This window comes from Nicotiana tomentosiformis, chromosome 10, assembly GCF_000390325.3.
Source record: "Nicotiana tomentosiformis chromosome 10, ASM39032v3, whole genome shotgun sequence".
NCBI lineage: Eukaryota > Viridiplantae > Streptophyta > Magnoliopsida > Solanales > Solanaceae > Nicotiana > Nicotiana tomentosiformis.
In genome coordinates, this window is record NC_090821.1 from 50,791,629 (window position 1) to 50,863,717 (window position 72,089).

Here is a 72,089-nt window from a genome sequence, read left to right on the forward strand (position 1 = left end):
TAGGGTGAGCTAACTCCAAAAAACCCGTTCACAGTTACGGGGCACAGGAAATGCACCAGATGCTGAGAGGGAGTTTATCCGAGACTTGAGACTTTTAACATCACTAGTGACAAGTCTTAATGTATTGTCCTTTTGCCAAAAGAAGAAAAGCATGTCGGTGGACCTTATAATCAATTTTTGATTTAGGATCACGCATACATGAATTTAGTAAAGATTTTTAATTAGTACACTTGGATAATGTTGCAAACTTCTTCTATTCCACGATCAGAATTCAGGAAGCTTTGAATTGAAAAAGTTGACCAAGTTTGACTTTTGTGTATTCGATCTCGGATCAGAGTTTTGATAGTTCTGTTAGGTCCGGATGGTGATTTGGGCTTGGGCGTATGCTCGAATTTGTATATGGAGTTCTGGAAGGTTTTGGCCATAATTGGAGAAAGTTGGCAATTTGAAGGTTTGGAAGATTCATGAGTTAGATCGGGAGTTGACTTTGATGATATCAGATTTGAATTTTTATTTCGGAAGTTGAAATAGGTTTGTTATGTCATTTTGAACTTGTGTGCAAAATTTGAGGTCATTCTGAGTCGATTTGATATGGTTCGCCAGAAGTTCTGGAAGTTGAAAGTTCAAAAGTTCATTAAGTTTGATTAGAGGTGCGATTCGTGGTATTGACATTGTTATGTGTGATTTGAGGCCTCGAGTAGGTCCATATTATTTTGGGACTTGTTGGTATGTTCGAACAGTGTCCCGAGGGGCTTGGGTGAGTTTCAGACGAGTTTCAGACCATTTTGGGACATGTGTGGTACTGTTGGCCGTTTCTGGTGTTTCAGTTGTTCTTTACGATCGTGAAGATGTAGCCGTGATCACGTAGTCTAAATCTGGAGCGGGGTATTTTTTTTCTTCGTCTTCGCGACTGCACGATCGTGTTCGTGTAGGTTGTGGGAGCTTGAGCATCACGTTCGCATAGTGTATAGCTAGGCTGAGCAGGTCTTCATGGTTTCTTCTTCGCGTTCGCGCTGGAGCTTCCGCATTCGCGTTGGTCTATGCAAGATGTGGTTCGCGATCGCGAGTTTGGGGCCGCGTCCGCATAGGGATTCTTCGAGGCTAAGCAGTTTTGTGCTTCGCGATCTCGAAGCTGGTCCCGTGATCGCCAAAGGGTATTCCTGGAGTAGATCTATAAGTACTCTATTTCAGACCTTTGAGTTATTTTATCACATTTTTAGTTGGGGAGCTCGGATTTGGGCGATTTTGGAGAGAATTTTCATCACATAAATTGGGGGTAAGTATTTTCTACTCGGATTTGATTATATTACATGATTCCATCTTCGATTTTGGCATTTGATTGGTGAATTTAAAAGAGGACTTTGGGGTTTTTGTCTAAAGTTTTCTAAAGTGAATATTTGAGATTTGAACATCGATTCAGAGTCGGATTTGAGTGAAATTAGTTTGACTGGACTCGTAATTGAATGTGTATCAAAATTTGTGAGTTTTGTCGAGTTCCATGGTGCGGGCCCGGGTTGACGTTTTGGTTGACTTTGAGTATTTGATTAAAAGTCCGAACTTTATCGCTTGGGTTTTTTTTTAAAGGAATTATTTGATGTTTTTGAGTTGCTTTTGGCTAGTTTCGGGTTGTTCGGAGGTTAATTCGCGCGTGATGGCATTTTTAGAGTATTGTTTGGTTTGATCGGTATTTGATTTGGCTTGTTTAAGGTAAGTGTCTTGCCTAGATTTGTTGGGGGAATGTTTCCTAATAAAATGATATTGTTTTCCATATGCGGGGGTGATGCATATATGAGATGACGAGCGTATATGCATGTGCCAGGGTTAATCATGCTGGGGGTAGAATGTACGATTCTTTGTGCCTTGTTGGAATATGTGATTTTCTTGCTTCATGTTTTACTTGACTTCTATATTAATAATGATATGGATTTCAATGCTAGAAACCACGATTTAGCTTGTTATAACTTTATTAAAGTTAATAGACTTTTTGTGTAACTGTTAATGTGCTAAATTCGGTCATCACTATACCTAATTCTGAGATATTTGGGTAGTTTTATACTTATGAAGCAAAGCATGTCTGAGCTTCTGACAAAATACTTGAACAGTAGGCTTCTTGAGGTTTATTAGATTATTTATTGGTTCGAGAGCTGTGATTGATGTTCACGTGGTGGATTTGCTTACCCACTCTTCTTGATGTTATTCATGCTTCCTACCTTGTTTGTCATTGATATATACATGTTCTTGGTGAGGAAGAGTGTAAAGCACGAAGGGTGATGCCGTGCAATTTCATTTACATTATCATGTGAGGAAGAGTGTAAAGCACGAAGGGTGATGCTATGCCATTTTATGTACATTATTATGCACGAAGAATAATGTCGTGTCATTTCATTTATATATTCATGTGAGGACGAGAGTAAAAGCACGAATGGTGATGTCGTGCCATCATTTTTATATTATCATGTGTTCATGGCATGCAGGGTATTTCCATGCAGGCGAGGACGAGAGACATGCATTATATTGTGATATCTTTTTCTTGTGTATACGTTTATGCCTTCATCTTGAGTTGTTACTGTTGCACCTATGTTCTCTATGATACCTGTGGTTGTCACATCTTTGCCTTTTTTTTTTTCTTATTTGCTATTGTTCTATCCATGCCTTCTATTTGTTACTTTTCGTTACATTCATGTCTGCCTGTCTACCTTCTTGTTTGTTATATGTACATTTATGATTTTTTCTCATTTGTTGTGATTTCACCTAAACCTTCTACCTCATTAGTTGTTGAAATCTATATTCTTCTACCTTACTTGTTGTCACTACTTTTGTGTCTCCTATCTCGTCTATTACTGTTTTTCATATTTATTGCTACTATATGTGTACTCTTCCCTTCATAGTTACTATTGTTGGTGTTTTTTTAGCCTGGTTGGTACCGTTATAAACATGCTTAGTAAGGATGAGATAAATGCACGAAGTGTGTTGCCGTGCCATTTGATTCGACATACATTCATATATCTGGTGAGGATCAGATAAATGCACGAATGGTATTGCCGTGGCATTTGATTTGATATCTTGAGTAAATTCCCCATACTATGGAAGTTCGTGAATTTACTATTTTTGATTGATAGTTATCGGTTTAAGAAAAGTATTGGTTGTGATATTGAGAAAACTGATCGTGATTTCTCCTAGTAATCATTTACTGCTTTGCATATTTGTTCTTGTACTCTTCTCTGTTATTTTCTAGTATTATCTTTATTGAAAATCTGCTGCACAGATTATACCAGTAAGTATTTTTTAACTAAAAAGGCTCGTCACTACTTCACCGAGGTTATTAAAGATACTTACTAGGTACATAGGGTCGGTTATACTCATTCTATACTTCTGCACTCTGCGTGCAGATCTTGGGCTGAGATGCGGTGGATGACGGGAGCTGGCACTGAAGATGTATTTGCCTTCCGGATTTAGCTATCACTTGTTCCCGAGTAGTCTTAGATTTGAATTCTGTTTATGTACATTTCAAATAGACGTTGTATTTATTTTAAACCAGTTTTTGTAAGAATTCAGTCTAAGTGGCTCATGACTTGTACTACTAGTCCTTGGGATATTGTATGGAATTCAGTTATATCACCTTTATTTTATTAGAACTGTGTTGACTGTTATTGGGCATTCCTAGCGGGTCAGGTTAGGTGCCATCACGACTAGCTAAATTTTGGGTTGTGACAAGATTTTTTTCAGAAATTCCCAAACCTTCCAGTGTAACAAGTAATCCAACTTACGGGAAGAGGGGGGATCGTTCGATCAGGGGTGGATTTAGGGGGGCGGAAGGGGGTTCACCCGAATCTCATTCACCGAAAAATTTACAATATATATATATATATATATATATATATATATATATATATATATATATATATATATATATATATATATATATATATATAAGGCAAAATTCGGTTTGTATATTAATATTTTATATTTTGAATCCCCTTGATACTGGCCGAAAGCATAGCTCAATGCTTAAGGGGATTGAAAACCTCTATAAGGTCACTGGTTCAATTCTCACTGGCTAGTATCTCTTATAATTTTTTTTAACTTTTTCTTTTTTTGAACCCTTTTAGTAAAAATCATGCCTCCGCCGCTGCATTCATTATTGTTATTCTGTGTTATAATTGTTCTTTTCTTCTCCTTTTTTTTTTCTTAATTCCTTTTTGGTGATATAGAAGATTTTGTGGGAATCCTAACAAAAGGACAAACTAGTACTAGCAGACACCAAGTTTCAACAAAAAGTGCACAATAATGCATCATAGCGAAGTAAAGTTGTATGTTAAAGCTCAAGTTCAACCGCCATAGATTGGCCAAAACTAATTTGGAAGACTGTCTTTTCCAATTTTCAGCACGAGGGCTTGCTTCTCGAATTCCCTAGCTCTCAAGTCATGTTAAATTTGGAAATTTCATTTCAAATAATTTGGGCCGCTTTGAGCTTTGTGTACTTCAAGTAAAATATCAAGATAAGCTGCTTACCCTTTACTTACACCAATACCAACTTCTATAAAGACTACCTTTTGACCACAAATCTCCTCCTCAGGCTGGTTTGACCAATCGGTACAAGACAAGAGACACGGAGCTGTCAATATATGGGAAGTTAGAATTTTAGAACGAAAACTTCTTCTCTTAATAATTAAATTTTAAATTTAATATTTATAAATATTTAATAAATTTATTAATATAAAAATAATATTTGAGCAACACCAAATAGGACTCAACTTCGAGGATTCATTATAAAATGGATAAATATCCTCTTAACCCCTAAAGTTATTCGATCGCCAAAATAAGATGCGTTTAATTTTGACTGGAGCACCCAATTGTATATTTGTTTTAATCACAATGGTGCATCCATGGAGTTTGTAAACCCAATTAAGTTAGAAATAAAATACGTATAATCGGGACGGAGCTAGAGTGTCGGGAGCGGGTTCGGTCGAACCCAATAGATTTGGTTCGAACTCTGTATTTGTCTGAAAAATTCCATTAAATATGCACAATTTATTAATTTAGAACCTAGTAACTTCAAACGATTAGAATCTCAAACCCATAAATTTAAAATCCTTGCTCCGCATATGCAAAAAACAAAAAGAAGAAAGACTTGAGGCATGGAAATCACTTTTTTAAACAGACATTATTTCGTGAATAACTATTTAAAGCTGTGTAGTGTTGAGAAATACATCCAAAGTCCCTTCAAAATACAACGAATTAGAACTTATTTTTTTGAAGACATATTATTTCATGAAGAAATATTGTTTCGAAAAAAAAAATTAGTTCGTCTATGTTACATATACAAACTACTTATCAATAAGTTATTTGTAAAAAAAAAAAATATGGACCATCTTCAATATATAAAGCCTTCAAGTCGCTAATGTCGGGTTTCCCCACTTAAATTACAAACTACTCAACACCCAAATCACCACAAAAATTCCTTGAAGTATTTGACGCATGGAAATAATGCTCACGAAAATAGGAGATAGGGAAGACATGGGAAAGGGAGCATGGTATTTATAGGTGTATAAAATATTTATACAACTTCGTAAAGTCTAAACGTTGACATATACATATACTTGTTCTTACTTTTCAATTACGGCTGCTACATGGTCCACATATATGCCTCAAATCACTTGAACCACTCTTAGTTGTTGGCAGTTAATTCAATCTTTAAATGGATCATATATGCTCCCTTTCACAATAGAATATTTATATACACACAATCATATCATATATAAATTAAGGTGAGAGCAAAAGAGGGTTGTTCATGAACTAGGGTTGAACTAGCTAGTGTATAGGAAGTTTTGATCGTTGGAATGAAAGGTGTATTCATAATTTGAAGTTTATAAGTTCCTACGGTAGCTTCAAAATTAATAGTAAAATAATTATTAGGCTAATTACACTCAAATATATATAAATATTTAGTGAATTGTTTAATATATATAATCTGAGAAAAAATTATTAGGTTCACGTGAACTTGTATCTGACCTTCTAAATCTGTCCCTGATTAGAATATGTTGATGGATTGCATGCCGCATGCCTTTAGAATAGAGCATAACGCAAACACATATTTTTATTTTGTCACATGTGTACAGTGGCGAAGTCAGAAATTTCCTCAAGGGTGTTCAAACTTGAAATAAGTATAAAAATATTCCGACAAAGGGTGTTCAATATGAGTTATGTACCTCTAAAACCTCTAATATTTTAGCTATATACGCAATGTAATTTTCGTACAAAGGGTGGTCAATTGACCACCTTAGGCAAAGTGTGGCTTCGTCCATGCATGTGTAGTGTATCTAATACCAACTACAAACATATATAAAAAGAAGGTTGTGTAGGAGAATCGAATTATATCTGCAGTGGCTTCTGTCTCAAGTTTAAAAGGCAGAATAGCAACTTAAAACTTCAAATTACATAGTTTAAACACACTTCTCGCTCTGTCAAATGTCAATCATTGACCGCTAAATCCAAGTTTTCAATATTTTCGTAGATCATATTAATTATTTTTATCTCTATAGTCCGTCTATGTCACACTCCTAATTTTGGTACCGGGATTGTAACAAGTTACACTTGTTTCAGGACAATTCAGTATTTGTAATAACATTTGAAGTTGAACGTTGATTATTTTTAAATTATGTTAGATAAATTAAACTGTCAAATCAACTGTGGTTGTAAACCAAACACTTTAATTTTTAATTATAAACTACATATTCAGCTTTACTAGTAATAATTCTACACAATATTATAATTCTTGTACAACTTACTTGTGAAGTAAACTATCACATGGCTATAAGATAGACAAATTAAGAAGGTTCCCAGGCTTGATTGCAAGATTTTTATTTATAGCTGGACAGCAGAATGCATGGTTCTTTGTTTTCAGAAGATTTTCTTTTACTGTTGTGTTGATTAATGATATATTAATTGAAAGATACTATGCAGATGTTTCAGTATCATTCCCTACTAGAAGCAAAGACCATATTTCGAGTTAGAAACAATGTGTGTGTCTCATTGAAGTGTCAATTGAATTTGAATCTGTGCTTTGGAATCATATTTTTTGGATGTCTTCATTATTGCTTTACCTCTCATTATAAGAAGAATGAAAGGGTCACTAATATTCCCTAATCCTTAACTAGATTATCTAGAGCAAAATATTTTAAAAATTCCATACTTAGATTTCCTTGAAGTTCTTCGACGATTTGCATCAACAACTATATATACCAAATAAAATTTTACTAGCTAGGTTGTATAAATATATGCTGGTATACAAAAAACAAAAAAAGATCTTATCCTCTTTTCTTGATTCGTACACGACAACTTTATGAGCAAGAACAAATGAACATATCACAAAAAGGTGGTCTTAGAATAAAGAGTCTATACCAATCTAAACCAATTATTTATTAGTGAGGAATATATAAATAGATAGGCACTTTGGTGTCTAATCACTCATTAGTAGAAACTTATACTTTATTTTTTTATATTAATTATTTTTCAAAGTTTTGTTAATATTTAGGCGAAATATATAAATGACCTTCTCTAAATTGTCCTTTTAACACTTCAAATGACTACGAATGTATTACCCGGTCTAGTCAGCTCACTTCGCGTGTGACACGGTACAAAACGCATGTTACCCATCAAGTAAATTAGGCTTTTACTTTTTTAGAATTAATTTGAAGTGGGCCCAAAATTTCAATATCTTCTTCAAACCATTAATGCCAGAACCAGTTATGGTGCCATCAACGCCATTATCGCCGCCTCCGCCTCCGCCACCGCCACCACCGTGGCTGTCAAACCTTTGTAAAATGCACGGTAGAAAAAGAAAAGTTTTCAGCAGATTAAAGCCAATCATCGACCAAAAAATTGTAAACTCATAACTCATGAAATCTCAACAGAATTAATTATTTCATCCATCTACTTTAGAAACAATTGAAACCAGTTGCTTGAACCAAGCAATCAACTGGACACCAATTTAAGACTAAATTACCCAAAAATTAAGAATACTACAGAAAGAATAATACTTTAAAACCCGAGTTCTGAATCAATATAATAAGAGAGAGAAGGCTGAAGACGAAAAGATAGAGAGATAGAGGTTGCCGGAGCTGGGGAGCGATTAATAATGCTATAGCTAATACTTTACAGTTAATTTGTTTGGGACAAGGGGTGAGAAGAGGTCCTGTCTTAGGAAGAAGGGATGGGGAAAAGAGAATCGGGTTTTTTTATTTGGTTATTTGTAGAAGAAGGAAAATGAAAGAAAGGGGTAAGTCAGAAAGAGAATGAACAAGAATATGGAGGAAGAAGATGAATAGGGAGGCGGTGGTCTCATGTTTGGTTAATAGTAAAAAGTTTTTTCTTTCTTTTTTGCTTTAAATGTGTTTTTCTTTTGTTAATTATATTTGTCAAATTTGTATTATAATTTATAGGTGTCATTTTTTAATTGGTTAATTTCTCAAGTCATTGGCGAGTGTAGCTTACGCATATGGTCTGCTGGACCTGGACGTTCACGAGGCTTAATTTTTATGGATTATAAGTGTTAAAATGGTAAAATGGTCAGTTAAAATATTTGTCTGATCGTTGAGTACAACTTAAAAGAACCGTTTATATATTTTACCTAATATTTATATTATTTTACAAACACAAATATTACATGACTCGATATACACGTACCGTTTATATATTTTACCTAATATTTATATTATTTTACAAACACAAATATTACATGACTCGATATACACGTGTAATATCGAAAAACCAGTTACTCGTATTAAAAAAAGGAGGATCAAAATTGCTACAAAGGTTCGCAATTCCTCTGAGTTTGCCGTTACTGAATCATTGACTGTAGGGTGCGTATCCATTATTGTATATATGTTTGAAAATACTATATGTGCGAAAAAACAAAAAAGAATCTTATCCTCTTTTCTTGATTCGTACACTACAACTTTAAACATTGCCCCCCTTCCAAAATTCGACTAGATTTAAGGGCTTAAAAAGCAAGAGCAAATGAACTTCTCATTAAAAGGTGATCTTAGAACGAAGATTCTATGCCAATCTAAACCAATTATTTATTAGTGAGGAATATATAAATAGGCACTTTGATGTCTAATCACCCTCTCTATTCTGGTTCTTGCCAAAAAAGCATACTCTCAAGTGCCCAACGGATGGGCCCCTTTCCATTATTTGTGGTACAAGCTTCTTTATTTGTACTCTTTTATATCAACAGTAATAACATGATAAAACTTTATTACATATAGAACATCAAAACAGGAAGGAAAAAAAAGAAGGAATAAGCTACATTCGGCATTGACCAACAACTACCACTTCTAAACGTCCACCTCCAACCTTCACGGCATAATCACCGCTACTAGACGCAACCACCACCAACCACCTCTATCACCAACCACCTACACCATCAGCTGCAACAATCATCTATCCTCCACCTTCAACTGCCACAATCAACCGAAATTTGAATTGTTTTAATTTTTTGTTTGGATTTTCGGATTATAAATTGGATTTCGGATTTAATTTATAATTTTTTTTGCAGTTCGGATTGGGTATTGCATTTGGTACTTCAGATTTTTGGATATCCGAAAATCTAATTTTTTTTATATTTTATATTTAGTCCATTATTCATATGCCAATAGTAACAAGTCCATTATCCTAACCATTTGACATAATCTCATATATTCAATATTAATTACTAAGTTACTATTGTATACGGGTGAAACCGGGGTTAATGCACACCCCGATTTTCCGGTGGATCAAATGAGGTAAGAGTATGAATATATGAGATTGAAATCGAAGCTGGGAGCTCTTTGTATCGAGGCCCGAACGGAGTGCTCACTATGGAACCTGATGAGACAACACCCCCCGAACCCAGAACGAACTCCAAGACCTCGGAAAACATGACAAACGACTACATATGACCAACAGAGGACCATGATATCCGCACCCAACATGATATCACGGCGCAGATCTTACCCAATGTCGGTAACAGATCAGTAATTAACGAGAAAGGAGGATTTTTACCCTTTTTAGAATTGTACTAGAGATGAAACTCTCCTACTATATAAAGAGAAAGATTTTTATTTAATAGGACACATTGTAACACGCATACCAAGACAATATAAATTTATTTCTTACTTTCTAGCTATTGAAAAGTTCTTATATTATTGTTGTTCTTCATATACGTTTGGCTTCGAACCAAGGGTCAGATCGAGGGCAAAATTACTGTTCAGCACAAATCCGAGCCCGGTCGTAACATTACAATTGGTTTGGTTATTCATTCTATATTTAACTTGTTTATCTAACATTCTTGATTATTTGTGTTGAACTAATTCGCATATCCTTAAAATCGCATATAAATTTAATTGTTATCCATTTTAAGGGTAAACCGTTTGGCGCCAAAATAGTGGTGGTTTGATACAAATCTCCATAACAAGCTTTATTTTACGCTTGTTCTTTAAAATCTCAATTTCAGGTCAACTTAAAGATGTCAAATTCTCAGTCTGCCCACTTGAACGTTGAGGCTGAGTCTGGCCATCATGGCGAAAACAACAATCTAGTGCCTAGCAATGAGGTGCCCCCTGCTGATCCCAACGAAGTCCCAGTTTCCGATCCAATCGACGCCAATTCACAGGTTTCTATCGATGTCAACCTGCCGATTACCCTGAAAACAACGTTCGTAGAGGTCCCCGACCAATAGCTCGAGAAACGCCCGAAGGCGAAGGTGATGGGGGTAAGCCTGCGACTAATCTTCGAAATGTTGCAGGCTTAACATGCGGCGATAGTGCAACTACAGAATCAAGCCCACACCCCTGGCAGGGTCGAGCCCGAACGGTCCCGAAAGAACATCTGAAGAAACGAACAAACCACCGAAAAGTCGGGTGAAGCTGATCCCGGGGTCAACCCCGGGATAATGAAAATGCTTGAAGCATTGACGAAGCAGGTAGAATCAGGTGAGAAGAAAATTGAGGCTAATGACAAAAAGGTGGAGACATATAATTCCAGGGTCGATCAAATTCCGGGAGCACCCTTGATATTGATATGACCGAATTTCAAGAATTTTAACCAAAATCCTTTCCCTCCGAGCGCAACACCAAAGCCGATCCCGAAGAGGTTTCGTATGCCCGATATTCCAAAGTACAACGAAACCATAGACCCAAACGAGCACGTAACCTCTTATATATGCGCTATCAAAGGGAACGACTTGGAAGATGACGAAATCGAGTTGGTGTTGCTGAAGAAGTTCGGGAAACTCTTTCAAAAGGAGCAATGATATGGTATTACAACTTATCCCCAAATTCTATTTATTCGTTAGCATTGCTTGCAGATGCTTTTGTGAAGGCGCATGTCGGTGCAATCAAGGTCGAAACTAGAAAATAGGACCTTTTCAAGGTTAAACAAAGAGATAACGAGATGCTTACAGAGTTCGTGTCGAGGTTCCAGATGGAATGGATGGACCTGTCTCCGGTTGCCGATGATTGGGCCATTCAGGCATTCACTCAAGGACTTAACCCTCAAAGCTCCTTGGCTTCGCAGCTTCTAAAACAAAACTTGGTAGAGTATCCGGCAGTAACTTGGGCCGACGTCCACAACAAGTACTAGTAAAATATTAGAGTCGAGGATGACCAACTCGAAGCCCCTTCTGGGTCCGTTTATCCCATGAGAGACGACGACAGGTCTTAGAGAGTCGTCAATCATGAGCCAAGACCGGTTTAGAATCGATACCATCCATATTGCGCGGATCGAAGGGGAAACGTGGTGGGGCGTCAACCCACAAGGAATGAAAAAAGAGGCGATCGAGGTCCTAGTAGCCGAGGTATGATAAGAAAAAATGGTTTGGACAGGCCGCTCGGGGGTAGGGAAGTACCGATATTGTCAGAATACAACTTCAACGTTGATGCAACCAACATCATATCAGCCATCGAGCACATCAAGAGAACCAAATGGCCCTAACAGTAAGAAAAATTTCCTCAACAAAGTTAGGAAAAACACTTACCTCAAACAAGCCAATTCCAATGCCGAGCAAGATAAACAATACTCTGGATATTCCATTCCGCACGTATCAACGTCGAATCGATCCGTATCTATTCAAACAACGTGCAATTAATCACAATGTACTCTAATGATTACAATTTAACAATTTATAAAAATTTTCAACTCCACTCGAAAAGTCGACAATGGGGCCCACATATCGAAATCTGACAAAACTCACAAAATTTGATAACCCATTCAATTACCAGTCCAACCATACTAATTTTACTCAACTCCGACTCCGAATCGATGTTCAAAACTCAAAAATATATTTTATAGAATTGTAGATAATTCCTCCGATTTCTATTGAAAAATCAATAATCTAACATCGAAAACAAAGATTAATTCATGAAATATAATCAAAAGGGAGTCAAGAACACTTACCCCAAGTTGTGTGATGAAATTTGCCTCTGAAAATTGCCTAAACCGAGCTCCCCAACTCTATTTTGTCAAAAATGGCAAAATTCCCCGTTTATAGGGATTTAATGCTTGGAGTGCCATAAGTGGCGTGTGGCCCTGCCTGTGGTGGTATTTCCAGAATCTCAAAAAACTCCCAGCGCCAGGGCTAGCGCCATACGCTACCCTGGGCGCTGGCAACAAGAAATCTTCCCCGACACGAAAATGGGCATAACTTTCTCATACGATATTTTAATTCGATGATTATTTTTGCTATAGCTCCGAAAATTCAATACGGATCTAATGTTTCAATAAAAACTGAATTTGGAACTCATTTTCTTAATGTGATACCACTTATGCTTGATGAAACAACGTTAAAACATTTTAGAAATATCCAAATTAAATTCCGGGTATACGCCCGAGTCCAAAATCACCATCAGGACCTAACGGAATTATCAAACCTTCGAGCCGAGGTCGAATACAAAAATTCAAACTTGGTCAACCTCGGCCGTTCATTTTACGAATTGCAGCCCCGTTCCCACTTACTACTCATTTGGTACTTTATAGCTGTTATTGTGATATGCCGGGGTAGTTAGTTCGAGTTGAGAGAGATTTCAGAATGAATTGAGATACTTAATCTCATGGTTAAAAACTTAAGTTTAAAAGGTTGACCGTACATTGACTTATGTGTAAACGACTCCAGAATAGAATTTTTATGATTCCAATAGTTCCGTACGGTGATTTTGTACTTAGGAGCGTGTCCGAAAAATTATTTAAAAGTCCGTAGCTAAATTAGGCTTGAAATGGCTAAAATAAAAATTTAAGTTTAGAAATTTGACCGGGGAGTTGACTTTTTGATATCGGAGTCGGAATTCAGTTATGAAACATAGCTCCGTTATGTCATTTATGACTTGTGTGCAAAATTTGAGGTCATTCGAAATTGAATTGATAGGTTTCGACATCGAATGTAGAAGTTGGAATTCATTAGTTTTGTTAAGCTTGAATTGGGGTGTGATTTGTGATTTTCGCATTGTTTGATGTGATTTGAGGTTTTGACTAAGTTTGTATGATATTTTAGAACTTGTTGGTGTATTTGGTTGAAGTCTTCGGGGCCTCGGGTGAGTTTCGGATGGTTAACAGATTGAAATTTGGACTTAAACAACTGCTGGAACTTTCTGATTCTTGTATCTAGTTTCCTTCATCGTGTTCGCGAGGGGAGTCTCGCGTTTGCAAAGAGGAAATTCGGACTGGCCATTTTGCGTTTCGCATTCGCGACCGGGGGCACACGTTCGGGAAGGGTGGAGGCGAAAAGTTACGCGTCCGCGACCGAGGCACGCGTTAGCAGAAAGGAGGAGATCCGGGCAGCATAATTTTGTGCTTCGCGAACGCGAAGCAGAAACTTCTGGACAAAAACTTTAAGTTTTAAAAATGGGACTTTGTCCCATTTTCCATTTTTGACAAATTGGAGCTCGGGGAGAGGCAATTTTCGGGAGATGTTCAAGAAAAACATCGGGATAAGTATTCTTAACTCAATTTTGGTTAAAGTACCCGAATCTATGGTAGTTTATAACATTTAATTGGTGGATTAAGTTGGAAAAATTGTGAAAATCCCTAAGTTTAGATTGAAGATTTGAGGGTCGAGTTGATGTTGGAATTTAATAATTTTTGGTATGGTTGGACTCATGGTTGAATGGACGTTCATATTTTGTAACTTTTGTCGGGTTCCGAGACATGGGCCCCACGGGCAATTTTTGAGTTAAATTTTAGATTTTTGTTGGAAAATTAGTATTTTCATATGAAATAAATTCCAATAATTTGTATTGATTGAAGCGAATTAATTGTGAATAGATACGAGGCTTTCGGAGGCTAATTCGCGAGGCAAAGGCATAGCGGAGCAAAGAACTACCCGATTTGAGGTAAGCGACTTGTCTAACCTTGTGTGGAAAAAATTTCCCTTAGGATTGATATTGATATGATAATTGTGATATGTGAAAAGTTGTGTACGCGAGGTGACGAGTGTGTACACGGGCTAAATATGAAAACTCTCATTTTAAAGTGTGTAGATCTCCATTACACATTAATTAAATTATTTTTATTCTGATATATTCATCATCATGGATCTATTTTTATATTTTAAATTTTCATGACATTTTTCTTACTAATTGCTTTACTTGTTTAGTTGAAACTTTGTTTTTTTTTATTCTGTGCTCATTATTTGAAAGTTGAATTTCTTAATTGAATTATTATTAATATGAATCATTTGACACTAAATTTTTGGTACTGAGGCAAGGTGTGTGAGATATTATATTTTTTTGAGTAATTCACTTCCGAATATTTTGTGAGATTTTGTATTCATTGTGATTGAACCGTGAGCTCCTTATTGTGGAAATAATATTGTTGCTGATTTATTTTGGCAAGTTAAAATATTTGGACACTTGAGGTGCAAATTGTGATATTGATACGCATGCGGTGATATAAGGTCTGGGTGTTGAAACGTATGCGGTGAGATAAGGGTGGCTTGATACGCGTGGCTAGTAGGGAAATTATTAGAAGTCATGCGGTGTGATAAGGGTGGCTAAAACGCGGGATGCTATTTTGGGAAAAATAATTTCTTTAAAATTAAATATGAAGGCTCCCGCGGTGATATAAGAAAAATAAGATATTGTAAATTTATTTATGATATGGGACTACGAGGCGGTACCTCGGGAGTTCCCTTGTTGATATTGCTTTGTGGTTGCATTGCCTTTGGTTATTTTGGTGTTTTCCTTAAAGTTGAAAATATTTCTTTTCCTTCTGCGAGGTGTTATTTGCCCATATTCTGTGTAGATAAATTGTAACATACTACTTACTTGATTTATCCCCATTGTCATTATCATTATTATATTGTTAAACTTTTCACCCTATCTTTTATTATTCCAGTAGGGCTTGACCTGACCTCGTCACTACTTTACCGAGGTTAGGCTTGGCACTTATTGGGTACCGCTGTGGTGTACTCATACTACATTTCTGCACATCATTTTGTATAGATCCAGGTACTTTCTATCAGACCAGACATCAGTGAAATAGCCGTACGCGGAGACTTCACAATATATCTTCTAGCATCCGTAGACCTCGAAATCCCCTTCTATCCTTACTACGTTATTTTCCTTATTCTCTTTAGACTATGATGTATAGAGACACTTAGAATAAATGCTTAGAAGCTGTGACTTATTTCTATCGGGTTTTGGGAGTTGTAACTATTTGAATCACAGTTTGATTTATTTATATGTTGAGATTTGAGTTTCAGTTTTGTATTTAGCATAATTGATAGGCTTACCTAGTCTTTGAGACTAGGTGCCATCACGACATCCTATGAAGGGAAATTGGGGTCGTGACAAGTTGGTATCAGAGTTCTAGGTTCATAGGTGTTATGAGTCACAAGCAGGTTTAGTAGAGTTTTGCGGATCGGTACTGAGATATCTGTACTTATCTTCGGGAGGCTATGGAATTATTAGGAAAATATTCACTTCTTTGATTCCTTATCGTGCACATTTGTTGACTTTGAAATTCTAAACTCTTGTCTTTCTACTCTCTCACAGATGGTGAGGACACGCACAATTGGATCCGATGATCATACACCCACGCCCCTTGTTGGAGCCATAAGAGGCCGAGGAAGACCACGTGGTGTAGCCAGAGCACCTGCACGAGCTACTGCAGAGGAGAAACCGGTAGCTCCGGTTGGAGAGTAGTCACTTGAGACGCCTGCTACTACCCCTGCACTTCAACAGACTCTTCCTCAGTTTTTGAGCATGTTTGGCACTCTAGCTCAGGTAAGGTTTATTTTACTTGCTCCTGCCACATCTCAGGCTGGGGAAAGTGCACATACTCCCGTCACCCGTACCCCAGAGCCACAGGCCCAGGTTAACCATGCCCCAAAGGTTATACAGTGCAGCCAGTTGTCCCAGTTCGGCCCGAGTTTAGGGCAACTGTTTCAGAGGGAGAGCAATTCAGGCTCGAAAGGTACAAGAAGTACCACCCTCCTACTTTTAGCGGTTTGGCTTTAGAGGATGCTCGGGGTTTTCTTGAAGAATGTCACTATATACTCCGTACTATGGGTATTGTGGACTCTAGCAGGTTTTCTTTCATGGAATTCCAGCTTAGAGGAGCGGCCTACCAGTGGTGGCGAGCATACGAGTTGGATAGTCCGGCTGAAGCAGCTTCACTCACTTGGACTCAGTTTTCAGATATTTTCTTGAGGGAGTATGTTCCTTAGAGTCTCAAAGATGCATAGCGCGTGGAGTTTGAGTAGTTACGCCAGGGTTCAATGTCTATGTCAGAGTATGCGGTGCGATTCAATGATTTTGCTAGGCATGCACCAACCGTTGCTACTGTTCGAGAGCGGGTTCATTGATTTATTGAAGGGCTCTACCCTAGTATCAGATTCAGTATGGCCCAAGAGCTGGATATGGACATCGCATACCAATAGACGAGGTCAATTTCTAGGATATTGGAGGGTATGTAGATCCGGGAGAGAGAAGAGAGGGATGCTAAGAGACGTCGAGATTCTGGCACATATAACAATTCGCATGCCCCAGTTGCAGCCCTTCATGGTAGAGGTAATGTGAGTCGTCCTATACATTCAGCACTTCCAGCTTCCAGGAGTATTCCGGCTACTCCCGGACCTCAGGTTCCATATTATGCCCCGCCAGTGTCTACTGTACCTCCTACACGGGGTGCTTTCAGCGGTCAGTCCTGCCGATCAGGCCCGAGCCAGTCCCAGCAGCCACATCCTCCGAGGGCTTGTTTTGAGTGTGGTGACACTCATCATATCATGATGGATTGCCCCAGACTTAGGATGGGTGCACCTCCACATATTTCTCAGGCCCCACCCATTCCACAAGGCCCTCAGGCTTCTCAAGCCATGATTACTACACTAATTTCCACTCCACCTGCACAGTCAGCTAGAGGTGGAGGTCCGGCAGGTAGAGGTCGCCCTAGAGGAGGAGGTTAGGCCAGATATTATGCCCTTCCTGCTAGGACGGAGGCCGTTGCATCTGACTCTGTTATCACAGGTATTATTCTCGTATGTCATAGGGATGCATCAGTCTTATATGATTCGGGATCCACTTATTCTTATGTGTCATCTTATTTTGCCCCATATTTGGGCATATCCCATGATTTTTTGAGTTCTTCTATTTATGTATCTACACTCGTGGGTGATTCTATTTTTGTTGACCGTGTGTATCTATCATGTTTGATTGTTATTAGTGGTTTTGAGACCAGAGCTGATTTTTTTTAGTATGGTGGATTTCGATATTATTTTGGTCATGGACTGGTTGTCACCCTATCATGCTATCCTTGTTGTTACACTAAGATGGTGACGTTGGCTATACCAGGTCAACTGCGGCTATAGTGGAGAGGTACCTTAGATCATGTTCCTAGCAGGGTTGTTTCATATCTTAAGGATCAACGAATGGTTGAGAAGGGGTGTGATGCGTATCTGGCCTATGTGAGAGATATTAGTGTTGATACTCCTACCATTGAGTCAGTTCCAGTAGTAAGGGATTTTCCAGATGTATTCCCAACGGATCTTCTAGGTATGCCACCCGACAAGGATATTGATTTTGGCATTGATTTATTACCGGGCACTCAACCCATTTCTATTCCACCATATCGTATGGCCCCAACAGAATTGAAGGAATTAAATGAGCAGTTATAGGAGCTTCTTGATAAGGGGTTTGTTCGGCCCAGTGTATCGCCTTGGGGTGCTCCTGTCTTATTTGTAAAGAAGAAGGATAGTTCTATGCAGATGTGTATTGATTACCGCCAGTTGAACACGGTTACAGTGAAAAACATTTATACATTGCCTCATATTGATGATCTATTTGATCAGCTTTAGGCTGCCAGAGTGTTCTCTAAGATCGACTTGCGTTTAGGCTATCATCAGTTGAAGATTCGGGAGCCAGATATCTCGAAGAATGCTTTCAGGAGTCGGTATGTTCCTTATGAGTTCCTTGTAATGTCATTTGGATTGACCAACGCACCAGCAATATTTATGAACTTAATGAACATTGTATTTCAGCCCTATTTTGATTATTTCATCATTATGTTTATTGACTACATTATGGTATATTCCCGAAGTCGGGAAGATCATGAGCAGCAACTGAGGACTATGCTTCAGACTTTTAGAGAAATGAAGTTGTATGCAAAATTTTCAAAGTTTGAATTCTGGCTTGATTCAGTGGGATTCTTGGGTCATATAGTTTCGTGCGAAGGGATTAAGGTAGATCCGAAGAAGATTGAGGCAGTACAGAGTTGGTTCAGATCGTCCTCAACTACGGAGATCTGGAGTTTCCTTGGTTTGGCAGGGTATTATCGCCGATTTGTAGAGGGTGTCTCTTCTATTGCTGCATGTATGACCAAATTGACCCAGAAGGGTGCTCCATTTAGGTGGACAGAGGAATGTGAGGAGAGCTTTCAAAAGTTCAAGACTGCTTTGACTACAACCCAGTATTGGTGTTGCCCACAGGTTCAGGATCTTATATTATGTATTGTGATGCATCGCGCATTGGTCTCGGCGTAGTGCTGATGCAAGGCGATAGGGTGATTGCATATGCGTCCAGATAGTTAAAGGTACATGAGAAGAATTATTTTGTCCATGACCTTGAGTTAGCAGCTATTGTTCAAGCCTTGAAGATTTGGCGGCATTATTTGTACGGTGTCCATTGTGAGGTTTATACCGATCACCGGAGTCTACAACATCTATTTAAACAGAAGGATCTTAACTTGCGGCAACGGAGGTGGTTGTAGTTGCTTAAGGATTATGATATCACCATTCTCTATCACCCCGGGAAGGCCAATGTAGTGGCTGATGCCTTGAGTCGTAAGGCGGAGAGTTTGGGCGGCTTAACATCTTTACCGGTAGCAGAGAGGCCTTTAGCATTGCATGTTCAGGCCTTGGCCAACCAGTTTGTTAAATTGGATGTTTCTGAGCCGAGCCGAGTTTTGGCTTGTGTGGTTTCTCAGTCTTCTCTTTATGATCGTATCAGGGAGCATTGGTATTTTAACCCCCATCTGCTTGTCCTTAAGGACACAATTCAGCACGGTGATGCCAAGGAAGTCACTATTGGAGATGACAGTGTATTTCGGATGCATGACAGGCTATGTGTACCCAATGTAGATGGCTTGTGTGAGTTGATTCTCTAGGAGGCTCACAGTTCGCGGTACTCCATCCATTCAGGTGCTGCAAAGATGTATCAGGAATTGAGACATCACTATTGGTGGAAGCAGATGAAGAAAGACACGGTGGAGTATGTAGCTCGGTGCTTAAATTGTCAGCAGGTGAAGTATGAGCATCATCGACCGGGTGGATTGCTTTAGAAGTTAGAGATTCCATAATGAAAATGGGAGCGGATCACTTTGGATTTCGTTGTCGGGCTCCCATGGACTCAGAGGAAGTTCGATATAGTTTGGGTGATTGTGGATAGATTGATCAAGTCAGCTCATTTCATTCCTCTGGTACTACTTACTCTTCGGAGCAGTTGGCTCAGGTTTACATTCACGAGATTGGCTTGCTTCATGGCGTACCGGTATCTATCATCTCTGACTAGGGTACGCAGTTTATATCATGGTTCTGGAGAGCAGTACATCGTGAGTTGGGTACTCGTGTGGAGTTGAGTACAACATTTCACCCTCAGATGTACGGACAGTCCGAGCGCACTATTCAGATATTGGAGGATATGCTTCGTGCGTGTGTGATGGATTTTGGGGGTGCTTGGGATCAGTTCTTGTCATTTGCGGAGTTTGCCTACAACAACAGTTATCAGTAAGGTCCGTGATGTTGCATTCATACAGCCCAATCTAGACTGAAGAGTTATGTAGATCGGAAGGTTCATGATGTTCTATTCATGGTTGGTGAGCGGGTCTTGCTTCGGGTTTCGCCTATGAAGTAAGTTTAGATTGAAGATTTGAGGTTTGAGTTGAGGTCGTAATTTAGTGTTTTTGGTTTGGTTGGACTCATAGTTGAATGTGCGTTCATATTTTTTAACTTTTGTCGGGTTCCGAGATATGAGCCCCACGGGCGATTTTTGAGTTAAATTTTGGATTTTTGTTGGAAAATTAGTATTTTCATATGGAATAAAATCCAATAATTTGTATTGATTGAATCGAATTAATGGTGACTAGATACGAGGCTCTCAGAGGCTAATTCGCGAGGCAAAGGCATAAAGGAGTAAAGAATTACTCGGTTCGAGGTAAGTGACTTGCCTAACCTTGTGTGAGGGAAATTCCCCTTAGGATTAGTATCGATATGATAATTGTGATGTGTGTAAAGTCCTGTATGCGAGGTGATGAGTGTGTACACGAGCTAAATATGAAAAACTCTAGTTTTAAATTGTGTAGATCTATGTTACACATTAATTAAATTATTTTATCCGGATATATTCATCATCATGTATCTATTTTTATATTTTAAATTTGACTGACATTTTTTCTGCTAATTGTTTTACCTGTTTAGTCAAAATTTTGTTTGTTTTATTCTCTGCTCATTATTTGAAAGTTGAATTTCTTAATTGAATTATTGTTAATATGAAGTATTTAACATTAAAAATTTGGTATTGAAGCAAGGTATTAAATTTGTGACTTATTATATTTTGTTGAGTTATTCACTTCCGAATATTTTGTGAGAGTTTGTATTCATTGTGATTGAGCCGTGAGCTCATTCTGGAAATAATGTTGTTGTTGATTTATTTTGGTAAGTTGAAATATTTGGGCACTTGACGTGCAAATTATGATATATTGTGATATTGATACGCATGCGGTGGTATAAGGTCTGGGTGTTGAAATATATGCGGTGAGATAAGGGTGGCTTGATACACGTGGCTAGTAGGGGAACTACTAGAAGTCATGCGGTGTGATAAGGGTGGCTAAAATGCGGGATGCTATTTCGGAAAAAAATCTTTCTTTAAAATTAAATATGAAGGCTCCCACGGTGATATAAGAAAAATGAGATATTGTGAATTTATTTATGATTTGGGACTATGAGACGGTACCTCGGGAGTGCCCTTATTGATATTTCTTTATAGTTGCATTGCCTTTGGTTATTTTGGTATTTTCCTTAAAGTTATAAATTTATGTTTTCCTTCCGCGAGGTGTTATTTGTCCTTATTCTGTGTTGTTAAATTGTGACATACTACTTACTTGATTCATCTCCATTGTCATTATCATTATTATATTGTTAAACGTTTTACCCTATCTTTTATTATTCCAGTAGGGCCTGACCTGACCTCGTCACTACTCTACCGAGGTTAGGCTTGGCACTTACTGGGTACCGCAGTGGTGTACTCATACTATACTTCTGCACATCGTTTTGTGTAGATCCAAGTACTTCCTATCAGACCAGGTATCAGTGAACTAGCCGTACGCGGATGTCACGACCCAATTTTCTCTCCGTTGGGTATCGTGATGGCACTTAGTCTTAGGGACTAGGTAAGCCTGACATTTAATGAATAACAACAATAATTAAATAACATCTAATAATTTTTGAAATTGAAATCTCTATAAAATTTATAATTCCCAAAATTGGTAGTACAAGTCATAAGCTCTATAGAGTTTGCTACAATTTTCTAAATACAACTGTTTAAAATAAAGTAACAGTATGAATACAAATCAGAATGTGACTCCGAAGCCTGCGAATGCAGCAACAGGTTTACCTTAAGTCTCCACAGCAACAGTCCGCACAGCTAGCTAATGATCAACTGATTTCGAAATATCTGGATCTGCACAAAAATGTGCAGTAGTGTAGTATGAGTTCACCATAGCGGTACCCAGCAAGTATCAAGACTAACCTCAGTGGAGTAGTGACGAGGAACAGTCAAGACACCTACTGGACTAAATAACCTGAACAAGTGTAAGTATAGAAACAACAGAGTATGATATCTACATAAAGACGACGCAAAGTGGCAATTAATATGATAATTGCAATAAGGAAGGAAAACAACAACTATCAGTGGAACACCATAATAATGACATAGAAGAATGAGTGGAAACACAGCCTAAATCCGATAATCACAAATAAAGAAAGGACAAGTAACGACTCAACAAAATGATAGCTTTCACACCAAGTTATAGTCAATAGACTCCACGAGGTACCGAACCTCGTACTATTCATAACTCACGGGTTCCAATACCTGAACCCTAACACTTGGCATCATGTGCCATCAGTACACTTCATAACCGCACTGACGACTCACGTGCCAAATAGATCCATTCTCACATAGAAGGCAAGTAAATAAGGGTGTTCATCTATACTCAACAATATCAAGAAAAACTTCTTAACCGATAAGAGTGCTCAACTACATATATTCTTGTGCAAGTGTCCTAATATATTTTATGCCCTTTAGTAGGTACAGGAAAAGAAATGGACAGCACGTAGAATGTTTTCACACAACTTTCCACAAGATAAAGCTCACACAGGTAAGTGTACCACTACACAAACATCAACAACAAGAATTCCCCCAGGCCATCACAAGTCATCACAAATCAATCCCTGACACAACCCACCTTGTCTCGCCACATGTGCAATAGTAAAGTAAATGCCCACCTTGTATCGTCACATGGTATAATAATGTTCCCACCTTGTCTCGCCATATGTGCAACCCACATATATATATATCTCGCTTTGTCACGTCGCATGTGCAAATATCAACAGTAACAATAGCACGACAGAAACCTCGTGCAACCCCATAACAACAACCGCACGGCAGAAACCCCGTGCATCACAATAACAACAACCGCACGACAGAAACCTCGTGCATCACCACAACAAGTATAACAGCAACAATGGCAGTAATACAAGGGTACGGCAAATAAATCAACTCAGAATTTTCAGAACTCAAAGGAACAGTGGAACTAATTCATAAGGAGTAGCCACAATAGAGAATGATAGTCATAATAAGAACAGCTCAAGAAGAAAGGAAATATTATGTAACAACGGTCCACATTGTATACTTCGACAACGAGAGAGCTAACACAAGGCGAATAATTCAAAATAAAGACAAGTCACTAAAATATAAGGTATCTAACTTCTTTTAAGGTTGGGCAATTAAGAAAGAGATACAATAAATTCAATTAGGGATAAGCAGCAGAAAGATAATCATAGCCTCAATTAAGGATTAACAATTATAGAAGAGATAATTATAACTTCAAATAAAGATAAGAAGTTAGGGAAAAGACAACATGGTAATAGAAGAGATAACAATTTCAGTTAAGGCACATATGAATCAATATGAACAACAAGAGTGGATCATGAAGCAATTAATTCTGATAAAATCAGGTAGAAGTGAAAGTAGTAATTAAGAAACATAATCATAACGAGAACAACTGCATATTCAGTGAATACAAGGACCTAAGAACCCTAAAAGGCCAATTTTCCATAAATAAGTCCGGGCACGTACTCGTCACCTCGTGTACACGGACTATAATTAGCATAGAAGACTCAAATCCTAAGGGGCAGTCCCCCTATACGAAGTTAGGCAAGATACTTACTTCAAGAAGACAGACCGATACTCTAAAATGAATTTCTCGAGTGAAATGACCTCTGGGCGGCTCAAATCTAACCAAAATAACTTCAAAGCATAAATAAAACTCATAAGAAACTATTCCGGATCATAAAGCCTCAATCTTTATCAAAGTCTAAAAATCAACCCAAAAGTCGACCTCCGGGCCCGCACCTCGGAACCCAATAAATTTTATAAAACCCGAACACCTATTCCGATACGGGTTCAGCCATACTAAAACTATCAAATTCCGATACCATTTCGTCCATCAAATCATGATTTTTCTTTTTGAAATTTTTCTTCAATAACCTCCATTTTCCTCAACTCAAAATACAAATTAAATGATAAAAACAAGGATAAAATCATGGAATATAATAAATTCTAGGTGAAGAATACTTACCCAATCGATTTGCTTGAAAAACCCACAAAGAAGCTCTCAAAACCGAGCTCTCAAAGCCCCAAAGTGAATTATGAGATCAAACCCTCGTAATTTTCTCCTTTTCTGCCCAGTGATTTTTATCTGCGGAAAATCTATTGCAGGTGCGAAAATGACTTAATTCCCCCGGTCTGCTTCTGCGAGCACAAGGCCGCACCTGTGAGTGCGCTCCTGCAGATTCTTGTCCACTTCTGCGGATTCTTGTCCACTTCTGTGGAATCCTCACTAAGCTCGCCTTCCGCTTCTGCGATCCATTCTCCGCAGGAGCGGCTCCGCTTCTGCGCCCCATATGTCGCACCTGCGACCAATGGTTACCTACACCAGGGCCGCATCTGCGAGCTCCCTTCCACACGTGCGAGTCCGCACCTACGGCTAGCCTACCGCAGGTGCGATTACACCAGAAGCTTGAAAGCTTCAGCAACTACCGAAGTCCAAATTTCGATCTATTAAGCATCCGAAACTCACCCGAGGCCTCCGGGGACCTCAACCAAACATACCAACCAGTCCTATAACACCATACAAACTTAGTCGAGCCCTCAAATCACATCAAATAACGTTAAACATACGAATCACCCTCTGATTCAAACTTAATGAACTTGAAACTTTAAATTTCTACAATCGATGCCGAAACCTATTAAACCACGTCCGATTGACCTCAAATTTTGTACACAAGTCATAATTGTCATTACGGACCTACTCCAACTTCCGGAATTGGGATCCGACCCTGATATCAAAAAGTTCACTTCCGGTCAAAATGTTCGAAAATTCGACTTTCGCCATTTCAAGCCTAAATCAGCTACAGACCTCAAATTCACTGTACGGACACGCTCCTAAGTCAAAAATTACCCAATGCAGCTAACGGAACCGATGAAACTCTATTCCGGAGTCGTCTTCACACAGTTCTAACTACAGTCAAAATCCTAAGACTTAAGCTTTCATTTTATGGACTAAGTGTCCCAAATCACTCCGAATCATCCGGTAAATTAATTTAACTATGCACGCAAGTCAATACACATAATATGAAGTTGCTCAGTGCCTTATGCCGCCAAACGATACTTAAATTCTCAAAACGACCGGCCGGGTCATTACAGTAGACCTCGAAGTCTGCTTCTATCCTTATTACGTTATTTTCCTTATTATCTTTAGACTCTAATGTATAAAGACACTTAGAATAAATTTTTAGAAGCTCGTGACTTAGTTTTACCGGATTTTGAGAGTTGTAACTTTTTGAATCGCGGTTTGATTTATTTATATGTTGAGATTTGAGTTTCAGTTTTGTATTCAGCATAATTGATAGGCTTACCTAGTCTTAGAGATTAGGTGCCATCACGACATCCTACGGAGGGAAATTGGGGTCTTGACACAGTTGCTTTCGATCTGCGTCTCCAGTAAGCTTCAAAGTTTTGCCAATCTTTAATTCCTTTATTTTGTCAGTCAGTTTTTTTTTTCTTTATTTGTTAGAATTCATATCTTCATCTGAAATTAATAGGAAGGCATCATTAGTCTAACATGTCAGTACATAACATAATCCTTCTATCAGTCAAATATTATCTTTGTCACAAGTCCCAACAATTCCATCTATATTAGACTACTAAAGGAGGTAATTTTTATTACTTAACTAAATTATCTAGCCTAACAGATATATATTTTTGAGATGAAATAGAGAGGCCGTCCATTCTTAAAATAATAGGAAGACACCATTATGATACAAGGAACTATTCTTTTTTAGCTTGATCGCGAACAACAATGGCCTGAAATCATATATTAGATACATAGCCTTCAAAATACACAGCTTAGTGGGCGTTTGGACATAAGAATTATAAAATTTCAAAACAAAACTGAAATATTTTTTCAAGTAAAAATGGTATTTGAAAATTAGAGTTGTGTTGGGACATGAATATAATTTTAGGTTATTTTTAAAATTTTATGAGTGATCTTAGTGAAAATTTTGAAAAATAACTTTTTGGACTTTTTAAAATTTTTGAAAAATTTCAAAATTCATCTACAAGTGAAAATTAAAAAATTTATGACCAAACACGGATTTCACAAAAAAATGTTAATTTTTTTGAAAAAAGTTCGTGGCCAAACGAGCTCTTAAATTTGCTACTTTTAAAAGTAACAAAGGTGCCAAAAATATAACAATGTGTTTAAATCGCATTCAAAGTTATTAATTTAGGGATCTGAATATTTGGGTATTTGGGTTAGATCTGTTTGACATGGAAAAAATAGGTGGCTACATTTAGTTGGATAGTTATTACACCTTAAAAGCGTTTATACACACGGTCTTCATTATTTTAACAGTGGATTAGCTTTTTGTGTTAAAATGAAATATAAGAATTAGAGTTGAAGTACCAAAATGGAACAAAACTGAAATGAATTGCCAAAATAAAAATACATATCAAGTTAGAGGGTTGTCTATGTATTTGGCCTTCATCTAATTCAATCTTCGTTTGGAATCCCAACAAAATTTATTAGAAAAGAACTACAATTTGTTTCTTACATGGAATGATTGTAGTTGAACTCTTCCGGTGCATGGGAATCCAATTTGTGTAGTCAAAATCATTTTTATACCTTTCGTAGCTCTACTTCTCCGAGTTCTACTATACCTCTTCATCCTAACGTGTGTTATTTTCAGATGTATTCTTTCTTTGTAAGTTTACTTAAAATTAATGTAAATAGTTAATTTTTATAAAATAATTATTGTTCTTGCATTTTATACATTGAAAATATCTTAGCCAAATGCATTTTTATATTCTGAGATGATTATATTACCAGAACAGTAATGTTCACGTCAAAAGGCTCTCAGTTTATGGATATTAATTGCTTATCTAGACTTCACTCTTGGGTCTATCTCTATTGAAAACTTGTGAGTGATTATAAGGAACTAATTGCAGTAAATATTTAAAAAGGAGTAGAGATGACGCCACCAATTATTTCCAGCATACACTTAGTGAATTATGAAGTTACCACTTTTCAAAAGGAATATAGATTAAATTTTATCTTATTCAATTTCATGAATTCCAGGACAATTAAATAGATAGATCTCACAAATTTTCTCAGTCAATATTCTCCTTTGATCAATTGTATTCTATCCGTGAATGATTAACCTAAAAAGGTTATAATGCATCTCTTATAAATACTCTTTAATTATGTAAGTCAAAATCAAGAGGATACAATTATCATCTTAATAAAAAGTATTCCAACCCAACTTTAAGAATTTTGTTAATTATCATTCAATTATCAAAGTTTTCTAGATAAGCACAATTTATAGATACGGCAAACCTCCTCCTTTAGATTTAGATCCTTTGCATGTATCAATTAGATGAAGCAAACACCGTCTAAGAAAAAAATAGTAACCAATGATAAACATAATTACCAAACACGCAAAGAAAAAAAAATTCTTTCATTATACGTTAGATGTCGATGTTTGTGCAATCAAACTAAGCTTTAGCGGATAATCTCTTCATCAATTTTATATGATATGTTAGTTTGATTTATCGTACTTTTTTGTAACGATCCGACCGGTCATTTTACTTTATAGAACCCTATTCCCCTTAATAAAACTTCTTGTATGTGCTTTTACTGTTTTGTGACTTGCGGGGGTGGTTAGTTCGAGATTTGGTAGGGTTCGGGTTGAAATCGAAACATTTGATTCCTTAAGGATGGCTAAAAATGCTAAGTTTGACTCCGGTCAACGTTTTGAGTAGACGACCTCAAAATCAATATTTGACGGTTCCAATAGGTTCGTATGATAATTTCGTACTTGGGCGTATGTTCGGATCGGATTTTGGATGAACCGGAAATATTTCGGCGCCTAATAGTGAAAGTTGGTTCTTTGAATGTTTTTGAAGTTTTCTAAATTTGGTTTGAAGTAGGTTTTGGTGATATCGAGGTCCAAATGGAATTCCGAGGTCGGAAATAGTTCCTTAATATCATTTAAGACTTGCACGCAAAATTTGGTATCATTCCGAGTAGTTTAAGTACGTTTCGGCGCATTGGGAGTAAATTGAAGAACTTGAAGTTCATATTTTGATTCAATTGGTTTGGGGTGTGATTCTTAGTTTTGATGTTGTTTTGTGTGTTTTGAGAGTTCAAGCGAGTCCGTTTTATGATTTCAAACTTGTTAGTACGTTCGGATGGGGCCCCGGGGGCCTCGGGCGTTAAACGGACAAGGCTCAAATCAAGTTCGGACTTGAAGGCAAGTGCTGAAGCTTTCAGCTTCTGGTGTGATCGCAGCTGCGCTTGGTCGGATGCCAGTGTGAGCCCGCAGGTGTGTTGGTTGTGTCACAAAAGCGGTTAGGGGACGAGTGGTAGTGGACCGCAAGTGCGAGACTGGTGCGCACCTTCGAACGCGCAGGTGCGAGCTTGAAGAGCGCATAAGCGGATCATTCCGCAGGAGCGGCCCACTTGCCACAGAAGAGGGACCGCAGGAGCGGCACTGCTCTCCTCAGAAGCAACCCTCGCTGGCTTGAGGAACTCCGAAGAAGCGGCCTAAGCACCGCAGATGCGGTACCGCATGCGGCTGAGGCACCGCAGGTGCGAAAAATCGCTGAAGGCAGTGGGTTGTTTTAAATCGGGGTTTGAGCATTTTTGCTCATTTCTTACACTTCTTGGGGTGCTTTTGGAGCTGGTTAGAGAGGGATTTTCATCAACTAATTGAGGTAAGTAATTCCTATCAAATATGAGTAAATACATACTTTATGTGAAAATTTAGATTTTTGACAAAAATGAGATTTGACCATTAAATTTGTTATGGAATTTAGTAAAAATCATATATTTGAGTTCGTGAGATTATGGGTAACGACTTTCTTTAAAAAATCTCTGAAATTCGGGTATGTGGGCCCGGAGGAAAATATTAGGAATCATGTATTTAGGGTTGGGTAATCCCTTCAATAGTTGGAATATGAACTTTTGAACACGTATTGAATTATTATTGAACCATTTGACTGGTTTTGGATTGTTCGGCACAGAATTGAGGGTTGAGCACAATATTAGACCGGAAAGTAGGCTTTGATACGAGGTAAGTCTCTTTTCTAACCTTGTAAGAGGGAACTATCCCCATAGGTGAATTAATTAACTTGTGTTTCTATTTGTGGGGGCTACGTACACACGAGGTGACGAGAGTCCGTACGTATCTACTAATTATGCTATTGTCCGGGTAGTCTAGGACCCATATCATGTTATACTTGAATGTTTGCACCCTTAATTGTTAATTTAATTGCTTAAGTCAGATTCAAAATTTATAAAATAACAACAACAATAACAACAACCCAGTATAATCCCACTAGTGGGGTGTGGGGAGGATAGTGTGTACGCAGACCTTACCCCTACCCTAGGGTAGAGAGGATGTTTCCGATAGACCCTTGGCTTCCTCCCTCCAAGAACTCCCCACCTTGCTCTTGGGGTGACTCGAACTCACAACCTCTTGGTTGGAAGTGGAGGGTGCTTACCACTAGAGCAAAAAATTTTAAAAGGTTAAAGTTCACTTACATGAAGTTGTGAATGGAACACTTGACTGTTATTGAGAATTTGCGTTTCTTTAGAGTATTGCCTATTTGTGGAGTGGGCCGAACACCTCGATAGCAGATAGATGCATCTATGATTAGAGCCGTTCAACCCTCGGCAGTACACAATTTAAATATTTTATGTTGGATCGGGTTGTACGACCTCGGTACAATTTGCGCATAAAACATATTTGGAATCATTTATAATTATTATTGCTTCATTGGCTTGAGATATAAATTGTTAAATAATGAAAATAAATTCAGGACATAGTACTTGTGAAAGGATTATCTATTATTTCTTGTTATTGAGTTTTCAGTATTATTCACGAAATCCATGCTTATTTATAAATTTTGGCATCTTATTTTTAGCCCATAGTAAGTGTCAAAGTCGACCCCTCGTCACTATTTCTTCGAGGTTAGACTGGATACTTATTGGCTACATATTGTTTATGTACTCACGCTACACGTTTGCACCTAATGTGCAGAATCTGAGGCAGGTGCATCTGGGTATCAGTCCGGCGCGCACGCTTGATCCCTGTTACGAGACTACACGGTGAGCTGCCTTTTGGGCCGTTCTGCAGCAGCCATAGTCTTTCTTTTATTATTGTTTTATCTATCTCATTTCAGACAGTAGAGTAGTAATCTTTTGTATATACTACTAGTAGCCCATACACTTGTGACACCAGGTCTTGGAACACACTAGTAAACTTGTGGTTTTGGCTTTATTTCTACGGTTATGACTGCATTTAGCTGCTTCTGTTTTAATTATTCTAAATTTTTTATTTATTAAATCTTTTAAATTAAGGAAAGTTATTTACTTGATAAACTTATTAAAATGGGAAATCACTAGATTGGTTAAGGTTGGCTTGCCTAGCAACGGTGTTGGGCACCATAACGACCAAAAATAGAATTGGGTCGTGACAATATGGTATTAGAGCACTAGATTTATGTAGGTCTCACAAGTTATGGGTAGGCCTAATATAGTCTTGCAGATCGGTGCAGAGACGTCCGTACTTATCTTCGAGAGGCTATAAGATGTTAGAAAACTACTCTTTATTCATCTCCTATCGTGCAGTTGATGGTGTACTAAGTTTCTTCCTCTTATTCTATCACTGATGGTGAGAACGCGCATGACAGACGTTCCTGACCTGGGAGGGGCTACTCCCCCTGTTACTAGAGGTCGAGGCAGAGGCCGGGGGAGGGCACCCGCCCGAGGTAGGGGACGAGGGCATCTCAGAGTTGCCCCAGTTGTACCACCAGTGGATCCAGTAGAGGATCCCATTGTTGAGGAGCAGGACGAGGTGGCCGTAGCAGAGCCAGCCCCGGTCAATTTCATTTCAGCACTAGGCTTTCAAGAGGTCATGGGCCGCATGCTAAGGTTCATAGATACTATGACCCAGGTTAGTTTATTTCCAGTAGACCCAGCCACATCTCAGGTGGGAGGGGGAGCACAAACCCCTACTGCTCAGGCTCTAGGGCATATGGCTGCCATATATTAGACCCCGGATGCACTACCTGTGGGTGGTGCCCTGCCATTTGCAACAGCGACACCTGAGCCTAGACCATCTGTGGCAGGCGAACCGCAGAAACTATTGGATAAATGGACTAGGCTACACCCTTATATCTTTGGAGGTGAGCGACATGAGGATACCCATGATTTCATTGATTGGTGCAAGGACAAACTGCATAACATAAGGATATTGGAGTCATATGGGGTGGATTTCACTACTTTCCAGTTGGAGGGCAGGGCCCGTAGGTGGTGGCAATCTTACCTTCTTGGAAGACCAGTAGGTTCTCCTCCCATGACTTGGAACCAATTTACACATCTATTCTTGGATAGGTATATCCCACCCTCTCAGAGGGAAGAGTTGCGGTTCTAGTTTGAGCAGCTCCAATAGGGCCAGATGTCAGTGACCGATTATGAGGCGAGATTTTCTGAGTTGTCTCGACATGCACTTATGATACTACCTACTGAGGCAGAGCGAGTGCGGAGGTTTGTTGCAGGGTTGCACTCAGGTATTCATGTTACTATGGCCCGGGAGGTTGAGATAGGGACTTCCTATCAGCTAGTAGTGGATATTGCTCGGAGGATTGAGGGTTAACATCATAAGGGTAGAGAGCAGATGCAGCGGGACAAGAGGGTCTGTTATTCCGGATTATTTAGAGGTGCCCCGGCTGGGGGAAAAAGGTCAGTTCATGAAGGGTAAGCCCAGCAGGCCCACATATCTAGCACCGCCGCCTCCTTGGGGTGCTCCAGCGTGACCCTATTTTAGTACCATGCCAGAGAGTTCTTACCGCCCACCAGCTATTCAGGGTTCTTCCAGCGCCTACTTCAGTTCCATGCCAGAGAGTTCTTATCGCCCACCAGCCATTCGGGGTTCTTCCCGTGGGTATTCAGGCCATCATGGTCAGACTTCAGGATAAAAGATCACCGCACTGAGAGGTTGTTTCGAGTGCAGGGATCCCAGTCATGTACGGAGGTTCTGCCTCAGGTATCGGGGCAAGGCAGTACAACATGGTCATCAGCCCATGATTTCAGCACCAGCCGCCCGACCGCCTAGAGGCGGAGGACAGGCGGGTAGGGGCCGTCCTAAAGGTGGAGGCTAGGCAGGGGGAGGTCAGCCAGCTACTGTTCAGACAGGCAGAGGCCAACCAGTCGGCGCTCCAACTAGGTTATATGATTTTCTGTCCAGACCAGATGTAGTGGCCTTAGATGTCGTGATCACTGGTACTATTTCTATGTGCGGTACGGATGCTTCAGTATTGTTTGATCCAGGGTCTACCTATTCATATATGTCATCTCTATTTTCCCATTTCCTGGATATTCCTCGTGAGTCCTTGGGTACTTCTGTTTATGTGTCCACTCCTGTGTGCAAGTCTATTGTTGTGGATCAGATCTATCGGTCTTGTGTGGTCACATTCTATGGTTATGAGACTAGAGCGGATCTCATGTTGCTCGATATGACCGACTTTGAGGTTATCCTGGGCATGGACCGGTTACCTCCATATAATGCCATCCTTGATTGCCATGCCAAGACTGTTACCTTGGCGATGCCAGAGTTGCCTAGATCTGAGTGGAAGGGTTCGTCTGTCAGCACACCTTCTCGGATCATCTCTCTTATGAAGGCTCAACACATGGTCGAGATGGGTTATTTGGCTTATCTAGCCTATGTTCGGGATACTACCGCATAGTCTCCGATGATTGATTCAGTACTAGTAGTCTGGGAGTTCTCTGATGTGTTTCCTTCTGATCTTCCAGGCATGCCACCAGATTGTGATATCGATTTCTGCATTGATGTGGCTCCAGGTACCGAGCCTATATCTATTCCATCGTACCGTATGGCTCTGAAAGAGTTGAAGGAGTTGAAGGAACAACTTGAGGAGTTGCTAGCAAAGGGGTTTGTCAGACCAAGTATCGCCTTGGCGTGCACCAGTGTTATTTATGAAGAAGAAAGATGGAACTATGCGGATGTGCATTGATTACCACCAGTTGAACAATATTACCATTAAGAATAAGTACTCGTTGCCGCGTATTGAGGATCTATTTGACTAGTTACAGGGTGCTAGGTGTTCTCTAAGATCGACTTGAGATCGGGGTACCATCAGTTGAAGATTTGGGACTTGGATGTTTCGAAGACAACTTTCCGTACTAGATATGGCCATTATGAGTTCCTAATAATGTCCTTCGGCTTGACTAACGCCCAGCGGCATTTATGGATTTGATGAACAGGGTGTCTTACATTGATTCGTTTGTCATTGTTTTCATTGATGATATTTTGATTTACTCATGTAGCATGGAGGAGCACGAGAAGCATTTGAGAGTGGTGCTTCAGACCTTGCGGGAACAGAAGCTATATGCTAAGTTCTTCAAGTGTGAGCTTTGGCTATATTCTGTAGCATTCCTGGGGCATGTTGTATCAGGCGAGTGTATTAAGGTGGACCCCGAGAAGATTGAGCCAGTTCAGAGTTGGCCTCCTCCTACTAAGGCGACTGAGATCAGGAGCTTCTTGGGGTTAGCATGCTATTATCGCCGGTTTGTAGAGGGTTTCTCATTTATTGAAGCACCTTTGACCAAATTGACCCAGAAGGGTACTCCGTTCCATTGGTCTGATGATTGTGAGGCAAGCTTCCAGAAGCTCAAGACAGCTTTGACTACAATGCCCATTCAAGTGTTACCTTTCGGCTCGAGGATGTATACTTTGTATTGCGACACTTCACGCGTTGGTTTGGGTTGTGTATTGATATAGGAAGGGTGAGTTATTGCATATGCTCCACGTCAGCTAAAGCCCCATGAGAAGAATTATCGTGTGCACGATTTGGAGTTGGTCACGATTGTTCATGCTCTTAAGATCTGGAGGCATTATCTTTTTGGAGTGTCCTGTGAGGTTTACACTGATCATCGCAGCTTGCAGTATTTGTTCAGGCAAAGGGATCTCAATTTGAGGTAGCGCAGATGGCTTGAGTTACTGAAGGATTATGATATCACCATTCTTTATCATCCGGGCAAGGCGAATGTAGTCGTGGATGCCTTGAGCAGAATGGCAGAGAGTATGGGTAGCTTGGCATTCATTTCAGCAGAGGAGAGGCCACTAGCTTTGGACATTCAGTCCTTGGCTAACAGACTTGTGAGGTCAGATATTTTAGAGCCCAGCCGAGTTCTTTCATGTGTCGTTGCTCAATCTTCACTATTGGAGCAAATTAGGGCCCGACAGTTTGATGATCCACACTTGATGGTTCTCAGAGAGACGGTACTACAGGGTGGTGCCAAGGAGGTTACTATCGGCGAGGATGGTGTACTGCGACTCCAGGATCGTCTATGTGTTCCCAACGTCGATGGCTTGAGGAAGAGGATTCTAGAGGAAGAACACAAATCTTGGTAATACATTCATCCAGGTGCTATGAAGATATATCGTGACCTAAGACAACACTATTGGTGGCGGTGGATGAAGAAAGACATAGACGAGTATGTAGCTAGATGCCTAAATTGCCAGCAGGTTAAGTATGAGCACCAGAGGCCAAGTGGCCTACTTCAATAGATGACTATACCTGAGTGGAAGTGCGACCGCAATACTATAGATAGTTGGGTTGTCGCGGACCTTGCAGAACTTCGATGTAGTTTGGGTCATTGGTGATAGATTGACCAAGTCGGTACACTTCATCCCAGTTGTGACTACGTATACTTTAGAGAGGTTGGCCCAGATTTATATTTAAGAGATAGTTCGGTTGCATGGTGTGCCTTTTTCCATTATATCGGACAGAGGCCCTCAGTTCACCTGACATTTCTGGAGAGCAGTACAGAGTGAGTTGGGGGACCCCTGTAGAGCTCAATATAGCATTTCATCCACAGACCGACGGACAGTCGGAACGGACAGTTCAAATCTTGGAGGACATGCTCAGAACATGTGTGATTGACTTTGGAGGGCAGTAGGATCGATTTTTGCCCTTGGCTGAGTTTGCTTACAACAACTGTTATCAGTCTAATGTCGAGATGGCTCTATTTGAGGCTTTATATGGTCGTCGATGTCTTTCTCCCATAGGGTGGTTTGAGCCCGACAAGGATAAGTTATATGGTACTCATTTTGTGAATGATGCCTTGGAAAAGGTAAAGTTGATTCAGGGGCGACTTCGCACAACACAGTCCAGATAGAAGAGTTACGCGGATCATAAGGTGTGTGATTCATAATTTATGGTGGGTGAAAAAGTTCTCTTGAAGGTTTCACCGATGAAGGGAATCGTAAGGTTCGGGAAGAAGGGCAAGTTGAGCCCAAGGTTTATAGGCCCATTTGAGGTTTTGAAACGAGTTGGGGAAGTTGCTTACGAGATTGCTTTGCCGCCCAGTCTATCGGGAGTTCATTCGATTTTTCATGTATCCATACTCCAGAAGTATCATGCCGACCTGTCACATGTGTTGGACTTTCACACGATTTAGTTAGATGAGAGCCTGGGTTATAAGGAGGAGCCGGTTGCCATTGTTGATAGGCAGGTTCGCCAGTTGAGGTTCAAAAGGATTTCTGCGGTAAAGATTCAGTGGAGGCGCCAACCAGTCGAGGAGGCGACTTGGGAGTCCGAGGAGGACATGCGGAGCAGATATCCACACTTATTCAGCACTCCAGGTATGATTCTAGACCCGTTCGAGGACGAATGTTTGTTTAAGAGGTGGAGAATGTAACGACTCGACCGGTCATTTTACCTTTTTAGAACCCTGTTCCCCTAAATAATACTCCCCGTATGTGCTTTTACTATTTTGTGACTTGCGAGGGTGGTTAGTTCGTGATTTGAAAGGATTCGGGTTGAAATTAGAATATTTGGTTCCTTAAGGTTGGCTAAAAAGGCCAAGTTTGATTTCAGTCAACGTTTTGTGTAGACGACCTCGCAATCAAGATTTGACGGTTCCAATAGGTTCGTATGATGATTTCGGACTTGGGCGTATTTTGGATCGGTTTTGGATGACCCGGGAGCATTTCAGCGCCTAATAGTGATTCTTGGTTCTTTAAAGATTTTTGAAGTTCTTTTAATTTGGTTTAAAGTAAGTTTTGATGATATCGAGTTCCAAATGAAATTTCGAGACTGGGAATACTTCTGTAATGTCATTTAAGACTTGCACACAACATTTGGTATCATTCCGAGTAGTTTAAGTATATTTTGGCGCGTTGGGAGTAAATTAAAAAACTTGAAGTTCATATTTTGATTCAATTGGTTTGGGTGTGATTCTTAGTTTTGATGTTGTTTTGTGTGTTCCGAGAGTACGAGCGAGTCCGTTTAATGATTTCAAACTTGATGGTACGTTCAGGTGGGGTCACGGGGGCCTAGGGTATTATGACACTTCACGCTTTGGTTTGGGTTGTGTATTGATACAGGAGGGGCGAGTTATTGCATATGCTTTATGTCAGCTGAAGCCCCATGAGATGAATTATCCTCTGCACGATTTGGAGTTGGCCGCGATTGTTCATGCTCTTAAGATCTGGAGGCATTATCTTTTTGGAGTGTCCTATGAGGTTTACACTGATCATCGCAACTTGCAGTATTTGTTTAGGCAAACAGATCTCAATTTGAGGCAGCACAAATGGCTTGAGTTACTGAAGGATTATGATATCACCATTCTTTATCATCCGGTCAAGGCGAATGTAGTCATGGATGCCTTGAGTAGAAAGGCAAAGAGTATGGGTAGCTTGACATTCGTTTCAGCAGAGGAGAGGACACTAGTTTTGGACATTCAGTCCTTGGCTAACAGATTTGTGAGGTTGGATATTTCAGAGCCCAGCCGAGTTCTTGCATGTGTCGTTGCTCAATCTTCACTATTGGAGAAACTTAGTGCCCGTCAGCTTGATGATCCACACTTGATAGTTCTCAGAGAGACGGTACTAAAGGGTGGTGCCAAGGAGGTTACTATCGGCGAGGATGGTGTTCTGCGACTCCAACGTCGTCTATGTGTTCCCAACGTCGATGGCTTGAGGAAGAGGATTCTAGAGGAAGCACACAACGCTCGGTATTACAATCATCCAGGTGCTACGAAGATGTATCGTGGTCAGAGACCACACTATTTGTGGCATCGGATGAAGAAAGACATAGTCGAGTATGTAGCTAGATGCCTAAATTTCTAGCAGGTTAAGTGTGAGCACCAGACGCCAGGTGGCCTACTTCAACAGATGATTATACCTGCGTGGAAGTGGGAGCGCATTACTATGGATTTCGTAGTTATGTTATCGCGGACCTTACGGAAATTCGATGCAGGTTGGGTCATTGTTGACCGATTGACCAAGTCGGCATACTTCATCCCGGTTGTGACAACGTAAACTTCAAAGAGGTTGGACCAGATTTATATTCAGGAGATAGTTTGGTTGCATGGTGTGTCTGTTTCCACCATATAAGACAGAGGCCCTCAGTTCACCTCACATTTCTGGAGAGCAGTACAGAGTGAGTTGCGGACCCGTGTAGAGCTCAGCACAACATTTCATCCATAGACCGACGGGTAGTCAGAGCGGACAATTCAGATCTTGGAGAACATGCTCAGAGCATGTGTGATTGACTTTGGAGGGTAGTGGGATCGATTTATGCCCTTGGCCGAGTTTGCTTACAACAACAATTATCAGTCCAGCATCGAGATCGCTCCATTTGAGGCTTTATATGGTCGGCAATGTCGTTCTCCCATCGGGTGGTTTTAGCCCGGCGAGGCTAAGTTATATGGTACTAATTTGGTGAATGATTCCTTGAAAAAAGTAAAGTTGATTTAGGAGCGACTTCGCACAGCACAGTCCAGACAGAAGAGTTACGCGGATTAGAAGGCGCATGATTTATCAGTTATGGTGGGTGAAAAAGTTCTCTTGAAGGTTTCACCGATGAAGGGAATCATGAGGTTCGGGAAGAAGGGCCAGTTGAGCCTAAGGTTCATAGGCCCATTTGAGGTGTTGAAACGAGTTGGGGAGGTTGCTAATGAGATTGCGTTGCCGCCCAGTCTATCGGGAGTTCATTCGATTTTTCATGTATCCATGCTCTGGAAGTATCATGCCGACCTTTCACATGTGTTGGACTATAGCACGATTCAGTTAGATGAGAGCCTGGGGTTATGAGGAGGAGCCAGTTGCCATTGTTGATAGGCATGTTCGCCAGTTGAGGTCCAAGAGGATTTCCGTGCTAAAGGTTCAGTGGAGGGGCCAACCAGTCAAGGAGGCGACTTGGGAGTCCGAGGAGCACATGCGGAGCAGATATCCACACTTATTCAGCACTCCAGGTATGATTCTAGACCCGTTCAAGGATGAATGTTTGTTTAAAAGGTAGAGAATGTAACGACCCGACTGGTCATTTTGCTTTCTAGAATCCCATTCCCCTAAATAAAACTCCCCGTGTGTGCTTTTACTGTTTTGTGACTTGCGAAGGTGGTTAGTTCATGATTTGGAAGGGTTCGGGTTGAAATTGGAACATTTGGTTCCTTAAGGTTGGCTAAAAAGGCCAAGTTTGACTTCGGTTAACGTTTTGAGTAGACGACCTCGAAATCGAGATTTGACGGTTCCAATAGGTTTGTATGATAATTTCAGACTTGGGCGTATGTTCAAATCGGGTTTTGGATGACTCGGGAGCATTTCGGCACCTAATAGTAAATGTTGGTTCTTTAAAGGTTTTTAAAGTTCTTTAAATTTGGTTTGAAGTAGATTTTGGTAATATCGAGCCCCAAATGAAATTCCGAGATCGGGAATACTTCAGTAATGTCATTTAAGACTTGCACGCAATATTTGGTATCATTCCGAGTAGTTTAAGTACGTTTCGGCGCATTGGGAGTAAATTCAAGAACTTGAAGTTCATATTTTGATTCAGTTGGTTTGGGGTATGATTCTTAGTTTTGATATTGTTTTGTGTGTTCCGAGAGTTTGAGCGAGTCTGTTTTATGATTTTAAATTTGTTGGTACGTTCGGTGGGGCCCGGGGGCCTCGGGTATTGCGACGCTTCACGTGTTGGTTTGGGTTGTGTATTGATGCAGGATGGGTGAGTTATTGCATATGATTTACGTCAGCTGAAGCCCCATGAGAAGAATTATCCCGTGCACGATTTGGAGTTGGCCGCGATTGTTTATACTTTTAAGATCTGGAGGCATTATCTTTATGGAGTGTCCTGTGAGGTTTACACTGATAATCGCAACTTGCAGTATTTTTTCAGGCAAAGGGATCTTAATTTGAGGCAGCGTAGATGGCTTGAGTTACTGAAGGATTATGATATCACTATTCTTTATCATCCGGGCAAGGCGAATGTAGTCGCGGATGCCTTGAGGAGAAAGGCAAAGAGTATGGGCAGCTTGGCATTCATTTCAGCAGAGGAGAGGCCACTAGCTTTGGACATTCAGTCCTTGGCTAACAGACTTGTGAGGTTGGATATTTCAGAGCCCAGCTGAGTTCTTGCATGTGTCGTTGGTTAATCTTCACTATTGGAGCAAATTAGGACCCGACAGTTTGATGATCCACACTTGATGGTTCTCAGCGAGACAGTACTACAGGGTGGTGCCAAGGAGGTTACTATCGGCGAGGATGGTGTTCTGCGACTCCAGGTCATATATGTGTTCCCAACGTCGATGGCTTGATGAAGAGGATTCTATAGGAAGCACATAGCTCTCGGTATTCCATTCATCCAGGTGTTACAAAGATGTATCGTAACCTGAGACATAACTATTGGTAGCAGAAGATGAAGAAACACATAGTCGAGTATGTATCTAGATGCCTAAATTGCCAGCAGGTTAAGTGTGTGCACCAGAAACCAGGTGGCCTACTTCAACAAATGACTATACCTGAGTGGAAGTGGGACCGCATTACTATGGATTTCATAGTTGGGTTTTTGCGGACCTTGCAAAAGTTCAATGCAGTTTGGGTCATTATTGACAGATTGACCATGTCGGCACACTTCATCCTAGTTGTGACTACGTATACTTCAAAGAGGTTGGCCTAGATTTATATTCAGGAGATAGTTCGGTTGCATGATGTGCATGTTTCCATCATACCAGACAGAGACCCTCAGTTCACCTCAAAGTTTTGGAGAGTAGTACAGAGTAAGTTGGGGACCCGTGTAGAGCTCAGCACAACATTTCATCCACATACCGACGGACATGCTCTGAGCATGTGTGATTGACTTTGGAGGGTACTGGGATAGATTCTTTCACTTGGACGAGTTTTCTTACAACAACAGTTATCAGTCCAGAATCGAGATGGCTCCATTTGAGGGTTTATATGATCGGCGATGTCGTTTTTCCGTCGGGTGGTTTGAGCACGGCGAGGCTAAGTTATGTAGTATTGATTTGGTGAAGGATGCCTTGGAAAAGGTAAAGTTGATTCAGGAGCGACTTCATACAGCATAGTCCAGACATAAGAGTTACGCGGATTAGAAGGCGCGTGATTTATCATTTATGGAGGGTGAAAACATTCTTTTGAAGGTTTCGCCGATGAAAGGAATCATGAGGTTCGGGAAGAAGGGCAAGTTGAGGCCAAGGTTTATAGGCCCATTTGAGGTGTTGAAATGAGTTGGGGAGGTTGCTTACGAGATTGCTTTGCCGCCCAGTCTATCGGGAGTTCATCCGGTTTTTCATGTATCCATGCTACGGAAGTATCATGCCGACCTGTCACATGTGTTGGACTTCAGCACGATTCAGTTAGATGAGAGCCTGGGTTATGAGGAGGATCCAGTTGCCATTGTTGATAGGTAGGTTCGCCAATTGAGGTCCAAGAGTATTTCCGCGGTAAAGGTTCAGTGGAGGGGCCACCTAGTCGAGGAGGTGACTTGGGAGTCCGAGGAGGAGATGCGGAGCAGATATCCACACTTATTCAACACTCCAGGTATGATTCTAGACACATTCGAGGATGAACGTTTGTTTAAGTGGTGGAGAATGTAACAACCCGATCGGTCATTTTTGCTTTCTAGTACCCCGTTCCCCCAAATAAAACTCTTTGTATGTGCTGTTACTGTTTTGGTTCCTTATGATTGGCTAAAAAGGCCAACTTTAACACCGGTCAACGTTTTATGTAGACGACCTTGGAATCGAGATTTGACGGTTCCAATAGGTTCGTATGATGATTTCGGACTTGGGCGTGTGTTCGGATCGGGTTTTGGATGAACCGTGAGCATTTCAGCGCCTAATAGTGAATGTTGGTTCTTTGATAATTTTTGAAGTTCTTTAAATTTAGTTTGAAGTAGGTTTTGGTGATATCGAGGTCTAAATGGAATTTCGAGACCTGGAATAGTTCTGTAATGTCATTTAAGACTTGCACGCAAAATTTGGTATCATTCCGAGTAGTTTAAGTACGTTTCGGCGCATTGGGAGTAAATTGAAGAACTTAAATTTCATATTTTGTTTCAATTGGTTTGGGGTGTGATTCTAAGTTTTGATATTGTTTTGTGTGTTCCGAGATTTCGAGCAAGTCCGGTTTATGATTTCAAATTTGTTGGTACGTTCGGGTGGGGCCCCGGGGGCCTCAGGTATTGCGATGCTTCACGCGTTGGTTAGGGTTGTGTATTGATGCAGCAGGGGTGAGTTATTGCATATGCTTTACGTCAGCCGAAGCCCCATGAGAAGAATTATCCTGTGCACGATTTGGAGTTGGCCGCGATTGTTCATGCTCTTAAGATTTTGAGGCATTATCTTTACGGAGTGTCCTGTGAGGTTTACACTGATCATCATAGCTTGCAGTATTTGTTCAGGCAAAGGGATCTCAATTTGAAGCAGCACAGCTGGGTTGAGTGACTGAAGGATTATGATATCACCTTTATGTATCATCCGGGCAAGGTGAATATAGCCGTGGATGCCTTGAGCAGAAAGGCAGAGAGTATGGGTAGCTTGGCATTCATTTCAGCAGAGGAGAGGACACCAGCTTTGGACATTCAGTCCTTGGCTAACAGATTTGTGAGGATGGATATTTCAGAGCCCAGCCGAGTTCTTGCATGTGTCGTTGCTCAATCTTCACTATTGGAGAAAATTAGTGCCCGTCAGCTTGATGATCCACACTTGATGGTTCTCAGAGAGACGGTACAAAGGGTGGTGCCAAGGAGGTTACTATCGGCAAGGATGGTGTTCTGCAACTCCGGGGTCATCTATGTGTTCCCAACGTCGATGTCTTGAGGAAGAGGATTCTAGAGGAAGCAAACATCTCTCGGTATTCCATTCATCCAAGTGCTATAAAGATGTATCGTGACCTGAGACAGCACTATTGGTGGCAGCGGATGAAGAAAGACAAAGTCGAGTATGTAGCTAGATGCCTAAATTGCCAGCAGGTTATGTATGAGCACCAGAGGCCAGGTGGCCTACTTCAACAGATGACTATACCTGAGTGGAAGTGGGAGCGCATTACAATGGATTTTGTAATCGGGTTGTCGCGGACCTTGCGGAAGTTCGATGCAGATTGGGTCATTGTTGATAGATTGACCAAGTCAACACACTTCATCCTAGTTGTGCCTACGTATACTTCAGAGAGGTTGGCCTAGATTTATATTCAGGATATAGTTCGGTTGCATGGTGTGCCTGTTTCCATCATATCAGACAGAGGCTCTCAGTTCACCTCACATTTCTGGAGAGTAGTACAGAGTGATTTGGGGACCCGTGTAAAGCTCAACACAACATTTCATCCACAGACCGACGGACAGTCGGAGCGGACAGTTCAGGTCTTGAAGGACATGCCCAGAGCATGTGTGATTGACTTTGGAGGGCAGTGAGATCGATTCTAGCCCTTGGCCGAGTTTGCTTATAACAACGGTTATCAGTCCAGCATCGAGATGGCTCCAGTTGAGGCTTTATATGGTCGATGATGTCGTTATCCCATCGGGTGGTTTGAGTCCGGCGAGGCTAACTTATATGGTACTGATTTGGTGAAGGATGCCTTGGAAAAGGTAAAGTTGATTCAGGAGCGACTTCGCACAACACAGTCCAGGCAGAAGAGTTACGCGGATCAAAAGGTGCATGATTTATCATTTATGGTGGGTGAATAAGTTCTCTTGAAGGTTTCGCCAATGAAAGGAATCATGAGGTTCGGGAAGAAGGGCAAGTTGAGGCCAAGGTTTATAGGCCCATTTGAGGTATTGAAATGAGTTGGGGAGGTTGCTTACGAGCTTTCTTTGTAACCCAATCTATCGGAAGTTCATCTAATTTTCCATGTATCTATGCTCCGAAGTATCATGCCGACCTATCACATGTGTTGGACTTCAGCACGATTTAGTTAGATGAGAGCCTGGGTTATGAGGAGGAGCCAGTTGCCATTGTTGATAGGAAGGTTCGCTAGCTGAGGTCAAAGAAGATTTCCACGGTAAAGGTTCAGTGGAGGGACCATCCAGTCGAGGAGGCGACTTGGGATTCCGAGGAGGACATGCGGAGCAGATATCCACGCTTATTCAACACTCCATGTATGATTCTAGACCCGTTCGAGGACGAACGTTTGTTTAAGAGGTGGAGAATGTAATGACCCGACTGGTCGTTTTTCTGTCTAGAACCCTGTTCCCCTAAATAAAACTCCTCATATGTGCTTTTACTGTTTTGTGACTTGTGGGGGTGGTTAGTTCAAGATTTGGAAGGGTTCGGGTTGAAATCGGAACATTTGGTTCCTTAAGGTTGGCTAAGAAAGCCAAGTTTGACTTTGGTCAATGTTTTTGGTAGACAACCTCGGAAGCGAGATTTGATGGTTCCAATAGGTTGATATGATGATTTCAGACTTGGGCGTATGTTCGAATCGGGTTTTGGATGACCCGAGAGCATTTCGGCGCCTAATAGTGAAAGTTGGTTTATTGAAGGTTTTTGAAGTTCTTTAAATTTAGTTTGAAGTATGTTTTGGTGATATCGAGGTCCAAATGGAATTCTGAAATCGAGAATAGTTCGATAATGTCTTTTAAGTCTTGCACAAAAAAATCGGTATCATTCCGAGTAGTTTAAGTATGTTTTGGCGCGTTGGGAGTAAATTAAAGAACTGAAAATTCATATTTTGATTCAATTGATTTGGGGTGTGATTCTTCGTTTTGTTGTTGTTTTGTGTGTTCCGAGAGTTCGAGCGAGTCCGTTTCATGATTTCAAACTTGTTGGTATGGTCGGGTGGGGCCCCGGGAACCTCGGGTACTGCGACGCTTCACGTGTTGGTTTGAGTTGTGTATTGATACACGAGGGGCAAGTTATTGCATATGCTTTACGTCATCTAAAGCCCCATGAGAAGAATTATCCTGTGAACAATTTGGAGTTGGCCGCGATTGTTCATGCTCTTAAGATCTGGAGGCATTATCTTTATGGAGTGTCTTGTGAGGTTTACACTGATCATCGCAGCTTGCAGTATTTGTTCATGCAAAGGGATCTCAATTTGAGGCAGCACAGATGGCTTGAGTTACTGAAGGATTATGATATTACCATTCTATATCATTCGGGTAAGGCGAATGTAGTCGCGGATGCCTTGAGCAGAAAGGCAGAGAGTATGTTTAGCTTGGCATTCATTTCTGTAGAGGATAGGCCACTAGCTTTGGACATTCAGTCCTTGGCTAACAAACTTGTGAAGTTCTATATTTCATAGCCCACCCGAGTTCTTGCATGCGTCGTTACTCAATTTTCACTATTGGAGCAAATTAGGGCCCGACAGTTTGATGATCCACACTTGATGGTTCTCAGAGAGATGGTACTACAGGGTGGTTACAAGGAGGTTACTATCGTCGAGGATGGTGTTCTGCGACTCCAGGGTCGTCTATGTGTTTCCAATGTCGATGGCTTGAGGAAGAGGATTCTAGAGGAAGCACACAGTTCTCGGTATTCCATTCATCCAGGTGCTACGAAGATGTATCGTGACCTAAGACAACACTATTAGTGGCGGCGAATGAAGAAAGACATAGTCGAGTATGTAGCTAGATGACTAAATTGCCGCAGGTTAAGTATGAGCACCAGAGGCCAGGTGGCCTACTTCAACATATGACTATACCTGAGTGGAAGTGGGAGTGCATTACTATGGATTTCGTAGTTGGGTTGTTTCGGACCTTGCGGAAGTTCGATGTAGTTTGGGTCATTGCTGACAGATTGACCAAGTCGGCAAACTTCATCCCAGTTGTGACTATGTATACCTCAGAGAGGTTGGCCCAGATTTATATTCAGGAGATAGTTCGGTTGCATGGTGTGCCTATTTCCATCATATCAGACAGAGGCCCTCAGTTCACCTCACATTTCTGGAGAGTAGTACAGAGTGAGTTAGGGACCCGTGTAGAGCTCAGCACAGCATTTCATCCACAGACAGATAGTTCAAATCTTGGAGGACATGCTCAGAGCATGTGTGATTGACTTTGGAGGGCAGTGGGATCGATTCTTGCCCTTGGTCGAGTTTGCTTACAACAATAGTTATCAGTCCACCATCGAGATGGCTCCATTTGAGGCTTTATATGGTCGGCGATGTCGTTCTCCCATCGGGTGGTTTGAGCCCGGCGAGGCTAAGTTATATGGTACTGATTTGGTGAAGGATGCCTCGAAAAAAGTAAAGTTGATTCAGGAGCGACTTCGCATAGCACAATCCAGACAAAAGAGTTACACGGATTAGAAGGCGCGTGATTTATCATTTATGGTGGAAGAAAATGTTCTCTTGAAGGTTTCGCCGGTTAAGGAAATCATGAGGTTTGGGAAGAAGGGCAAGTTGAGCCCAAGGTTTATAGGCCCATTTGAGGTGTTGAAACGAGTTGGGGAGGTTGCTTACGAGCTTGCTTTGCTGCCCAGTCTATCTGGAGTTCATCCGATTTTTCATGTATCCATGCTCCGAAAGTATCATGCCAATGTGTCATATGTGTTGGACTTCAGTACGATTCATTTAGATGTGAGCCTGGGTTATGAGGAGGAGCCAGTTGCCATTGTTGATAGGCAGGTTCGCCAGTTGAGGTCCAAGAGGATTTCCTCGATAAAGGTTCAGTGGAGGGTCCAACCAGTCGAGGAGGTGACTTGGGAGTCCGAGCAGGACATGCGGAGCAGATATCCACACTTATTCAGCACTCCAGGTATGATTCTAGACCCGTTCGAGGACGAACGTTTGTTTAAGTGGTGGAGAATATAACGACCCGACCGGTCGTTTTGCTTTCTAGAACCCCGTTCCTCTAAATAAAACTCCTCGTGTGTGCTTTTACTTTTTTGTGACTTGCGGAGGTGGTTAGTTCGAGATTTGGAAGGGTTCGGGTTGAAATCGGAATATTTGGTTCCTTAAGGTTGGCTAAAAAGGCCAAGTTTGACTTTGGTCAACGTTTTGAGTAGACAACCTCGGAATCGAGATTTGACGATTCCAATAGGTTCGTATGATGATTTCGAACTTGAGCGTATGTTCAGATTGGGTTTGGATGACCCGGGAGCATTTCGGCGCCTAATAGTGAAAGTTGGTTCTTTGAAGGTTTTTGAAGTTCTCTAAATTTGGTTTGAAATAGGTTTTGGTGATATCGAGGTCCAAATGGAATTCCGAGACCAGGAATAGTTCTGTAATGTCATTTAAAAATTGCACGCAAAATTTGGTATCATTTCGAGTAGTTTAAGTACGTTTCAGTGCGTTGGGAATAAATTGAAGAACTTGAAGTTCATATTTTGATTCAATTGGTTTGGGGTGTGATTCTTAGTTTTGATGTTGTTTTGTGTATTTTGAGAGTTCAAGCGAGTCCTTTTTATGATTTTAAACTTGTTGGTATGTTCGGGTGGGGCCCCGAGGTGAATTAATTAACATGTATTTCCATTTGTGGGCGCTACGTACGCACGAGGTGGCGAGAGTCCATACGTAGCTACTAATTATGCTATTTTTCGGGTAGTCTTGGACCCATATCATGATATACTTGAGATGTTTGCACCCTCAATTGTTAATTTAATTGCTTAAGTCAGATTCAAAATTTATAAAAGAATTTTTAAAAGGTTAAATTTTACTTACTTGAAGTTGTAAATGGAACACTTGACTGTTATTAAGAATTTGTGTTTCTTTAGAGTATTTCCTATTTGTGGAGAAGGCCGAACACCTCGATAGCAGATAGATGCATCTATGGTTCGAGCCGTTCGACTCCCAGCAGTGCACAGTTTAAATATTTTATGTTAGATCGTGTCATACGACCTCGGTACAATTAGCGCATGATACATCTTTGGAATCATTTATAATTGATATTGCTTCATTGGCTTGAGATATAAATTGTTAAATGATGAAAATAAATTCGGGACTTAGTATATGTTATAGGATTATTTATTATTTCCTGTTATTGAGTTTTCAGTATTATTCACCAAATCCATGATTATTTGTAAATTTTGGCATATTATTTTTAGCCCATAGTAAGTGTCAAAGTCGACTCCTCATCACTATTTCTTCAACGTTAGACTGGATACTTACTGGGTACATATTGTTTATGTACTCACGCTATACTTTTGCACCTAATGTACAGTATCTGAGGCAGGTGTATCTGGGTATCAGTCTGGCGCTCACGCTTGATCCCTATTACGAGACTACACGGTGAGCTGCCTTTCGGGCCGTTCTGTAGTAGCCAGAGTCTTTCTTTTGCTATTGTTCTGTCTATCTCATTTCAGACAGTAGAGTAGTAGTCTTTTGTATATTTTATTAGTAGCTCATACACTTGTTACACCAGGTCTTGGCACGCACTAGTAGACTTGTGGTTTTGGCTTTATTTCTACGGTTATGACTGTATTTAGCTGCTTCCGTTTTAATTATTCTAAATCTGTTATTTATTAAATCTTTTAAATTAAGGAAAGTTATTTACTTGAAAAACTTATTAAAATGAGAAATCACTAGATTGGTTAAGGTTGATTTGCCTAGCAACAGTGTTGGGTGCCATCACAACCTAAAATAGAATTGGATCGTGACATTTTTGCTGGCATCTAAACCCTTCGCATCAAATTTAAGAATAAGACAAGAAGAAAAGTAAGTGAATTGAATTCAATCTCACGGGCACACAATGAACAAAACAAATCAATAAAAAAAATAACCACCAAAGCCTAATTCAATAACTGAAGCTATAAATTATGAAATAGAATATTGATTAGATGGAAAATTTGCCGCGGTTTAGCTACATCAATGTTGGCATCCTTCCCTAGTAGAAACTCATGATATCAAACAACAATTATGCAAATCACGTGTAAATTTTGTAAGCAAAAGGTTTTTATATATAAAGGGTTAAAGTCCGCACTTAATTACGTATAGTAATCGTGTCCAGTGATGGTAATCAAAATCCTAGTAAGAGAGAAATTCTTAATTTTACACTTTTATCTAATATGAAATTATATATTAAAAGAAAGACTTAAATTTTTAAGGGCGTAAAAGTCGGTTGATATTTCAAGGATATTTTTTGTCGTATAATATTTAGTCTAAATTATTCACATTTTTATAATAATATAGATATAGATATAGACTAGTCTCTATGTACGTTCTTCGCACGTAAATTTTCAGTCAATTATTTAAATAGAGGAGCTAAAAACTAAACATAAAGAATATTATATACAAGAAATAAGTTTGTCTGAAGATATGTTTTTTTAAATACGTTTGAAGTATCTTCAGTCTATTATTTATTTTTTAAAATATAATTTTATTTTCTACTATGTTTTTCAAATTTTAAACAATTTTTTTGAACCAAAAGAAACAATATTTAAAGATATGGTCGTAAGTCATTTAAACAATATACCTCAATTTATACAATATATTGAGTAATTACAGGTACGTATTATAACTTCTAGAGTTTTAAAGAGTAATTTAACTACAATAAAATTAAGATAAACTCAATCATAATAAATAATATTATATTATCAACAAAACTCAAAGACATTAGAAGGCAAAAGAAAAACAAACAATACTCAATGTACAAAAGCCTATCAATATTTTTGCATCGATTCAAAAGAATAAAAAATTAAACACAAACTTACACTTCATAGACAAATGAAAAAGCAATACTTTTGTCATGCTAATATGTCTATGTGTTGTCTTTTGACAAATAATTATCTCCTCTAGAACTCTGCACGCAACTTACACAAAGCAACACACACACACACATATATATAGTCAAATAGTCATGTAAGTTTAAATTATATACAATCAATTAAAAAAATAAATGAGTAATTCAGAATAAAAATCAACCCAACGTTCATTCAATAAAGAAGGAGATACTTGGAAGTAAAAACATTATCAAATGTGCTTATTTAAACAACTCTTTGTCCCTAGCATGGCACCTATATTGGTTTCTTCCTCAAATTTAGGTCCTCTTTTTATTTCTTCTGAATATTTTGTTTACTTTTAAATACAACAAATTCGTTTTCCCGTCACGACCCATTTACCCCTTTAGGCCGTGATGGCACCCAATGTTGCCGCTAGGCAAGCCAACGATGAACTAATCCAAGTTATTTCTCTTTTTGACAAGTTTTCAAGTAATTAAATTCTATTTATTAAGAAATTATGGAGTAGAAAATTTAATAAATAAAATGAAGATAACTGAATACAATCATAGTGATATAAATACTCCAAACCAATAAAGTCTACCGGTATGTATGCCAAGACCTGGTGTCACAAGTGTATGAGCAACTAGTAGATTATACAAAACCCTAACTACTATCTGAAATAAAAATAAACACAAAATAAGTGCAAACGAGAGACCCTAAGTGCTGCAGGACGGCTCAGGAAGCAGCTCACCACTAGGCCTCTGGGTAACGGAGGTGCGCGCCGGTAAGACTTCCAGATGCACCTACCTTAGATCCTGTCCGATTAGCGCAGAAGTATAGCATGAGTACATAAACAATATGTATCCAGTAAGTATCCAGTCTATTATCACGCATGATTATGCCGAGATTGTACGGCCCGATCCAAAATAATGTCTACATTATCGAGGGTCGTGCGGCACAAACCATAGATACATCTATCTACTGTCGAGGCGTTCGTCCTGCTCCACAAAAAGAGAGGATACTTTATGAACATCCGATTTAAAAGTTATTAGAAGGCTAATACACAAAGAAGCACAACTTCTATTAACGGTCAAGTAACCCGCCAAAACTCAAGTAAGTGAAATTCGGTCTTTTACAATTCCTTTATCAAGTTCCAATATAATTTAGGCGCCTAAATTAACATGTATGGTGCAAACATTACAAATATTTTATGATTTGGGTTCTAAACTACTCGGACATAAGCATAATTAGTAGCTACTCACGGACTCTCGTCACCTTGTGCGTACGTAGCCCCCATAATTAGAAGAAAATAGTAATATAAATCACCTATGGGGTAAATTTCCTCTTATAAGGTTAGACAAGAGACTTACCTCGTTTTAAAGCTCACTTTCCGGCTCCAGATTCACTCTAAAGCCTAAACTCGGTGCCGAACAATTCGAAACTAGTCAAATATTATATAAATTAATTAATATACGCTCAAAATTAATGATTTAGCAATGAGAGTAATTACCCAACCTAAATTGGAAGATTCTTAACATTCATCCCCGGGCCCCCGGGCCCAGATTTCGGAAATGTTCGAAGAAAGTTGTTACCCATAACCTCACGAACTCAAATATATAATTTTCACTCAATCCCATAACCATTTTCGTGGTTAAATCCCATTTTTATAAAAAATTAAAACCCAGGTTTTTCATCTAAACCCAAAATTCTCATAATTTCACATGTTAACATCTACCCATAATCTATGTATTTAACTTACATTGGGTAGGAGTTAGTTACCTTTAATAGCTAGGTGAAAATCTCTCTCTAGGAAGCTCCAAAATCGACCCAAGAAGTGAAATAAATGAACCAAAAATGGCCTAAGTCCGCAATAAATGGACCTCACTGCCTCCATGACTTCCGCTTTTACGGATCCATGACCGTATATGCGGCTCCGCTTCTGCGGAAAAAGCCTCACAGATGCGACTCTCCCTCAGTTGGCCTCTTTCGCATCTGCGGACCACAGGACCGCTTCAGCGGGGCCGCTGCTGCGACGCGCGTACCACACCTAAAGCTTTGGCCGCTTCTGCGGTTGCTTCCTTCGCATCTGCGCGTTTGCAGGTGCGAACCATGTCCCGCATTTGCGATTTCTGGGCTGCCCATGTTGGGCCGCTTCTACGAGCTCGCACCTGCAGAGGGCCAGCCGCTTAATGCTTCCGTTATTCATCTTAGGCCAAACAACTTCCGCGCATCGTTTGATTGACATCCGGGGCTCCCAAGGCCTGTCCAAACATACCAACATGTTTGAAATCATAAAACGGACTCGCTCGCACCCTCGAAATGCAGAAAACAACCTTAAACCGCAACCCAAAACCAATAGGATCAACTTATGAACTTCAAAATCTTTCAACTTACTTTGAACGCGCCGATTCATACTTAAACTACTCTGAATGACACTAAATTTTGCGTTCAAGTCTTAAATCACCATACGGAACTATTCCTAGGCTCGGAATCCCAAACGGACCTTGATTACAGTAAAACCTACTCCCAATAAAATTTAACAAACTTTCAAACCTTCAATAAACCAACTTTCAACTTTATGCGTCGAACGGGGTCATCCAAAACCCGGTACGAACATACGCCAAGTCGAAAATCATCATACAAACTTATTGGGACTGTCTAAACCCGATTCCGAGATCGTCTACTAAAAATATTGACTAAAGTCAAACTTAGCCTTTTAAGACCAAATGCTAAGGAACTAAGTGTTCCGATTTCAACTCGAACTCTTCTAAACCTGAACTAACCATCCCCGCAAGTTATAAAATAGAAAAAATACATATGGGGAGTCTTATTTAGGTGAACGGGGATCTAGAAAGCAAAATGACCAGTCGGGTCGTTACATTCTCCACCTCTTAAACAAACGTCCGTCCTCGAACGGGTCTATAATCCTACATGGAGTGCCGAATAAGTATGGACATCTGCTCCGCATGTCCCCCTCGGCTTCCCAAGTCGCCTCCTCGACTAGTTAACCTTTACCGCATAAATCTTCTTGGACCTTAGGTGGCGAACCTGCCTGTCAACAATAGCAACTGGCTCCTCCTCATAACCCAGGCTCTCATCTAGCTGAAGCGTACTGAAGTCTAACACATGCGACCTGTCGGCATGATACCTCCGGAGGATAGACAGGTGGAAAATCGGATGAACTCCAGATAGACAGGGAGGCAAAGAAAGCTCATAAGCAACCTCCCCAACTCGTCTCAACACCTCAAATGGAGCTATGAACCTTGGGCTCAGCTTGCCCTTCTTTCCGAACCTCATAATTCCCTTCATCGGCGAGACCTTCAAGAGAACCTTCTCGCCCACCATAAATGATAAATCATGCGCCTTCTGATCTGCGTAACTCTTCTGTCTGGACTGTGCTGTGCGAAGTCGCTCCTGAATCAACTTTACCTTTTCAAAGGCATCGTTTAGTAAATCAGTACCATATAACTTAACCTTGCCCGGCTCAAACCATCCGATGGGCGAACAACATCGCCGACTATATAAAGCCTCAAATAGTGCCATCTCCATGCTAGATTGGTAACTGTTGTTATAAGAGAACTCGGTCAAAGGTAAGAATCGATTCCACTGCCCTCCAAAGTCAATCACACATGCTTTGAGCATATCCTTCAAGATCTGAACTGTCCGCTCCGACTGTCCATCGGTCTGCGGATGAAAGGTTGTGCTGAGCTCTACCCGGATCCCCAACTCACTCTGTACTGCTCTCCAGAAATGCGAAGTAAACTGAGGGCCTCTGTTTGATATAATGGAGACAGGTACATCGTGCAACTGAACAATCTCCTGAATGTAAATCTGGGCCAATCTCTCTATAGAATACGTGGTCACTATCGAAATGAAGTGTGCCGGCTTGGCCAACCCATCGACAATGACCCAAACTGCATCAAACATTCACAAGGTCTACGGCAACCTAACTACGAAATCGATAGTAATGCGCTCCCATTTCCACTCAGGTATAACCATCTGTTGGAGTAGGCCACCTAGCCTCTGATGCTCATACTTAACTTACTAGAAATGAAGACACCTCGCTACATACTCAACTATGTCCTTCTTCATCTGCCGCCACAAATAATGCTACCTTAGGTCGTGATACATCTTCGTAGCACCTAGGTGAATAGAATACTGAGAATTGTGTGCCTCCTCTAGAACCTTTTCCCTCAATCCATCAACATTAGGGACACATAGGAGACCATGGAGTCGCAGAACACCATCCTCCCCGATAGTAACCTCTTTGGGACCACCCTGTAGTACCATCTCTCTGAGAACCAATAAGTGCGGATCATCAAACTTACGAGCCTTGATCTGCTCGAATAGTGAAGACTGGGGGAAAACGCATGCAAAACTCGGCTGGGCTCTGAAATATCCAACCTTAAAAGTCTGTTAGCCAAGGACTGAATGTCCAAAGCTAGTGGCCTCTCCTCTGCTGCAATGAATGACAAACTACCCATACTCTTCGCCTTTCTGCTCAAGGCATCCGCAACTACATTAGACTTGTCCGGATGATAAAGGATGGCAATATCATAATCTTTTAGTAACTCAAGCCACCTGCGCTACCTCAAATTAAGATCCATCTGCTTGAACAAATGCTCCAAGCTACGATGATCGGTGTAAACCTTACAGGACACCCCATAAAGATAATGCCTCCAGATCTTGAAAGCATGAACAATCGCAGCTAACTCCAAATCGTGTACATGGTAATTCTTCTCGTGGGGCTTCAACTGACGTGAAGAATATGCAATAACTCGTCCCTCCTGCATCAATACACAACCCAAACCAACGCATGAAGCATCATAATACATAGTACATATCCTTCAACCACAAGGCAACACTAACACCGGTGCTGAGTTCAATATGGTCTTGAGCTTCTTAGAGCTCACCTCACAATCATCGGACCATTGGAACGGAGCACCCTTCTGGGTCAATCTAGTCAAAGGTGCTGCAATAGATGAGAAGCCCTCCACAAATCGGTGATAATAACCTGCTAACCCCAAGAAGCTCCTGATCTTAATCGTTGTGGTAGGACGAGGCCAATTCTGAACTGCCTCGATCTTCCTGGGATCTACCTTAATACCCTCTCCTGATACAGCATACCCCAAGAATGCCACAGAATCCAACAAGAACTCACACTTGGAGAACTTAGCATACAACTTATGTTCCCACAAGGTCTGAAGCCCCACTCTCAAATGTTGCGCGTGCTCCTCCATGCTACGTGAGTAGATCAAAATGTCATCAATGAAGACAATGACAAACGAATAAATATATGGCTTGAACACCCAATTCATCAAATCCATGAACGTCGTCGAGGCATTAGTCAAACCGAAAGACATCATTAGAAACTTATAACGACCATATCTAGTCTGGAAAGCCATTTTCGGAACATCTGAATCCTGAATCTTCAATTGATGGTACCTCAATCTCAAGTCGATCTTAGAGAACACCCTGGCACCCTGCAACTGGGCAAATAAATCATCAGTATGCGGCAACGGGTACTTGTTCTTAATAGTAACTTTGTTCAACTAGTGGCAATCAATACACATCCGCATAGCCCATCTTTCTTCTTTACAAATAATACCGGTGCACCCCAAGGAGACACACTCGGTCTGGCGAACCCCTTTGCTAGCAATTCCTCAAGTTGTTTGTTTAACTCCTTTAACTTTTTCGGAGCCATGCGGTACGGCAGAATAGAGATAGGCTGGGTACTTGGAGCCAAATCAATATAGAAATCGATATCACAATCTTGTGGCATGCCAGGGGGATTAGAGGGAAACACATCGAAGAACTCTAAGACTACAGGCACTGAATCAATCGCTGGAGTCCCTATAGTAGTATCCAGAACATAAGTTAGATAAGCCAAACATTCCTTTTGGACCATGTGTCGAGCCTTCAGAAAAGAGATAACCCGACTAGATGCACTGACAGACGAACCCTTCCACTCCTATCTAGGCAACTCTAGCATCGTCAAGGTAACATTCTTGGAATAGACATCAAGGATGGCATGATATGGAGACAACCAGTCCATGCCCAGGATGACCTCAAAATCGGTCATATTGAGCAACAGAAGATCCGCTCTAGTCTCATAACCACAAAAGGTAATAATGCGGAACAGATAGATCCAATCCACAATAATAGAATAGCCCACCGATGTGGATACATAAATAGGAGTACCCAAGGACTCATGAGGAACATCAAAGAAATGAGCAAATAGAGATGAAACATACGAATATGTAGACCCTGGATTAAATGGTACGGAAGCATCCCTGCCGCATACATATATAATACCTGTGGTCATGGCATCTGAGGCCACTACATCTGGTCTGGCTGGAAAAGCATAGAACCTAGCTGGAGCGCCACCTGATTGGCCTCCACCTCTAGGGCGACCCCTACCCACCTGCCCTCCGCCTATGGGTGGTCGGATGGCTGGTGGGGCAGCTAGTGCTATAATCAAAGGCTGATGACCCTGCTGCAATGCCTTACCCTGAAGCTTGGGGTAGAACCTCTGCATATGACTGAGATCCCTGCACTCGAAACAACCTCTCGGTAGGGTAGACTACTGACCTGAAGTCTTAACCTGATGGCCTGAATACTCATTGGAAGAACCCTGAATAGCTGGTGGGCGGTAGGAACTCTCTGGTATGGCGCTGAAATAAGGTCACACCGGAGCACCCCTAGGAGGCGGCGGTGCTGGATATGTGGGCCTACTAGACTGACCCCTGACAAACTGACCTCTACCCCCAGCCGGGGCACTTCTAAACTCTCCAGAATATCGAAATCGCTTATCTCTCGTCGCCTCCTCTTGGCTACGCTTACATACACCCTCGATCCTCCAAGATATCTCCAGAACTAGCTTCTGACCCATCTCAACCTCTCGGGCCATAGTGGCCTGAATACGAGAGTGCAAACCTACAACAAACCTCCGCACTCTCTCTGCGTCAGTAGGAAGTAACATAAGTGCATGGCGAGACAACTTAGAGAATCTCGCCTCATAGTCGGTCACCGACATCTGACCCAGCTGGAGCTGCTCGAACTGAAACCACAACTTTTCCCTCTGGGAGGGCGGAATATACCTATCCAGAAAAATATGGGTGAACCGGTCCCAAGTCATGGGAGGAGAATCTGATGGTCTGCCAAAAAGATAGGACTGCCACCATCTACGGGCCCTGCCCTCCAGCTGAAAGGTGGTAGTCCACCCCGTGTGACTCCAATATCCTCATGTTGTGCAGTTTGTCCCTTTACTGATCAATAAAATCCTGGGGGTCCTCATGTCGCTTACCTCCAAAGACAGAAGGGTGTAGTCTGGTCCATCTATCCAATAGCTTCTGCGGCTCGTCGGCCGTAGCTGGTCTGGCTCAGGTATAGCTGCTGCAACTCGTTGGTCCCCACCCACGGGTTAGTACGCTCGGGGTCTGATATACGGCAGCTGCATACCCTAGAGCCTGAGCGGTAGGGGCCTGTCCTCCCCCTCCTCTACCACGAGCTGGAGCCCTCCCTCGGAATTTGCCTCGACCTCTAGCAACAGGGGAGCGGCTCCTCCATGATCGGGTACATCATCCACGCGCGTTCTCACCATCTGTGAGAGAATAAGAGAGAGATACTTAGCACAACATTGATTGCACGATAGGAGATGAAAAAAGAGTAGTTTCCTAATACTCTATAGCCTCTCAAAGATAGGTACGGATATTTTCGTGCCGATCCGCAAGACTCTATTAGGCCTGCTCATAACTTGTGAGACCTACGTGAGCTTAGTGCTCTGATAGCATGTTGTCACGACCCATTTTTCCCTATAGGCCGTGATGGCGCCCAACGCCGCTGCTAGGCAAGCTAACAATGAACTAACTACGTGATTACTCTTTCTAATAAGTGTCCAAGTAATTAAATTCAATTTATTAAGAGATTTAAGAAGTAGAAAGTTTAATAAATAAAACAAAGCAACTGAGTGAAATCATAGATATATAAATACTCCAAAACCATAAAGTCCACTAGAATGTGTGTCAAGACTTGGTGTCACAAGTGTATGAGAAACTAGTAGATTATACAAAACTCTAACTACTGTCTGAAATAAAAATAGATAGAAAACAAGTGCAAAAGAGAGACACTAGGTGTTGCAGGACGGCTCAAGAAGGAGCTCACCACTACGCCTCAGGGTAACGGGGGTGCGTGCCGGTAAGACTGCCAGATGCACCTGTCTTAGATCCTGCACGGTTAGAGTAGAAGTGTAGCGTGAGTACATAAACAACATGTACCCAGTAAGTATCCAATCTAATATCGAAGAAGTAGTAACGAGGGGTCGACATCGACACTTACAATAGGCTAACAATAAAAATACAGAAATTCTAAAAGAGCATGGTTTATGTAAATAATAATAGCATCTCAATAACAAGCAGAAAAATAAATAATTCTTTCACAAATGGTAAATCCCAAGTCATTTTCTGTCATATATATATATATATATATATATATATATATATATATATATATATATATATATATACCTCTCAGACCATAAAATAATATCAAATGTAATTAAGCTCCGAGTATTATCACGCATGATTATGCTGAGGTCGTACGGCCCGATCCGAAATAATGTCTACACTATCGAGGGTCGGGCGACATGAACCATAGATGCATCTAGCTACTGCCGAGGTGTTCGGCCCGCTCCACAAAAAGAGAGGATACTTTATGAACATCCGATTTAAAAGTTATTACAAGGCTAATACACAATGAAGCACAACTTCTATTAACGGTCAAGTAACCCGCCAAAACTCAAGTAAGTGAAATTCGATCTTTTACAATTCCTTTATCAAGTTCCAATATATTTTAGGCGCTTAAATTAGCAGGTATGGTGCAAACATTACAAATGTTTCATGATTTGGGTCCTAAACTACCCGGATATAAGCATAATTAGTAGCTACACACGGACTCTCGTCACCTCGTGCATACGTAGCCCCCACAATTAGAAGAAAATAGTAATTTAAATCACCTATGGGGTAAATTCCCTCTTACAAAGTTAGACAAGAGACTTAACTCATCTCAAAGCTCACTTTCCGGCTCCAAATTCACTCTAAAGCCTCAACTCGGTGCTGAAAAATCCGAAACTAGTCAAATATTGTATACATTAATCAATATAGGCTGAAAAGTTAATGATTTAGCTATTAGAGTAATTACCCAACCCAAATTAAAAGATTCTTAACATTCACCGTTGGGCCCACGTGCCCGAATTCTGGAAATTTTCAAAGAAAGTTATTGCCCATTGTCACGACCCGGAATTCCTACCATCGAGACCGTGATGGCGCCTAATATTTCACTTGCTAGGCAAGCCAACGTTAGAGAATCATTTAAATCAAACCCTTATTTCCATTCAGTGAATAATAATAATTAGCTAAGATGAAACATAATAAGTGCGTAATAATATAAAACTGTATTAATTACTACCACCCGAATCTGGAATCATAATTCATGAGCATTGAAAGAAATACAACTATCTGAATGAAAGAAACAGTAGAACAGAAAAGATAGACGGGGACTTCAAGGTCTGTGAATGCCGACAGATCTACCTTGAGTCTCCGGATAGCTGTCCAATAGCAAAATCTCGATCAACCTGAGCCGGTACCAAAATCTGTACGGAAAGTACAGAGTGCAGTATCAGTACAACCGACCCATGTACTGGTAAGTGTTGAGCCTAACCTCGACGAAGTAGTGACGAGGCTAAGGCAAGGCACCTACAAATCAACCTGTACAATTTAACAGTGTATATACAAATAGCAGTAATGAAGAGCTAGACAAGAATTATCGGGAAGGATAAACATGCTGAGGGAAAATACGAAATAAAGAACTACAGCAGAATGATAACTCGAACAACCAATATACTACGAATCAACAGGAGCAAAAATACAGTGAAGGAAAAATTCACGGCATCACCCTTCGTGCTTTTACTCTCAATCTCACCATAAAATCAATAGAAACAGCACGGCATCACCCTTCATGCATTAACTCTCATATCATGGCACGACATCACCCTTCGTGCTTTTACACTCACAATATGGCACGGCATCAACCTTCTTGCATTAACACTCATAATATGGCACAGCATCACCCTTCGTGCATTAACACTCACAATATGGCACGGCATCATCCTTAGTGCATTAACACTCTCCCTTACCATAATGAAATAAATAAATAACAACAGAGAGATAGAATAACAAGTACAAACCTTACTTCAACGTTTGGTTCCACAATATCAATCTCAACTTTGAAATAACTACTCAATTATCAACAAAAATCCGTAAACATGATAAGAACAATAAATTAAACAACACTAATATAACACGTAGCAATAAGGTATAGGAAAGAGACAATATAAGAAAAACAGAAGAAACATGGAAAACAAGTAAATTGGCGGCGCATAAGTACTCGTCACCTCACATATATGCCGCTCACATGAATTTCACATAGCAAATAGTCTAAGGTTCCTAATTCCCTCAAGGCAGGGTTAGACACAACACTTACCTTATTCCGAAGACCACTTAATTCTCAATCACAGTTTTTCCTCTAGAATTCACCTCCAAACCACTCGTATCTACTCAAAAATGACTCAAAAATATCAAATATTGCTAAAGGAATCAATTATATTGCATAAACTAAATGTTCCAAATTTTTCTCCAAAAAAGTCGAAAAAACTGACCCCGGGCCCGCTTGGTCAAAACCTAAGGTTCGGACCAAAATCCATTTACCCAATCACCCTCGAGCCCGGATATATAATTGGTTTTGGAATCCGACCTCAAATTGAGGGCTAAATCACCAAATTTCGAAAATCCCTAGTTTCTACCCTAACCCCTAATTCTACCATGAAAACTCTAGATTTTAGGTTGATAATTCATAAAATGTAATGGGTAATTGAAAGAAAATGGTTTAGAATCACTTACCAATACTTTGGGGAAGAAAATGACTATTGAACATTGCCTCTACCCGTTTGGTTCTTGAAAAATGTTGAAAAAATGGCTTAAACCCGTGTTTGGATTCTGTTAAGTGCTGGGCAACAGTGTGCATCACGTTCGCGAGGCCACTGTCGCATTCGCGAAGAGCATTGGCCTTCGCGTTTGCGAGACAGTGTTCGCGTTTGCGTAGGCTACCCCCAGCCTTTGCTTCATGAGACATTGCTCGCGTTCGCGATGAAGGAAAGGCTGACTCCCCTCCCCCCCCTCCCAGTGACTAACACAATGCATTCGCGATGAGCTTGTCACGTTCGCGAAGGGTAATTCCCCCATCGCTTCGTGTTCGCGACCAAGCCGTCGCGTTTGCGAAGAAGAAAAATCCGGCCTCATCAGTTTACTCTTCGCGTTCGCGAGAGGACCTTCGCAAACGCGAAGAAGGACATGCCAGAACACCAGAATCTGCAGAAAACCAGATTTTCCAAAGTCTAAAACATCTCGTGGCCTATCCGAAACTCACCCGAGCCCTCGAGACTCTAAACCAAACATGCACACAAGTCTAGAAACATCATACGAACTTGCTCGCGCGATCAAATCGCTAAAATAACACCTAGAACTACGAATTTAGCACCAAATCGAATGAAGTTTTCAAAAAAGCTTTAAAATTCCTATCTTCTCAATCGGATGTCCGAATCACGTCAAATCAACTCCGTTTCTCACTAAATTTCATAGACAAGTCTTAAATATCATAATGAACCTGTACCGAGCTCCGAAACTAAAATAAGGATCCGGTACTTACAATGCAAAATATCAATCAATTCTTAAGAACAAATAATTTTCAGACTTTTAATTTTCATCAAAAATTCATAACTCGAGTTAGGGACCTCCGAATTCGATTTCGGGCATACGCCCAGGTCCCATAATTCGATACGGATCCACCGGGACCGTCAAAACTCGGATTCACCTGGACCGTTTACCAAAACTATTGACCAAAATCAAATAAAATCAACTTTTAAGGCATAAATTCTTATTTTCATCAATTTTCAACATAAAAGCTTTTCGGACATATACCCGGATTGCGTACGTAAATCGAGGAGGGTAAAAATGAGATTTTTAAGGCTTAAGAGCGTAGAATCGAATTGTAAAACATAAGATGACGTGGTCATCACACCCATAACCTCAGGAACTCATATATATAATTTTCACTCAATCCCATAACCATTTTCGTGGTTAAATCCCATTTTTATCAAAAACCTAGGTTTTTCATCTAAACCAAAAATTATCACAATTTTACATGTTAAAATCTACCCATAATCTATGTATTTAACTTACATTGGGTAGTAACTACTTATCTTCAATAGCTAGGTGGAAATCTCTCTCTAGGAAGCTCCAAACATGGCCTAAGTCCGCAATAAAGGGACCTCACTGCCTCAAGGACTTCCGTTTTTGTGGCTCCATGACCACATCTGCGGCTCCGCTTTTGCAGAGAAAGCCTCACAGATGCGGATCTCCCTCAGTTAGCCTCTTCCGTATTTGCGGACCACAGTCCCGCTTCTGCGGGGCTGCTGTTGCGACGCGCGTGCTGCACCTGCGGCTTTGGACGCTTCTGCGGTTGCTTCCATTGCACCTGCGTGTTCGCAGGTGCACACCATGTCCCGCATCTGCGATTTCTTAGCTGCCCATGCTGGGCCGCTTCTGCGGATGCTGGCTCGCTTGTGTGAGCTCGCACCTGCGGCTGGCTCTCCGCAGGTGCGATTGCACCAGAAGCTTGATGCTTCAGCTGTTCATCCAAGGCCAAACAACTTCCGCGCATTATCCGAATGACATCCGGGGCTCCCGAGGCCCCGTCCAAACATACCAACAAGTTTGAAATCATAAAACGGACTCGCTCACTCCCTCGAAACACGGAAAAGAACTTTAAAACTAAGAACCTCAACCCAAAACCAATAGGATCAACTTATGAACTTCATATTCCTCCAACTTACTTCGAATGCGCTGATTCGTACTTAAACTACTCGGAATGATACCAAATTTTGCGTGCACATCTTAAATCACCATACGGAACTATTTCTTGGCTTGGAATCCCAAACGGACCACGATAACACTAAAACCTACTCCCAACCAAATTTAAAGAACTTTCAAACCTTCAACAAACCAACTTTCAACTTTATGCGCTGAAACGCTCCTGGGTCATCCAAAACCCAATTCGAACATACGCCTAAGTCAAAAATCATCATACACACCTATTGGGACCGTCTAAACCCCGTTCCGATATCGTCTACTAGAATTGTTGACCAAAGTCAAACTTAACCCTTTAAGACCAGATGATAAGGAATTAAGTGTTCCGATTTCATCCTGAACTCTTCCAAAACCGAACTAACCATCCCCCAAGTTATAAAACTAATAAATCACATACACGGAGTCTTATTTAGGGAAATGGTGATTTAGAAAGCAAAACGACCGGTCGGGTCGTTATATTTCCTTACCATTTCAAGTTGTATTCGATGTCGATCTCTATGTCTTGCTTACATTCTCTTGCTTGAAGAGACTCGAGCACTATGATTTACCCAGGAACGTGATTGTTTTACCATTCTACTCGTCTAGACCTATGAATCATGGGGTCGCCAACCTTTTCCATGCTAACCACTATAAATAATAAGAGTACTATGATTTTCTTTAACTGTGATATTAAATAAAACTTCTACTCATAAGAATAGAGATAAGGGTTGTTAAAATCGCTTTCACACTTGTAAAGTTGGTATGCTTGTAGAATTTTCAATTATAGGTAGGACATGATATCCCAAATAGCTGAATTATTGGAATTCGATTAAGATTAAAAGTCCATGTAATTAAATTCATATTAGGCAAAGTTTTATATATTATAATTTTATCCAACATGAAATTATTTCGCGAAGAAATAATTTATCTTTTGAAGGATTTAAAAGTTAATCAAATTTTGAGGATATTGTTGCCGATCAAGTGTTTTTTATATTGTGCTTTTATAATAATAAGAAAAATTGTAAATTAAAATGCTAAATTTTTAACCCAATTATGTAGAACATAAATAAAGTATACAAAAAGGTTACCACACAATTATTACGAATCAAATAATGCATGATCACAGAAATTTTACACAACTACTATTGTGAGCACCTAATTTTTGCCCCACATAGAAAATTACTTCTAAAAATAATCCAAAAAATAATTTTAATTATTTTTATGAATTTTAGAAGTTTTTCTTTATTTATTTTGCATTTATTCGCATTGTTTATGCATGTTAGGAATACCGTAAATCATAAAAATGTTCAAATCTTAATTTCATAGCATTTTAGATTTTAATTTGCATTTTAGGATTTAATTACATTGTTAAATGCATTATATAAATATCTAACAAAACAAAAATGCATTCTTAGGTTAGTTATTTAATTAGGTCATTAGACAATTAGTGAGTAAAATATATGTAATAGTTTAGCCACACAATTTGGTTTTAATTAAAATTTGAGTCCAAAGTGATTAATTTTTACAATATTTTCAAGCTCATCTCTTTAGAAGCCCAATTTTCATGACCCGATTGGCCTAACCGGATCCGTCTTCTCTTTAAAACACCCATTTTCCCGTACCCTAAAAGAAGAACGACGGAACCCTTTTCCCGATTTTGGAAACTAGCAGCCGCACCCCTCGTCTCTCTCTCAAATCACCTTTCTCTTTGCCAAGCGCCGGAATCCGGCGAGTCAGCAGCCACCGGTGACTGCTGCTCGTTCCCCTGTTCCCCCCTCTCTCTTCCCTTTCCCTCTATTGCTGTCTCGTCCAAACCCAAGAGAAAACAAGCCATCAGCCGCCTACTCCCCTAACTCCTCTCAATAGAAGAACGCTAAATCAGAAAGAAAAGGTTCAAAGCTGATTTTTAATTTCTTTCAGCTGGTACATATTCTCTGAGACTTCTAAAGCTGGTCCGAGTTGAAGAGCTGCTATATTTCGGTTATTTTCATCCTGTTGTAGCTGTGCGTAGGAGCTTTAAACTTTATCGGTCTTATTCTGCTGCCTTTTGTTCCTGCTGTTAGGTATGTTAATTATTTCCTCTGTAATTCTCAACTATGTATGAATGAATGCCTAAATAGTTTGTTGAATCCATGTCTAATTTTGGTGTATTCATTGTGATTGGCTACTAGATCTTTGTCATTTAATTGCTTTGTTAAGTTTTTAAATCTGAATATTTAAGTTGAATCTCTTCAAATGTTGTGGTGCTGGGCGTGCCCTCACAGAATTTCTTTACATTTTTTTATTTAAGTTTGAGTGGCAGAACTTCATTTCAATGATTAGGATTATCACTTAATAATGCTATTTGTTTAATTGAAGTTGGATTATGGAAATACTCACCCGTTATAAAAAGGATTATTGTGGCAAAGTTTGAATGTTAATATATAAGATGTTGCGGACTATAATTTGGTAAACAGATGTTTGACAATATGCCACGCTATTGAATGCGATCCCAATCTAGTATTTTAGCTACTTTGGCTCATGATTCTCGAATAACTGTAATTGAACGTTCAAAGTTCTGATTTGATATATTGTTTCATTTATGTACGTAATTTCCTTTGAATAAATTGAGTGATTTAAAAATACTAAAAGTGATGAACAAGCCAAAAGAATTCTACTAGTCCACTCTTCCATAACTAATTTATTACACTTTTCTGTAACTACTCCATAATTCATGGCCTTGCAATAATCTCAAATTTAGGAAATGAACAACCATGAACATCGTAGCTTGCTTTAGGCACGATTAATAAATCATCGTGGTCATGGGTACGGTTCCCGTGGCATGGTCACGATACCTAAACCCCAACTCGAGTGTGCGTTTCACGTGACTCGACCATAACTTCAAACAATAATAAAAAATTAACATGTTGTAAATCGCGGGTGCGTTTCACGTGGCGCGATTCGCAATGTGTACTAAAACAAATGAGTGCGCGATATCGCGACTTGTTCAAATAAATTTCATAAATATTAAAAAGCGGTAAAAGACAAAAATGCACAATAGGTTTAAAACATGTAATAAATCAGATAATTATGCCAAGTATTAATTGTTAAGCGACCGTGCTAAAATCACGGAACTCGGGAGTGCCTCACACCTTTTTCCCAGGTTAACATAATTCCTTACCCGGTCTTCTGTGTTCGCAGACCATTAATAAGAGTCAATTTTCCTCGATTTGGGATTCTAAAATAAATCAGTGACTTGGGACACCATAAATTATTCCAAGTGGCGACTCTGAATAAATAAAATAATCTCATTTCGATTAATGTCTCTTTAATTGGAAAAACTCCCTATCCCCTACCCCCTATCGGGAAAAAGGAGGTGTGACAACTATCACGACCCAAAATCCATTAAAGGTCGTGATGGCACCGGACACCGCTGTCAGGCAAACCAATAATACATACTTAATTTGTTTCTCATTTTAATATTTTAAAATCATAGTTTCCTCCCATTAAATAGTATAAGATGGAATTTATAGAGTAAACAATAATATTTTTAACAATTTCAATACAGAACAACCCATAATCACCCTAAAACTCGGTGTCACAAGTGCACGGGCATCGACTAAGAAGTAAAAATAAAGTACAATATCTGTCAGGAATATAACTTAGACAGGAAAAATACAAATAACTCTGAAGGAGACTCTGCTGGCTGCGGATTGTAACCTGAAATGCAGCTCGAGGCAAGTCCCCGCATCATCCGTGCCTCCGTGCTCAAAGGACCACCGGACATAAAAGTACCTGAACAAAAATGTGCAGCAAGTGTAGTATGAGTACGTAAATCCACGTGTACCCAGTAAGTATCTAGCCTAACCACGGAGAAGTAGTGACTAGGGGTCGACATCGACACTCACTAGTGGTCCAATAATATCAGGTATAATAAGGAGGTGGGCAAATATGAGGCAAAATAAATAAATGAAACAAACAAGTGTAAATATGTGGTAAATTTATCCTCCTTACAATAAACTCAAGCTCTTAATTAGCAAATTCCTCCTCAACCGGAGCATATATGTGTGTGTAATGGATCTCACCAAATAGGTTATTATAATTCGAATCAGGGGAAATTTTACATATACCCTGGTTTCTTGCCAAATATTATGCACGATTCCATGAGGATATTCTATAGAAATGCCGAGGCATACGGCCCGATCCAACATAAATATTAAATTGTGCACTACCGAGAGTTGAACGGCCCGAACCATAGATACATCTATTAAACTGCGAGGCGAACGACTCGCTCCCATGAGAGTGTGGTACATAAATTCCTGCCGAGGCGAACGGCCCGATCCCATACGAGTGAAATACATAATCTTGCATAGGCGAATGGCCCGCTCCCATGAGAGTAGTAGAAATTTACCCCGCTCGCGGAATATATTTGCTACGTGGTTGCACATAGATTTCTCAAATTATTATTATCATGATATTCTTTAATTCTTTTCAAAATACGAAATTCAAATGAAATCTTTCAAGTCCCAAAATTCTCAATTTCAACTCTTTTCAAGGCATTTAATAAGCATACTCAATCTCAATTCCTTTCAAGGTAAACAATAAACAAAATCAAATAACAGTATCAACAAAGTATGGTGTAAACCAAAAACTACCCGAACAAAGGCATAATTAGTAGCTACGTATGGACTTTCGTCATCTCGCGCGTACGTAGCCCTCCCCTCCCCCCTCCCCGCGCAAATAGAAGCACACATTAATATACAACACCTAGGGGTAATTTCCCCCTCACAGAATTAGACAGGAGATTTACCTCGCTCCGGAGTTCCATAGCCGGCTCCCAAGCCTTTCCAAAAACTCAAATCGATGCCCAACACTCCCAAAACCAGTCAATAAATGAGTAAATCCATAAATATATATACTCTAATACTCGTTATAATCCAATTTTCAACTTTGTTCGAAAAGTTGATTAAACTACCCTCGGGCCCACGTGTCCGAATTTCGAAAATTTTCGAAGATAACCAGTACCCATAACCTCACGAACTCAAATATATAATTTATTTTCAATTTCATGCCCAAATTCATGGTCAAAATCCAAAAATACCAATTCTAGGTTTTCTATCAAAAATCCCACAATTTCTACCAATTTTCATGCTTGAATCCATATAAAAACCATGTATTTAACTCAAAATAGGTGGGGATAACTTACCTCATGAAGGATGACAAAATCGCACTCCAAAATCGCCCCCAAGGCTAGCTCCAATGAGAGAAAAGAGGTGAAATGAGCCAAAACCCGATTTGGCTAACTTATGTATTCTGCCCAGGCGACCTTCGCACTTGCGCTCACTGGGCCTCTTCTGCGGTTCCGTATGTGCGGCAAAAAGTTCCGCTTCTGCGGAGGTCCCCCAGCTGCCCAGCCCGCTTCTGTGCTAAGTCCCCCGCACATGCGCATTCGCTCCTACGCCAAAACGTCCGGACCAGCGGACTGCCAGTCCCCCACACCCTTTTCGTTTCTGCGACCTTCTGGCCGCTTTTGCCTCTCCGCACCTGCGGCTAAAACCTCGCAAGTGCGGTTACATAAGAAGACAGATACTTCAGCACTCCTCCAAGCCCAAACTCGATCCGTTTACGATCCGGAATTCACCCGAGACCCTCGGGACCTCAACCAAATATACAAACACGTCCCAAAACACATTACGAATATAGTCGAGGCCTCAACTCACGCAAAACAACATTGAAACTACGAATCACCCTTCAATTCAAACTTAATGAACTTTAAAATTTGAAACTTCTACCTTCGATGCAGAAACCTATCAAATCACGTCCGATTGACCTCAAATTTTGCATACATGTCATAATTGGCATTACGCACCTATTCGAACTTCCGGAATCGGAATCCGACCCCGATATCTAAAATTTCACTCCCAGTCAAACTTCTCAAAAATCTTCAAATTTTCAACTTTCGCCAAATGACCTCGAAATGACCTACGGACCTCCAAATCCATATCCGGACGCGCTCCCAATATTAGAATCATCATACGGATCTATTCCCACACTTGGAATCCCAAACATACGTTGATAATATTGAAATGCACTTCTAACTCAAACTTATGAAATTCTTCTAAAATTCCAACTTCCATAATAGGTGTCGAAACGCTCCCGAGTCATCCAAAACCCGATCTGGACATACGCCCAAGTCCAAAATCATCATACGAACCTGTTGGAACCTTCAAATCCCGATTCTGAGGTCGTTTACTCAAAAATTACACTTTAGTCAATTCCTCCAACTTAAGGCTTCCGAAATTAGAATTGTTTTTCCAAATCACCTCCGAACTTCTCGAAATTAAATTCCGACCATGCGTACAAGTCATAATACCTGAAGTGAAGCTGCTCATGGCCTCAAACCGCTGAACGACGCGCTAGAGCTCAAAACAACCGGTCGGATCGTTACAACTACCTACCAATAATTCAAAATTAAATTTATATTAAATAAAATAAAAGTTAATATGTTATATAAACTTTAATAGTCAAAGAAAGAGAAGCGGAGAAATTAGAGTGGAAACAGTTGCAACTTGAATTCGGAACGGTTTCAAATTGATAAGGAATTAACCCAAATTCAAGTAGGAAGAAGTTTAGTTGAATCTGGAGTTCGAAATATTTGGTGAAATTAATCCAATATGGATTATCTCTTTGAATGAATTTAGCCTTGTAAAGGCATAATAGTCGATCAATATTTTGGGGATATTTTTGTTGTTAAATATTTAACGTGAAACATTCATGTGCTTCTATAATAATATAGATATAGATATATATATATATATATATATATATATATATATAATCTTAATAAAACAAATGGGGCCACAACTTTTGGATAATGTAACAATCTAAGGATAAAATTTACACACACAAAAAAGGATTTTCGTGTGGTAACGACTATTGATCAGATATATATATATATGGATAAATTCATCATAGATGTTAATAATCTGGCTTGAATTTTGGAAATCATTTTATGGAATATGTTATGATATGACCCGAAAATCTCGCTGTATAACCTAAATTGATATTTTCACAGGGGTGGAGCAAGGGGCTTCATGTGTTTACTGTTACGATCCAAAATTCACTATAGGTCGTGATGGCGCCTAACGCTTCCGTCAAGCAAGTCAATAATGATTGATCAATTTAATTACTCATTTTATTACTTTCAAAATCATAAGTTTTAACAAGAAATAAAATTTATATTTTAAAATCCACGAGAATGTACATAATTTGTAGTTTGTAAGAGAAATTAAAAGCAATGATAATATACAGAACCGTAAGCACCAACTAGTATATTCCAAAATCCGGTATCACAAGTGCATGAGCATTTACTAAGGAGTACAATAATAATACAACATTTGTCTAGAATATAAATGAGACAGGATAAAATAAATAGTACGATGGAGACTATGTGGACTACAATGCATAGTCTAGAATGCAGCTCACGTAAAGTCTCCTCAACAACAGCGCCTACGCGCCAAGATGATCACCAAATGAACCTGTCAGATCTTGCACATTTAGTGCAGAAATGCAGCATGAGTACATAAATCAATGCGTACCTAGTAACTATCTAGCATAACCCCGGAGAAGTCGTTACGAGGGGTCGACATCGACACTTACTAGAGGTCCAACAATATAATAAAACAATAAGCAGATGTGAAGCACACAACCATAATGGGATAAATTTGTAAGTTACCTAATCTTCCAAATATTTCTTTTAAAGTATGAATTTCTCGGTCTTGTATTCTACTTCATTAGCTCAGGTGTATCAAGTACCAATAAGAACCGGATAAGAAGCACCATGTAAAATGTTGAGTATCAGTGGAAAGATAATCTCGTGAATATTCGGACTATCAGCGATATAACACACGATTATGCTGAGGTCGTTCGGCCCGATCCAGAATAATATGTACACTGCCGAGGGTTGAGCGGCATAAACCATAGATGTATCTATTATACTGCAGAGGCGTTCGGCCCTCTCCACAAGAAAGGAAGGAAGTTATCGAGTTACGAGACATGCTTACAATACAGTACATGAGCACAAAAGTGAATATAATCTTTACCGTTTCTCAAATAACTAGCCAACAACTCAAGGTGATAAGGCTCGGCCTAGTATACATATATTTATTTATAAATCAATTTCAATTATAAGTTCAAATAATTAAGCCAGCAGAATGAGTTCAAATAATTCAATTATTACATGATAAGGTCCTAAGTCTACCCGGACATAAACATGCTTTAGCTACGTACAAACTCTTGTCACCTCGTGGGTATGTAGTACCCACAACTAGTATCACATAGCAATTACATCACCTAGGGGTAGTTTCCCCCTCATAAGGTTAGACAGGAGACATACCTTGCTCTGAAGTTTCATATCCGACTCCAACGCCTCTCTAATTCATCAATTCAAGCCAAACGATCCGAAACTAGTCAAACAATGCGCAATTCAATCAAAATATTTTCTTATGCTTACAATTTAATAATTTATAACAATTTTCAGCCCCACTCGAAAAGTCAATAAAGTCAACCCTCGGGCTCACGTGCCCGGATTGCTAAATTGTATGAAGATAAAATTTACCTATAACAACATGAACTCAAATATATAATTTATTCCTAATTTCATGTCCAATTTAATGGTAAAAATTCAAAAATACCAATTTCTAGGTTTCTCTCAAAATCTCACAATTTCTACTAATTTCGATGTTTAAATCCACATATAATCCATGTATTTCACTAACATTATGTGGGAATTACTTACCTTGCAATGGCTGATAAAAATCTCTCCTTGAAGCTCTCCAAAAATCGCCCAAGCCAAAAGAGAATGAAAGCAAATGGGCCAAATCCCATATGAAAATCATGTCTGCCCAGCGCTGCCTCGCATCTGCGGTCCCCTGGTCTCTTCTGCGATGACTGCTTCTTCGGCTTCGATCTCGCACCTGCGAGAACCCAGGCCCAGTCGCCGGCCGCATCTGCGATGCTTGTTGCGCATCTACGCCCCCGCTTCTGCGCTGCCTCCACCGCAGGTGCGGTCAAACATCATCAAAACTATGAATCGACGATCGAAACCTTTTATTAAACTTTCAAACATTCAAACTTCGATGAACGCGTCTGATTCATACTTAAACATTCTTGAATGATGCCAAACTTTACGTATAAGTCACAAATCACGACACGAACCTATTCTAAGGCTCGGAATCCCAAACGGTCATCGATAACTCCAAAGTCCACCTCAAACAAAACTTAGAAAATTGTAAAACCTTCAAAATGCAAACTTTCTACAATAAGCGCTGAAATGCTCCCGGGTGACCCAATACTCAACCCGAACAAATGCCCAAGTCCGAAATCATCATACGAACATATTGGAACCTTTAAATCCCGATCCCAAGGTCGTTTACTTAAAAGCAAAACCTTAGTCTATTCTTCCAACTTAAATCTTCCGAAATTAGAATTTTCCATCTGAATCAACTCTGAACTTCCCGAAATTCGATTCCGACCACACGTACAAGTCGTAATACATGAAGTGAAGCTACTCAAGGCCTCAAATCGCCGAACGACGTACTAGAGCTCAAAGCGACCAGTCGGGTGGTTATATTCTTCCCAACTTAAACATACATTCGTCCTCGAACGTGCCAAGGCTGTTCCGAAGTTGTCCAAAATGACTGTTTAACATCTCGTGCGCCTACACATGCCACCACAACCCAGTTGAGCACATTAGCTTGAGCCAGACTGAAGCTCCTCCATTTTATTTAGTCAAAAAGACTTTGAACGAAATTCTAATCTCCGAATTTCTCTACAAGACCTGATTCTAACATTCGAACACCGTATCAA

General features: G+C 40.2%; 2 protein-coding genes and 1 long non-coding RNA gene across 3 annotated transcripts in view; 2 read left to right on the forward strand and 1 right to left on the reverse strand.

Moving 5' to 3' along the window:
* The first annotated feature begins 37,051 nt into the window (after positions 1-37,051).
* Positions 37,052-37,522, forward strand: LOC138900153 (uncharacterized). Its single transcript, XM_070186866.1, has one exon. The coding sequence runs from the start codon at positions 37,052-37,054 to the stop codon at positions 37,520-37,522; it is 471 nt and encodes a 156-aa protein (XP_070042967.1).
* A 17,733-nt stretch (positions 37,523-55,255) lies between these two features.
* On the reverse strand, positions 55,256-55,822 carry LOC138900154 (uncharacterized). Its single transcript, XM_070186867.1, has one exon. It carries the CDS (start codon positions 55,820-55,822, stop codon positions 55,256-55,258), a length of 567 nt encoding a protein of 188 aa, XP_070042968.1.
* An 8,052-nt stretch (positions 55,823-63,874) lies between these two features.
* Positions 63,875-72,089, forward strand: part of LOC138900564 (uncharacterized) — a 12,436-nt gene continuing 4,221 nt past the window's right edge. The window contains exon 1 of the long non-coding RNA XR_011411662.1: positions 63,875-64,306. This is a non-coding gene — a long non-coding RNA (uncharacterized lncRNA). The remainder of the gene's footprint in view (positions 64,307-72,089) is intronic.

What these genes read in the sequence shown, in the direction of transcription:
- LOC138900153 (XM_070186866.1), top strand. Translation starts at nt 37,052, where the DNA reads ATGGATGCCTTGAGTAGAAAGGCAAAGAGTATGGGTAGCTTGACATTC.
- LOC138900154 (XM_070186867.1), bottom strand. Translation starts at nt 55,822, where the DNA reads ATGCAGAGGTTCTACCCCAAGCTTCAGGGTAAGGCATTGCAGCAGGGT.